This window comes from Apodemus sylvaticus, chromosome 5 (genome assembly GCF_947179515.1).
Source record: "Apodemus sylvaticus chromosome 5, mApoSyl1.1, whole genome shotgun sequence".
Classification (NCBI taxonomy): Eukaryota; Metazoa; Chordata; class Mammalia; order Rodentia; family Muridae; genus Apodemus; species Apodemus sylvaticus.
The window spans coordinates 159,949,571-160,020,851 of record NC_067476.1 but is presented as its reverse complement, the minus strand read 5'-3'; the positions used below and the strand labels follow the sequence as shown (position 1 = coordinate 160,020,851).

The window sequence follows — 71,281 nt, the reverse complement described above, 5'->3', positions numbered from 1 at the left end:
TCCCCATCTAACACATAAAGATGCTCCCCACCTTACAAAAGTGCTCCCCACCTAAGGGGACAACCGTGCATAATCAAACCACAACTGCACTGAACAAACAGACAACACAACAAGGACCCTTTTGGGGATCCCCGAAAAGCACTGTAGCCCTTCCCTGGGGAAGGGAAGGGAAGGGAAGGGACGAGCTCTCCACCTGAGCTCCCAGGAGGCAGTGTCCCAGTCCCTCTAGACACCCACTTGCAAGGTGGATACTTCCACTGGGCCATTGTCTTGCCCCACCAGGAAGAACTCCACCACGACCGTCCTCTTTTCTGCGCGCCGGGATGCCCCTGAACGGTGTGTGAAGAGTGGGAAGGCCCGTGCCAGGGCACAGGCCGAGGCGAAGACCTCAGGCTGTTCGCAGACCATCTGTAGTGAGAGAGAAGCAAGGTGGGGCTGGAGCGACCAAGGGATGCCACCAGGCCTCTCCCCGTGGCAGCGCTACAAACCGCACAGTAACGCGCGGCTGCGTGGGAAAGATGCCGCCACCACGCGCTGCTGTCCACTCTTCCCCAGACAGACGAGCAGGCCGCAGACATAAGCCCAGGCCTCCGTAAATCTAGGCTGGCATCTCTGATTTGTCACGCAAACGGATCTGGCGTAGATCACTACTCGGTGGTGGCAGGGCTAGCATGGGCCATGGCATGGAGCGGCCTGCTCGGCCTGAGGCGCACTCGAGGGCCCGGCACTCACCAGGATGCACCGGTGGGTTCCGGGCGGCAGGCAGGTTCGCACGAGCCTGGTGATGAAGTGGGCCGCCGAAGGGCTGTTGTGCCGGCTCACCCTGGAGGGCAGAGCTGCCACTGTGGCGCAGTTCAGGTAGAGGGGACAGCTGTCAGTGGGATTGGGGTTGAGCGTGGCCAGCGCTGCCTGCCAGAGCTAGAGTAGGAGGGAGACATGAGACAGACAGGCCGGGCTTCAAAACCGTGTGCTGTGTGGCTGGATGTGCCCTGCCGGCCACGCCCCGGCCGCCACGGCCAGCAGGGTGGCTCCCTGGCACCCTACCACCCTGGCGGGGCTGCGCCTCGCGCGGGCAAGGCCTGTCTGGGGACCCTCTGCTTCAAACACTTGGAGGAGCGGCTCCTGGGCCTGCCTTGGCCCAGTACCCACGGCGGGCGGCGGGTCTCGAGGCCAGAGGCCACGCGGAAAGCCGCCGCTGGGCCTTCTGCATGGCCGGGCCGGAGGCGCGGAAGCAGGTGGCTCGGCCCAGGCGGGCCAGCGACACAGGCCGGGCCTCGCTGCAGCCAGGGCCTCGGGGACAGACGGCCAGGCCTGTCGCGGGCCTGCGCCCTGGGCCCGGCGGGGCGCGCGGGCGAGGCGGGGCCTGTGTCCCAGGGCCTGGGCTTGGCAGGCGCATGGCGGCCGCGGCCCGCTCACCTCCTCGGTGACCCGGGGCTGCAGCTTCCCGCGGACGTGGCTCCAGGGCACGCGGTGCAGGTGTTGCAGCTGGCCCAACAGCAGCAGGGGCCGGCTCTGGGGGTCCGCGTCCCCGGCGCTCGCCTGGAACTGCAGCCCCACGCTCGCCATCTTCCCCCCCGCGACCCCAGCCGGGCCGCCCGGCACCCTGCGCCCTGCTCCGGCCCGGCTCGGCGCCGCCCCGGCCCGCCCGGCCTCGGCGCCCCGCCTTCCCCGCCGCCTCCGGGCCGCGCCGCCCTGCAGGGCCCACCCGGGGCGCGAGGGGGCGCCGGCGGAGGCGGGGCGCGGGCCGCACTGCGCCTTCCGGGCCTCCGTTGGGGCCCAGTGGCTCGCGAGCCCCTGGAACCGCTCCAGTCCGGCTGCTACCCTGGCCCGCCTTCCAGTAGGTTCCTGGACTCGAGGAAGCCGCACTTGCCAGGGACTGGCCCTGGCTACTGGGCCTGAGGATTAGGCACTCAGATTCCCCCTCTATTCAGTGTAGGCCGCCTCCTCAGCCTAACACTCGCCCGGAAAGGTCACCATTCAGAACTGGGAGCAAGCAGCTGCCTCTGCTCGTTGTCACCTGTGTTGGAGAGGAAAAGATGACAGTGTGGGGAGGTTATAGGAAGTCATTTGAAAGGAGTCAACTGCTACCCTACATTGCCCAGGTTTTGACAACTCCAGGCCTGGAGCTCAGTCTTATATGTCACTTTTAATCTGCATTCCTTCTCTAATATCAGCCTTTAAAACTAGCAAAGCAAGGCTGGCTGGGTGAGAAAAAGGCGCTTGTTGTAGCGCCTGAGGACCAGAGTTCTAGTCCCGTATCTACAAGGTGCAAAGCAACATCCATAACATAACATGTCCATTGACTAAGAGGTTGACTAAGAGGCAACCACTCATAGTGACCTCAGCACACACAGACACACACACACACACACACACACACACACACACAGAGAGAGAGAGAGAGAGAGAGAGAGAGAGAGAGAGAAACGACTAATTCAGAGAATATTAAATAAACCATTTTAAAAAAAACCTACCAAAGCCAGTTTCATAGCACAGCATTCCATACCACTGACCTTGCAGGCACAGCCCACCTCATGCCCCTACCCACAAGCCATCTATGGTATGGATTTCCTCAACTTTGAAGCTTCCATCGGATAGCCCAGAGCAGGCCAGCCCTGAAGACCGCAGTAGCTGAATGAACAGAGGGGATTCCTTTGAAATTCTGGCTTTCCTGACACAGAAGTCAACACTAATTGGATCTTATTTTCTCGAAAAAGAGTTTTTTTTACAGCAACTGCATGTTTTCACACATTTGTAAAGGGTACTAAGTGTTCTATCCTGATTCTCTGGTGTTTGCAAATACAGCGTGAAGCACAAGGCACTCAGGAGGGGCCAAGAGAACTTGCCATCTTCCTAGAGAGTGGCAGGCCCAAGCTCATCCCTGTGGGCGAAGCATTGTGTCCATGGGCCAGTCCGCGGCAAGGTGTCCCCTGCAGGAGTGACACTAGGAGGTAGGGGAGGAGTGGACAGGACTCAGCATGCAGCCTAGGAGAGCGAGAACTGACACTGAAGGTGGGCAGGCCTCTACAGAAGCTACAGACCGTAGAGACAGCCAAAACGTATTTCGGAGCGCTTGGGGAGATGAGTTGGTAGGTAAAATGTCTGCCGTACAGGCATGACGATCCCAACACCTCTAGAAAGATGGGCTGTAGTCCATCTTTCTAGAGGTGTCCATCTTTGCCACTGCGGGCAGAGACAAGGGTCCCTGGAGCTGGCGATCAGCCTTTCTGACCCAGTTGGTTAGCTTCAGGTTCGGTGAGAGACACTGCCTCTAAAACCAAGGCGTGGCCTTTCAGATGGCTTGGCCTTTCAGATGGCTTGGTGGATAAAGGCACTTGTCTGTGTTCAACTCCCGGTTCCCTCCTGGGGAGACGCACACCAACTCTAGTAGGTTGTCATCACCCTGCAGGTGAGTCCTGTGTCATGCTCAAGCAAATACACAAACACAAAAGGAATATGAAGGTAACTGTGAAAGTCTGCCGAAAAACCAAAATGGAGATTCATTAAGGGAAGACCCCCTAAGCCAACTGAAGGGAGTTGGGACTTTTCAGAATCCATAGTTGAGGCAGCAAGCAGACTAGAGCTGGGGCACGCTGGACAAGCTTGAAGCAAGGTTGTGGTTGAGCCATTCCACAAACAGACCGGCCATAAAAGACAAGGGGAATGCCTGGGGAAACTCCTATGGGTCAGACACTATCTGGACTGGAGTCTCCTGTCTCCTGTCCTTGGATGCAGTTTAAAATAACCTTCCTGCTAACAAAAATAAACCACCCTCCTACATTGCTGATGGCCCGATCTGCACGTATGCCAAAAAAACCCCACCCTGCGCGCCAGAATCCCCCGCCAATGTTTGAATCAGCAAATCATGTGTAACCACGCCAAACCCCCCTGACAACCCTCCTGACTTTTCCTATATAAACCCCTAACTTTTGAGCCTCAGGGTCAACTCCTCTGTCTCCTGTGAGATACGTGTTGGTCCAGAGCTCTGATAATAAACTACCTCATGCGTTTGCATCAAGTCAGTCTCTCGTGTTTCCTTGGGTGTACGCTATCCTGAGAATGGAGTGGGGGTCTCCCCAAAAGGAGGTCCTACACAACCTGTAGCCTTTGTTCACACACATATGAACACAGGCATCTCTCTCTCTCTCTCTCTCTCTCTCTCTCTCTCTCTCTCTCTGTCACACTCACACACACACACACACACACACATTCATAGACAATAAAGCCTGCCTATTCACAGAATCCTCCCCTATAAATAAAGGAAATAACTTTTGTGACTCAAACGAAGATGGCTCAGTTGGCTCAACTCAGCCAACATTTATTAAACACTACATACAGAGCAAGAGGAGCTATTGGATGCTTTGTAATTAAGCAAATATTCCTGATCCCCGGTTTTATGCCACCCCAAGACAGAAGAAATTGAAACCTCCCAGAACATTCCACTTTGGATGCCTACCAATTTCCTCAAGATGGAAGGTATGACGGATCCGAGAAAGTTTGAGGAAACTACTTTCCCTCTCACAGCAATCTTCACAGACACTAATATAAAGGAGATAGGGCCACTTTGTTTAGTTAGATAGATTTTGGGGTTTTGTTTTTGTTTTTGTTTTTGGCTTTTCCCCCCGAGACAGGGTTTCTCTGTGTAGCCCTGGCTTTCCTGGAACTCACTCTGTAGACCAGGCTGGCCTCCAACTTATAAATCCGCCTGCCTCTGCCTCCCAAGTGCTGGGATTACAGCCGTGCACCACCACTGCCCTGCAGTTAGATAGATTTTTATGAAGTTATTAATCCACAGCTCCGGATACACCTCACTGTCAAGGAAGAATTGAACTTCTTAAAGTTGTTGTTGTTGTTTGAAAGATGAAAGTTTAATACAAATGGCCAGATCTCACAACCCAAGCAGCAACTTAAAACTGTGATGAGTTGGAGGCCACTCCACACCCAACAAGGGTGTTTCTGAGGCTCAGAAACAGCACAAAGTTCAAAGGCTTCTGGAAGAAACCAGAGTAAAGTTCTCAGGAGTCATGAGGTCACATTCTGGGACACATATCCCCTAAGGCTGTCTGCAGTCAAGTTTCCTTAGTGCTAGTGTGTCTGTCCCAAGAAGGCAAGCAGCATGGTGCACGGGATCCTCATCCAGTGGTCATACATGCATTCATGTATTCATTTTGGTGCTGGGGACTGAACCCCAGGGCCTTGTCCTGCTGGCTCGTGTCTCTCTTCGTTTTCTACCAGGCTAGTCTCAAGCTCATCTCTAGCTTGGTAGGCTGGTCTTGGACTTGCAATCCTCCTGCCTCATCTTCCTCAGTCCAACCTAGTTACCTAGTTAGCAAACATCAGTTCTGAACAGCTCTAGACCCCTGAGCTCTCAAAAGAGAGCAGCAGTGTATGAAAGGTGCTTAAATGTGCGGATGGATGGAATCACAGCCACAAAATCCAGACATCCGGTTGCTGGGGGAGGACTGAGGATAGGAAGCCCTGCAGACTGGGCTAGGCCTGTGTCGTGGGTCTTGAGGGGTGAGTTGGAGTTTGCTAGCAGTTAGATCCTGAACTAGGGAGCTAACTGCTCATTGGGTGCCCTGGGGTCTAAAGGACAGACACAGTCCACTCGGGACATCCGGACTCAGGTGACTAGACCCAGCACACATTCAGCCACAGAGTTTGTACCTGCCCTTGTACATGACTGAACACCAATCAGAAGTCCTTAAGGCTTAGGGGAAATGAACTTTATGAGCACCAAGTAGAAGGCAGCACTGGTTTGGTGATCCCCATTCTACGACCCTTGGCTGAAGCTACCAACCTAGAAGTGAGCCCAGACCATCAAAAAACAGAACATGACCTCCGTGGGTGCTGCCCCAGGCTGCGATATCTGTGTCTTGCCTCTCTGCACCATGTCTTGAAACCCCTAAGATGGCAAAATGCCTTGGCTACATTCTGTAAGCAGTAGTACCAGGTGGTTCACCTACGGTCACACCAGAGCCACCCAAACTAAGAGGAGCTCACTGCTGTCGAAAACAAACAAAGAGCACCTTCACCAACTATGGGGAGTTGAAAACCTAGTATAATGAAGACACTTCTGTGCCGTTCAGCAAGACTGTGCATGTTTATAATTGATACATATTCATGTCTACACGTGTGTGAGCACATATTTCTTTCCTGCAATGTCTAAAGCAAACTGCATGCATTTATCCCTAGGCAGCACAGAGTGTACCCTGGGAATGAGGATGCCACTTGGACCACATCCTCCCACTCAGACCCACGGGCAACGTGAGATTCAAACAATACTGTCCTCTATTGCTGTTTACAGCGCTTTGACGTCCTTGCTGTCCTCAGACATCCTCTGTGGCTTTTTCCTTCACCAGAAGCCATGCAAGGATCAGACGTTCCATTCGGCTGTCAGGTTCTCTAGTCTCCCTGAATCCAGAATAATCCCCACCTCTTTCTCACAATGGGGATCTGTCACACAAAAGGCCTTGAAGTTTGAATCTGCTTGCTACTTTGAGATTAGATTTGGGTTGAAGGTGTTTGGCAAAAATCTATATTGTTTTCCACTGTTCCTCAAGAGGAGGTTCAAGGGCTAAGTGTCCCTTACATTCGGTTTAAGTGGGATCTGAGAGATCTCTTCTGGTCAAAGTGCAGGTCTTTACAATCAATAGAATTAGAAGCAGTGTCTGCTTTACAGTCCAAATTCTCCCATTCATAACCACCATTCCTACCATTTATATATTTGATATTGATTGATTGATTGATAACGGCAGGGACTCACATTGCCCACCTGAGGTGGGCCTTGAACTTGCGATCTTCTTGCACCTGCCTCACAAGGGCTAGGATTTCATGTGTGTGCCATTATTGGCTGTTTCATGCAGGCTAGGCAAGCACGCTACCTACTAACTGGGCCACATTCCCAGTCCCCACCTCCCTTATGTAATAGGTGCATGGCAGGCAGCAAAGGGCTCTGACTTGCAGCATTGGCCTTATTTTCTCAGGAGGGGCTAAAGAAACTGTCGCTGTTTTGTTAATTTCCTGTCCAGACACCAGAACAGACATCTGTTTATGTCTACTGTTAGAGGAAGTTATCTTCCCTACTAGATAGAACCTTTCTCTTTTCCTCACGGGGAGGGACACCTTGGGGCTGCTAGGATGCCCTGGTGTTCAGTGTTTCTGTCACTGGTGACCCAGCTCTAGCACTAGAAGTGCAAATGAGGGCTCCATGGCTACAAACTCAGGCTGTAATTTCCAGCTATTTCTCTGAGTGGCTTCCTTCTTGCTTCCAGGGACTGGCTACATCATATGAGAAGTACAATACAGAATGAAAAGGCAGAACTTGTGTCTCCAAAAGGTGCAAGCCAGGAAATTGACCCACACACGAGGCCCTCCCTAGGGGCCCAGCGCCCTGCCCCATGCCCTTATGAACACTCTCAGGTACCGGTCTGTGACAGTACAGTTGCTCAGGCCAGCAGCAGCCCCCTTAGTCTGGCTGGTATATCCCAACACATCCTCAGTTTTGTGTTTTGTTTGTTTAGTTTGGTCTAGAGTTATGATAGTTCACTCTGTTCCTTCTTGTCCAAAATCCAGCCAGCCACTTCTCCAGAAAGTTGTGGCTCTTGGGTGGTATTTGGGACCAATTGGTTAAGTAGAAGCACACTAGGTCCCCAGTGACACTCGTCGTGGGGTCTTGTCATTCACAGGTTATCATGGGCTTGTAGATGCCCCCCCATTGTGATCCCTCTGCAGCTCCTTCTGGACACCCAGCCACCCTCCCATGGATGTGCTCTCCCCACCGTAGAGAGCACCAGGCTCCCCTCCCACCACACAGCTACCATCTCTTTATTCTTTTTGTGCTTGCACACGCCCACCGCCACGTGGGGAGCTGGTTTTGTGGCTACATGCCTTATCCGTGGTAGCCACTTAGGTTCGTGCTTGTGTTCAGATGATGGCTTGCTTCCCTTCAATTCCTATTCTATTTTCTTTTCTGAATATGTGAAACATTTATCCATCTCAAAAAACCCCTAGCTGTGAAAAGGAATGCTCAAAAGGGGGTTCTTCCTGTCCCTGCTATTCATTCCTCACACATCCCTCTTCACCCCCACGGGCAGGCCATTTCTACTAGTTTCTGGTTTATCTTGCCTGCCTCTTTGAGAAAAATACAGCTACTACCTCCACGCATCTTACACAAAAGATGTCGCACAATCGTTTGCACCTTGCTTGAAAGGCAGGCAGTACAATCTCATCTCTGCGACTGTCTTCAATCTCTGCCATTGGCAGGACAAGAGAGAACTCGTTAACAAAAATGCACCAGCAGAATCATTTATTAACAAGCTGAACCTGGTCCTTTGGACACCGGGTCTTGGGAACTCCTGGAGGAGATGGAGGTCTGAACTAGTCCCTGAATCGGCCTCCCTGCTCCAGGCAGCGATAACCCTCATGTCTCGGGGACTAAATCCCTATTTACCTCCGAACACCAGCACAATTATTTTTGTAGTTGTGAAAGTGTTTGAGGGCATAGTGAAGACCTGGAGCTCTGGGACTGGGGAGGAAGCAGGAAGGAAGAGAGCAGTGATCAACAGCTACTGCAGCCCCACGTTCCCTTAAGCAAACCCAACCTGTGAACATGTAGACTTACAGAACAGCAAAATGGAGGTGAATGTTTATTCTGATCAAATCTTTTCCTGAGGAAAAACCTTTGCTGGCAGGATCCTGTTAGAAGCGGATCTCTCCAGTGTATTGAGATGACTCACTCCAGCCCACGTCATATTCACCTCACAAACACCCTTGTGTTTATTACCCGTCTATCTGTGCTATCCAACGCAGACCTTTCAAAAAGAATCATAAATCTGTTGTTGAGGATTTGGGCAACTGAGTGGTGTGAGGGGAGGGTGGGGGAGGCAAAAAGCTCATCTAAAAGTCTTAGGCTTTTGTTGTCTGGAGCACTGAGCAAGGAGAAGCAAATTCAATATTTTCTTCTCACTGAATCTGTAAGGTCCTTTTTGTCAGGCTGACTCAAAGTTATGGATGGAAAATTCTGGGTCTTTATTTCAGGCTGGTTCATAGTTACAGATGAACATTCTAGAAGGGTCTTTATTCAAGGCTGGTTCATAGTTATGGATGCAACATTCTGGAAGGGCCCTTATTTCAGAGTGGTTCATAGTTGTAAATGGAAAGTTCTGGAAGGGCCCTTATTTTAAGGCTGGTTCATGGTTATGGATGGAGCATACTGAAGTGCCTTACATTACAGTTCAAGGTGAAATGCCAGGTCTCAGCCATTTATAAAACGAGAATGACACCCAACCCAAGCAGAGAATAAAACGCTTTCTTCAGACTCATGCTTTCCCAACATCTTCATAATAGAGTAACCCGGAGGACATTCCCCGTGAGAAGCCCAGGAAGGCATTTTGAAGGCTTCCTCTCCCCGTGCCAGCCACACTCAGCAACGTGTTGCACAGTTTTTTAGACCAGGATTTATTTATTGCTTTAAAGTACCAGATGGTACTGAATTTTCGAATGAGAGGCTACATTCCATCCCTAGGATTCTCAGGGCTATAGAAAAGAGGGCAGCTGGATACTGGGTCCCATACTCTCGGGGTAGACTGGGAATCCAAGGGGAAGGCATAAAGGGGTCAGTACTTCTGGGGTCTCAGAAAGTCTGGGTCCCTGCTTGTTGGTCTGCACCAGGGGTTGGGGGCTTGGACAGCTCTGAGTTGTGCAAACAGAAAACATAGGCCTCCATAAGGCAGACATGAGGACTGGAGTTCTGTGTAAATCTGATTATTAGCATGAACTGAAGGCCCCGCCCTGTTTAACTCGCAAGACCTTTTAAATGGATGACCAACCTTGAGGCTTAATTGGATTTAAAAAAAAAATCAATTTCTAGCCATCGCATAGTGTTGAAATGAAGTGCTGCATTCTCAGGCAATTGTAAAATCAGGTCTGCCCAAGACTATTTTTTATTATTTACAACTTTAAAATGACATTATCCATCTCAGCGAGCATTTTATGCACGCATATACCTTTGGTAAACAACTGCGAGCTCACGTGTGCGAGCACACACCACCCGGTCGAGTCACCGCACACTCATTATTTTTCTGTTCAGAGGCAGGCTGATTCATCAGCAGCAATCTCTTCACACCAATTACACAAAAAACCGAGCTGGGGCAATGGCTCACCGCTGTCTGCAGCTCTCTGAGCTGTAGCCTGCTCTCAGCTTTGTAATGAGAAAAAACACCCTTGAGGAAGCTTTTTACCAAATCACATCTTGACCATTAAATCTTTCTTGAAGAAGGTCATTTAATTTTATGGAAAGAAATGAACAATTAAAATGGAATAAGCAGAAAGAAGTGCTGGTCTAGAGATTAGGAAAGTGACAATTCAGTTCAATCCTGTGCTACGTAGCCTGGGCATGGGTCTCGGTTTCCCCATCTGGAGAACTGGGAGGTGTTTTTCCTCCCCCACAGTGAATAAAACAAAGCCCTACTATGGTACCCTGGGTCTGAATGCCAAGCCAGACAACAGGCATTTTGTTCCCTCAGCACTTCCTGGGAAAATGAGACCAAATGACATAAACCAGGGCCCTCAGCCTCTGTCACATCTGTAAATGAGAGATAGTGATTACTAATGGTGGAATTTGGATGATTAGCTTAAAGCAATTATAGAATTATAGTTGACAAACAGAAAATGCAAACCCCAGTGGTCTGTTTTAACGAAGCCTGACTGGAATTCGCGTTATCAAATGGAGCCTTGTTTAAATAGCCCATTTTTGCCAGATTATGGAATGAAAGTGGAGGACCACACAATTATCTCAGCATTCAGGACAGTCCAGGGAGCTCATTTGCACAATTGGACAAATGATTATTTTCTTTTGCCTCAATTGACCAGATAATTGTGCACAAGTCTCTGCCATTTGGCTCTGTGGAATGTCCCTAGACGTTGTAAGAAAACCCAGCATAGATGGGTTGGTCAGCCTGAGGATGGTGATTCTGAGTCTGAGGAGAAGCACTTCTACGTGAGCTGTCTACATGTCCACTGGGGGCCCCATTAGCTTGTTCTGACAGTCGTCAACTTGCAGGGTCTGCTTTCCTTCAGTTTCAAAACAACTAAACAGAAACATCAGACACAAGGTTAAAGGTGCCGTGTGGGTGGTCAAGAGAACTCAAAGAAAACTCAGAGGTTTCAAAGGGCCAATAAACACAGGAAAATACAACTGAGACCCACAGTTACAGGCACTGAGCAGAACTAAGCCCCCAAACGCTCATCAGATGGATCAGGGCTGCCTCCTTAGAAGAAATAAAATCCTGCCATGTAACTAGTCCCGGACGCTGCTGTCCCCCCTTTATCCGTCTGGCCCCAGCACACCATGAAAAGGGTCTTTACATGGTCCCCATATGGCTGAGATAGAAGGGACCCAGATGATCAAAGGCCCGTGGCTCACAGCTCTGCTGTGCTGCCATTCACATGCAAGTCTGGGTAGGTGCCTATGACCTCATACCACAGACAGGAAGGTTGCCCATGTTCACAATGAGCAGAGTTTCACACTCAGCCTGTAGTCTGATACTCAGGATGAGAGTCAAAGGGACCACATACCTCAGCTGTTCACCAACTCTGACCCAGTGCCCGAGTCTCAAAGCACTCTGCTTAACATCAATGCCCAATTGTGTGTACACACTTGTGTGTCCATTCTAAGCCCAGATCACCAAAGACTCCATTGCAAAGATGACTCCAGTTCCACTGTTTAGCCACCCCCACTGCCCTGCATGGTAGCACTTGTCTTTCTATAATCTCAGCAGCTGGAAGGTAAAGACAGGGTCACAAGTCCAAGGGCAACCTGGGCTACACAGACCCTGTCTAAAACAAAAAACAAAAACCCCTCACCCCCTATTCATAGTCCTTCCCACCTTAAGCCACATCAGGATGTTGGCTTGAATGTAACTACCATTGGACTCAACGTTCTAGTCTTAGGAAAAAGGACTTGAGAGGAACATCCTCTGAAAGTGACGACTTCTGCATTATCCAGCGGCTGATAAGGAAGAAGGGATCACGTGCTGTACAAGAACAGGGCATAGGACGCAAGAGTCTGCAGTCTGTGGTTCAACAAGCTCTTTGGAGAGTCTGCCAGGACCTGCCTGCTATGACAGCCACCCCACACTCTGCCTAGCAAATACTGTCCTTCGAGTCTGTCATGCCACACTGGAGGAAGACATTTCCCAGTGGTAGGCCCTGGAGCCTGCACACTGCAGACCACTTTGGGCACGATCTGAAGATTGCAAAACAGGCTCTAGTGCTCACATAAAGCGTGTTTCCATAACGAAAAATAATTATCTGTCTTTTATGTGGTTTCTCTTTTTGTATATTGGATAGCAAATTGATTGGTCCCTTTGCGGGCCTCCATTAGATAGACAAATCGTCTTTCAGGCTCTGAGGCAGAGGCCTCAGGCACAAAATAAATGGCCATGGCCCCAAAGATCCCAGACACGGTCAGGCCCTCTGCTAACACAAACACATTTGAAGAAAATATGACCCCCATAGTTAAAATTAATACCAGGAGTGCGGGATGCTCTTTAATCTGCGAGATTGCTTTATTGTACAAAAAGTTTCCAGTAACAGTAAATTAGTTTTTTTTTTTTTAAAGGACAAAAAAAAGTCATTTTGGATAGAAGCATTTCACTAATTGCTTTATTTAAGCATACAAGGAAAAAGTCTTATCTGACCAATTAGGTTGAAGGGTTTTATTACCTTTAAGAAGCCATTAGCTGGGATGAAACACTGCAAGCACTGTGTCAAAACAAATAAATAATGCTCTCTCAATTAGCAGAGAGAGTGGTACATCCGTTAAATTAGACACACATTGCTTCACATAGCGGGCCCGGCCAGCACCCCAATGTCCCCCCACCCCCAACAAACAGAAAGACAGGCAGCAGTTTTAAGCTAGTCTTAGGAAAGATCAGGAGCCCAGAAGGACCAGCAGCTCTTTCCCTCTCCTCTTCCACACCAACTCTGCAAGAGCCTGCAGGGCAGCGGGGAGAGGTGATGTCCAGAGGCGCCTCCCAGGCACAGGGAGAGACGTGTCTGTGTGATTGTCACCTCCATGGCAGACTGAAGGGTGGGATGGATGCACAGACAGTGGCTGTCAGCAGGTACAAGAGTCCTCTTCCAAAAGCAATTACTGTGGGGGACCTATCGGGGCACGGATACGAACTTCTCAAAGGCTTCTCTCTCAGCTCTCCCCCAGAGGCAGGGGCATCCCAAAGAGTGCATAAAGCTCTGCAGCCGGGTACAACCCATGCTCTCTGTCAGGACACCTACCAGGGTGGCTTGGGGCCAGACCAGCACCACACTGCCTTCAGGCAGAAGGAGACAGTCCCTCTCCTCACAGGTCCTTGGGACAATTTCTAACCAGATGGGTTGGGAGAAAACCAACAGCCCCGCTAAAATGAAATCTATTCAGGGAAATAAATTATAAATAGTGATTCTTTCTTAAAAGGTCACTTTTCTTCAAGGCTTTCACAATTACTCCATAATCATCTCCACAGATTGCTTGAAGCAGGTCCCCTAATTTGACCAGTCTACCCAGGAAGAACTTGTCTAACTTCAGAGGTTGAGGAGACTGTAGAGCCCCTTCCCCAATTCTGAAGTGCTGGGGTAGGTGCTGCCTCCTCTTTTCCAACCCTCTCTATTAACACTGCCAAAAGGATCCAGTAATCCTTTAGATCCCAGTACCCCACAGCCCTGGCAGGGAAGTGAGTTCATGATGGGTCTACATGACACCATTTCTAGGTCTGAGCTGGAGTTTTGAGATACCCTTCTGTGAATCTCAGAGAGGCATTTCATAGGCCTGGTCCAAATAAAAATGTACACATTAACAGGGCCACACTGTTTAAATAAGTTAAAGAAGGCAGAGACAGTTTTTTCAAGCCATCAACAATTACACAAAGACCACTAAAATTCTATCAGTGCTGATGCAAACAGCAAGTGAGATGCGCACTCTTCAAAGCTCCGTCAGTCTGGTCCGTATGGCTCCAGCTCTGCAGAGCACACGAGCACCATAGAGCTCACAGGTAGGTGAGCAGAACCCTACTTTGGCGACCTGATATGCACAATGTGCTCGCTCACGTGCACGAACATACACACACACACACACACACACACACACACACACACCACACACACAAGCATGCAGGGCTTCCCTAGTGGAGGTTCTCACTGTCCTCAGGATTACACCCGCTTTCTGGGCATTGCTAAGTGGCAACAGAGGAGTCGATAAATCAAATCATGTGTAGAATATTTTACTTTGAAATGGAGTGATGTTTGGTTAATAATTTGAGATCCACTAATCCTAAATGGGGTGACCCATTTAAAAGGGCCTCTGTGTAAATTCACAGTTCATTAAATGGAGTCAGGTTTGGACAGGTCATTACGTAGCTAGAATGTAAGTAATGGACTGAGGAAGGATGTCTGGGACACACTGGCTCAATCTAGTTCGTGACATTGTCAAGCTTTCTTGTAATGTGAGGTTGGTTCAAATGACCGAGTTTCTGATTCAGGCAGTTTGGCTTAGTAACCCCTCTTGGTTTACAGTAGAAAATACAGGGCAAAATTCTCAATGAGGAATATGCTATTTACAATTGATTTAAACGCATGAAGCTGGTTTAACTGGCCCGTCTAAATGTGTTAATTAACATCAATGATGGTTTCTTATTTTTCACACTTTGTTACTCTGGTCGTTAACAGTGATGGAAGGCTAAATTAAGTTAATGGGAACAGATTATAAATCCTTGAAGGACTTCTTGCTTTGTTTTCAGCTGGGAAGATAAAGAGGCATTGCCTCTACACTCATAAATTTTTGGTACCAAACTTCTTAAAAACCAGATGGTTAAAAAAAATTTCCCAAAAATTATTTAACTTGCCGCTGAGACAGGAGTGCAAAAACTGAGCATGCGCACACCCGGGCCACGGGGCTCAGCAATGCCAGGGACCCTCCCACCCCTCTCACTAAAGCACACGCTCACATTTCAGCCGATCATAGGCCAGTCTCTTCGGCAACAGCATCTCATCCTTAGACTCTGACAGAGATGGGAAACATGGCCGTGCCTGCACGCCAGTCCACTGGTTAGAAGGCGTCCCCGGAAGGCCTGCTGCCCACCGCCGCACCAGTGGGCTGCACTCTTAGTGCAGCGGCAGGGCGCCAGCCAGACCCTAACACCCAACTAGTCCATGCAGAACTTGGTGCCACTAGCGAGACTTTACGCCGATGAGGACCACAATGAGGACTACGATGATGGCAACCAGAATCAAGATCACAAGCATCTTCCGGTTCTTCTTCTGGTACTGCTCTGCCTACAAAAGAGGAGGGAGGGAAGGTGTTATTTCCCAAGCCTTGGATGTGCAGGAGGCTTTCAAGTCTGCACTACAAGCCAAACCTCACTGGACAGACTCCTGCAGTGTGATATTGACTACCAAGACCCTGGTCCATACTGGGATCTAGTGTGAAGACAGAGGTCAAAAGACACCAAGTTACACTGGGCCTACTACTTCCTATTCTGGATTCTCAAGGAGGCCCCATGCCCGGGACAAATGAACAATGTCTTTCTTCCCTGTGTAGGAAAGGCTGACCAGAAAGCATGGAACCAGTGACCCAAGAGGTTTTGCAGTCACTTCCTCTGAACCTGGAAACAGAGCATCTCAGTGTTTGAGGAAGAAGTGGACAATGGCGAGTATGTATGTATGTATGTATGTATGTATGTATGTATGTATGTGTGTGTATATATATATATACATATACATACCATCCCTACCCCAGGCCTAATGACTCACAGAGGGGCTTCCAAAGACCCATCTGCTCACCTCCCCGCATGCAGCACTCACACACACTGCTCACCTGCACCCCTTCTCTCCTGTAGAAGTACCAGGGAACCCCCCCCACACATCATTGTGTGGTGGTATGGAAACACAGACCCTTCCCAGAAGGAGACCATGCTCAGAGACTACTGGTAGCTGACTACCCTTAGGGAACCCACCAGCCACCCAGACACAGGACGGGGGGCCACCCTGAGAGATGGCCCCTGAGAGCCACTCCCAAGTCTCAGCTGCCTTCCCACAGTGTGGCCTGGGAACAGCACCATTCCTCACAGCAACCCCAACACTCTGGGAAAACTCTCAAATAACTCCAGACCCAAACCAAAGTCTTCGCATGTGTGCGATCCAGTCTCTCCCACAGAGAAGTCTCCTCCTGGTCTATATCACAACACAAAGCATGTTTCCCAGTTGTGACTTAAACTTCAGAGCCTTTTGGTAATTTAGCAGCAGGTCACACCTTTTTCCTACAGAGAAGCTGGGGCAGCTTTAGCTTGTGAGACACAGGCTGGCTTCTCCAATACTCTAAACACTACAAGCAAGACTCGTCCCTGCTCTGAGGTTAACAGCACAGGGACAGGAAGGGTTGCAGCAGGGCTGGGACCCTGGTAAAGTAAGATGGAGCGACTGTTCATAATTTAGGAAAATGCTTTATCCCAGGGCCAGAAATAGCAGTGGGCTTTAGTGACAAGAAGGTGGACAGGACTGATTGAATCTATTAAGTACAGCTAGCTCCGTTCCTGTCACAGGAGCCACGTGCCCACCCACACATACCACCTCGGTGTCCACAAGTCCATTTCTCATAAACAATTATAGGATCTCTAAAATGACTTCTACCAACTCCTTAAAAACTAAAACTAAAACAAGCATGCAACCCCATGAAAGAGGACCTCATCCACGGAAGTGCAACCCGCCTCACTTCCACCAACATTTCGACAGGTGACAGTCAGAAACAACTACAGTTTTTAGCCTTGTTGAGTTTTCCCCCGTAACTCGTCAGAAGTGAGCCCCACACCTGAGGTCAGCAGCAATAGCAGCAAACCTCCAAGCACACAAGAAGGTCTCTGTAACAGGAAAGAAAGCGCAGGCCCCACAGAAGAGGTGCCAGCTTGGTCTGACCTCAGGGTGTGGTCTGCCTGACTCTAGGTCTGCTGCAGCAGGAAAGTGAGCTCACACTACTCCCCTATGTGTCTGGGTTCAGGCTGTGTGACAGAGAGGAGACCCAGCAGTACCTTGTGAAGCTGTTCCAAGCCATCTTCAGTCTTGACACAGGACTGTTCGACATTATAGTCAATTCTGTCAAGGACTGTACCCTGAGTAATAAGAGACGGTAGAGGGGGTCATTAATTACAGCTGGGGAGCCTGAACTGCCATATCTGACATGCATATTACAGCCCTCAGGACCCACACCAGGGCAGTGTCAGACCCATGAACAGTTTAGGGCATTCTGCACAGAGTACTGTGTCAGCTGCAGCAAGAACCAAAACCAGGCCTCTATTTTTGATTTAGCCTCTATAGATATAGACACGCCACCTTTGGATGTACTAAGGCTTAGAAACCTGTCCTGGGGAGCAAAGAACCCTGGCTTTCGATTTCTTGTTGATTAAATACTTAGAGCTGGCAGAGGATACTAGCTATTTTCCACCACCATGGTTGCTCTAATCACTGCCTAAAATGACAGCTTGGGACTCAAGGCCAGGTGATTAAACTGTCCAGTCTCTTGGGTTCTACAGGAAGCATGGAGGATGGCTGGGAGGCACGGCAGGAACCAGCCAGCTCTGCTGGTGCCTTAGCACTCTTTAGTTGGTTTCATGGGACCAAGACCCAAACAAATCCCTGCTGGCAGGGTAATCAAAAGCCCTAATCAGATTGTAGCAATGAATAAACGATTTAATTCTACTTAAAAGCTCGTGGCTCCAGCAGCCATGATACAACAATCTCCTGCTGTACATGGCAGAATCAGGCCAGGCTCAGTCAGAGCTTACCAGGCCTCCAAAGGATCTATGCACACCAGTGCTTTGGGGCAGGGCAGAAAACATTAGGATTCCTCTCTCCCTACCCAGATTCACAGTAACCCACATTACCTGCAAACACTTGCACACATTCAAATGAACACATTAGGCATGAGAAGCACACGTTTAAACATTTCCCAACTAGAGGACAGGATATGAGGACCATGAGGAAGGGTGGGCATGACACCCTGCAGGGCACACACCTGCTCCACGATCATGGCCCCCAAGTCCCTGAAGATCTCATTGAGGTCTGAAATGGACTGTACAATCTGACGGATCTCTCGCTCCCTTTCCTCCACCATCAGTGTGCTCTGCTCTACCAGCACCAGTTGGTCATCCGTGAAACCCTGTCCAAACAAAAGTCTCCCGGTTAGGAAAGTCGTGACAGGCTAGTTTAGACAACATTCAGAGAAAACAAATTCTGAAAATATTTTTATACAGCATTTGGCAACAGATAACTTATTTCCAAGACAGGAAGCAAGGCCCTTCAAGCCCCAAATAGCATGGTACATAACACAGCAGCTGAAGTGGGGGCCAGAAGGAAGCTGCATCTGCAGTCACACTGGGCTCCAGGATGGCATTGTGCATGCTGCAGGCCTCTCTGTGACGACTAGGAGGGAGGCCCAGCATGCCTGCTCTGCCTATAGCAAGGAGACAGCAGCCACCCACCATGCATTGCATAGGAGCAAGGAGCTTAGGAAAAGAGGCAGCAGACGCCGGAGCCATCGCATACCTGACCATAGAGAGCAGCATCTTCTCCATCATCCATTAGTGGTACTGGGGTGTCGAAGAAATGCTGTGATCTTTCCTCTCGGTTTTTCATGCCTAGCAGACAGGAGCTCACTTTACATGAATGTGTATGGCTACTGTTCTACCATTAAAAAGGCTATCTAAGAGTAAAACCCAACGGCAATGGGGCGGCCCCTAAACAGGTCTAAGGAAGCCCCCTCCACAGGGGACCTTGCTTGTGTTAAAGCACTGGACAGCATGCGAGTGTCCAGGGTACTTGGGGCAGCCACTCTCTAAATGCCCAAGTCACAGGATGCCAAGACAGACAGGACACAACCATCTGAGACTTCGCTAAGTGAAACAGAAACAGTTATTCTAGCTGCTGTTATAAGACATTACTACAACATCAGTATCTCTCTTCTGGAGACTAAGAAACATTCTGATCAGAATCTGGAGGAATGAAATGAAATGAAAGCAGATCTGTGGGAAAGGGAGCAAGGTTTCAGAGGAAGTGGGTTCTATCCTTTACAATGACACACAGAAAAACCCAGAACCAGGGTAAGCTGATGCAAGACTGCACCCTGCTTTCAGGTCCCAAGGGCCATGCAGATGTCGCTATGTGGAGGAACTGGCTCTGACACATCATCAAAACCTACAGAGCCAATGTCACATCAACAAGGTTTCTATAATAACACTGTGACTTTCCCAGTCTGTGCCCAGCCAGGGCTGAGTGCTATTGACCTGGACAGGAACTGTCTGTCCCACTGCACCAGGAGCCAGGCCTTCTCTCCACAGCAAGGGTCCCCTAGGGAGGCAGCTTCCTCTTGCTCAAAAAGGTGTGAATGTGCCTAACTAGCTGTTAACAATGAAAGGCAGGTGCTGAACGGAAACCGCCCCAGAGGAGGACAGAAAACACAATGCTTCCCTCCACCAGGCCTGCACTCACGTTTCAGGTAGTCGGACTGTGCATGCCGGAAGCTGGTGGACAGCTCCTGCAGGGCCTGTGCCAGGGAGGCCACCACGTTGCGCAGTAGCCGTTCTTCCTGCTCTGAGCAGGCCCTTCGTGCCCGGCTGGGCAGGGCCTGCACAGCACGCTGGCACCTATGGAAGAGCTGAGAGAATAGCTCTGGCTTACATCAAAAGCCTCTCCTAGCCAAGGCCTCTGCCAGGAGGCGTCCTGTTCTGCAGACTGGTATAGAAAGGTCAGGTTAGACGTGTGTATGTGTGTGTATTGCAGGGGTAGAAGAGGGTGATTAGAGGTTTCATACACATACACTGAAGACCTACCTTGCCTGTACAGTGTCCATCGTGTACCCAGTACTCTTCACTCCCTGTTACCATATGTCTGACTACTTGAGTTCCTACATGAGGCAGGTACTAGTGTGATTTTTATGCCCATTTTACAGACGAGAAGGTAGAGTCAGAGACTGAAGTAGAAACATTTCAGGGCTACTCAGCTACAGAGCTGGCTTCAAACATTTGGATGTCTATTCTCAGAGTAAGTACAAAAGAGACTTGAACACACAAACACTAAAGCTTAAAGTAGTGTTTACCAGTCATATCACCTAAAGATTGGTTCAAGCATGTTTCCACTAAAATGCCTACCCTATCTTCTTATAGACCTGCGTTTTAGCATGAAGTTGCAAGTCCTAGTGTATGATAGCAATTACACATTGTAACATCAACAGTGATATCTACCAACAACTGAAAAATAGTGCCTATACCTCCAAGAAACACACACACACACACACACACACACACACACACACACACACACACACAGACTCTGAAAGTCACTCATTGGCCTTGGGCTTTTCCAAGTGCCTGTGAGAGTTTCAGGACAATATCAGCTGCGTTTAGAGTAGAGCAAAGGTTGTGGTGTGGGCTGGGGGATCTGCACCTCCCCGGGACTAGCGTGTGTTCTCACCTGGGTGACCTCCTGGGTGGTGATCTCGATGGCATGTTCTTCCTCGCTGCTGTCATCCAGGGTAGGTCTGTTCAAATGCTTATCGTGAAGGCCGGCTAACTCCTTCATCTTCTGTTTGATGCGGCCAACATCATACTGGATCTAAACAAATGAACTCGCTAGCTTCCCACTCGTGCCTAGCAGCTATCTATCCTCTGCATTCAAGACAATTATCTACACCAGAATCTGCACTCACTTGAATTTAGTGGCTTACTACTGATGCAAAAAAGTAACTTCTAAAATTCAAGTTATAAATGACTGTCATTCATCTGTATGGATGACATCCCATTATAAGGAAAACAAAGAACACAGGCTGGAGAGATGGCTCAGCAGTTAAGAGCAACTTAGAGAAGCTCTTAGAAAAGACTGGGTTCAGTTCCCAACACTCATATGTCCTAAAGGTCCTTTATGATCGCCACAGGCACACGCCTCATACAAAGATATACCTGTAGGCAAAACACTAATACACAGAAAGTAAAATAATAAGCCAACAGCTGATGTCATACGCCTTCAATCCCAGCACTGGGGAGGTGGAGCAGGTGGGTCTCTTGGGCTACACAGAGAAACCCTGCCTGGAAAAACCTGACATAATATAAATAAATCTAAAACAAAGAGGCGCAGTGCACACTCTTCCTATTCCATCATTTCTCATTCCTTTCTATAATTCAAGTAGCAGCTGCTGCTAACGCCAAGTCCACACCACCCAGGCAGCCAGCCAGACCCAGCCTCAATTTACTGTGTGGTACAGTCAGGCACACTCACGCCTTAACTGTAGCCAAACTGACTCAAACGACAGAGATTCTCATCTGAACTTAAAGACATACACACAGAAGGAAACGTGCAGAAACTTACTTCGTCCACTCCATCCACCCACTTGGGAGGTGACCGCTTTGTCACACCAATTGCTGCTTCTGGATCTAGGCTGATGCCTGACACCAGTGCCATGCGATCATCAGCAAGCTACAGGGAATAACGGGCATTGAGAGGTGGTCAGCAGTCAGTGAGGACGTGGCTCTCCCTACCGCCCTGAGGATGTGGAAGGGCAGGGGAAATACACGTGCCTGTGTTACGTGCTTGTCTTTGACACACTAGGGTCTGAGCTCCATTCCTATCTTTTCAAGTGCCACTTCTTAACTTCCTTGGACATTCTTGTGAACACGACTTTGACGTGACTTGGCTACAGAAATGTAATGAAAACGTCAGAGACCGGTTCCTTAAGGAGCAGCCTCTCAGCAGTAGAACTGAGGCAGGACAGAAGGAGGCAGAAGGTGAGTGTGTGTGCTGGGTGTTGCTGTGCTAGAGGTGTGACTGCAGCAGGCCTGCTGTGGAAATCAAGTTAGTCCAGTTACCTCAGCAAACTGCTAACTATGTGTTAAAATATGTCCAAGAACTGCTTAGAAGGGTTAGCAAGACTGTGCATGGGCCACAGCTCTCCTGGGTCAGTGTCAGCCAGCCCTGCCTCCTGCACGCAGGCTGAGCCTTTCCTTCAGCTACAGGGCCACTGGTTGGCTGTGCTTCCCTTACTTTGAAATGACAGACAGTTTTTGTTTTTAAATTTGCAATATATACTGCCTTTGAAATTTCTGAGAGTGGGAGGGAAATCACAGGATAAGCCTGGTTATTTATTTATTTTGCCTGGAGGCAAAGAATGGATCTGAAAGGATCTACAAGTCCTCCAAAGCACAGGATTTTTAGATGTTAATTTCAAAAAACTCAAATGATACCCTAATCCAATGGGTGGTGGTCCACAGACATCTACATAGACAATGCTTTGAGAATGAGCAAGGCCCATCCCTTCCTTCCTTGTAATCATCTACATGTATCTTTAATTCATTTGACAAATTCATATTTGCTTACCTAACAATAAAGAGGCAAACCTAAAATTCTCACAAATGAAAACTATCACACCTATTCCTTAATATCTCTTAACATCAATGGACTCAATGTCCCAATAAAAAGACATAGACTAACTGACTGGATACGTAAACAGGACCCTACATTTTGCTGCTTACAGGAAACACACCTAAGGGTCAAAGACAAACACTACCTTAGAGTAAAAGGCTGGAAGACAATTTTACAAGCAAATGGTCTCAGGAAACAAGCTGGAGTAGCCATTTTAATATCAGATAAAACTGACTTTCAACCCAAAGTCATCAAAAGAGACTCTGAGGGACACTTCTTGCTGGTCAAAGGAAAAATACAACAAGAAGAACTCTCAATCCTGAACATCTATGCTCCAAATGCAAGGGCACCCTCTTTTGTAAAAGAAACTTTATTAAAGCTCAAAGCACACATTGCACCTAACACAATAATTGTGGGTGACTTCAACACTCCACTTTCCTCAATGGACCGATCAGGAAAACAGAAACTAAACAGGGACACAATGAAACTAATTGAAGCTTTGGACCAATTAGATTTAACAGATATATATAGAACATTCTATCCTAAAGCAAAAGCATATACCTTTTTCTCAGCACCTCATGGTACCTTCTCCAAAATCGACCATATAATTGGTCACAAGACAGACCTCAACAAATATAAGAAGATCGAACTAATCCCATGCCTCCTATCAGATCACTATGGAGTAAAAGTGGTCTTCAATAGCACCAAAAACAACAGAAAACCCACATACACGTGGAAAATGAACAATATTCTACTCAATGATACCTTGGTCAAGGAAGAAATAAAGAAAGAAATTAAAGACTCTTTAGAACACAATGAAAATGAAGACACAACATACCCAAATCTATGGGACACAATGAAAGCAGTGCTAAGAGGAAAACTCATAGCCGTGAGTGCCTCCAAAAAGAAAATGGAGAGAGCATACATTACCAGCTTAATGACACACCTGAAAGCCCTGGAACAAAAAGAAGCTATTTCACCCAGGAGGAGTAGAAGGCAGGAAATCATCAAACTCAGGGCCGAAATCAATCAAGTAGAAACAAAGAGAACCATACAAAGAATCAACAAAACCAGGAGCTGGTTCTTTGAGAAAATCAACAAGATAGATAAACCCTTAGCCAGACTGACCAAAGGGCACAGAGAAAGTATCCAAATTAACAAACTTAGAAATGAAAAGGGAGATATAATAACGGAAACTGAGGAAATCCAAAAAATCATCAGATCCCACTACAAGAGCCTGTACTCAACACAACTGGAGAATCTGGAGGAAATGGACAATTCCTTGACAGAGACCAAATACCAAAATTAAATCAGGACCAAATAGATCATCTAAACAGTCCCATAATGCCTAAAGAAATAGAAGGAGTCATAGAAAGTCTTCCAACCAAAAAAAGCACAGGACCAGATGGTTTCAGTGCAGAATTCTACCAGACCTTCAAAGAAGAGTTAACACCAATACTCTTCAAACTATTCCACAAAATAGAAACAGAAGGAACACTACCCAATTCCTTCTACGAAGCCACAATTACGCGGATACCAAAACCACACAAAGATCCAACAAAGAAAGAGAACTTCAGACCAATTTCCCTTATCAACATCGATGCAAAAATACTCAATAAAATTCTTGCCAACCGAATCCAAGAACACATCAAAACGATCATCCACCATGATCAAGTAGGCTTTATCCCGGGAATGCAGGGTTGGTTCAATATATGGAAATCCATTAATGCAATCCACTACATAAACAAACTCAAAGAAAAAACCACATGGTCATTTCATTGGATGCTGAAAAAGCATTTGACAAAATTCAGCATCCTTTCATGCTTAAAGTCTTGGAAAGAACAGGATTTCAAGGCCCATACCTAAACATAGTAAAAGCAATATACAGCAAACCGGTAGCCAGCATCAAACTAAATGGAGAGAAACTTGAAGCAATCCCACTAAAATCAGGGACTAGACAGGGCTGCCCCCTTTCTCCTTATCTTTTCAATATTCTACTTGAGGTACTAGCTCGGGCAGTTCGACAACATAAGGAGGTCAAAGGGATACAAATTGGAAAGGAAGAAGCCAAACTATCATTATTTGCAGATGACATGATAGTCTACCTAAGTGACCCAAAAAACTCCACTAGAGAACTCCTACAGCTGATAAACAACTTCAGCAAAGTGGCTGGTGATAAAATCAACTCAAGCAAATCAGTGGCCTTCCTATACTCAAAGGATAAGCAGGCTGAGAAAGAAATTAGGGAAATGACCCCCTTCACAATAGCCACAAACAGTATAAAGTATCTTGGGGTGACTCTTACCAAACATGTGAAAGATCTGTATGACAAGAACTTCAAGACTCTGAAGAAGGAAATGGAAGAAGACCTCAAAAAATGGGAAAACCTCCCATGCTCATGGATTGGTAGAATCAATATAGTTAAAATTGCTATTTTGCCAAAAGCAATATACAGATTCAATGCAATACCCATCAAAATCCCAACTCAATTCTTCACAGAGTTAGAAAGAGCAATCCTCAAATTCATCTGGAATAACAATAAACCCAGGATAGCTAAAAGTATTCTCAACAACAAAAGAAATTCTGGGGGAATCAGTATCCCTGACCTCAAGCAATACTACAGAGCAATAGTGTTAAAAACTGCATGGTATTGGTACAGTGACAGGCAGGAGGATCAATGGAAAAGGATTGAAGATCCAGAAATGAACCCACACACCTATGGCCACTTGATCCTCGACAAAGAGGCTGAAAACATCTAATGGAAAAAAGATAGCCTTTTCAACAAATGGTGCTGGTTCAACTGGAGGTCAGCATGCAGAAGAATGTGAATTGAACCATCCTTGTCTCCTTGTACTAAGCTCAAATCCAAATGGATCAAGGACCTCCACATAAAGCCAGACACTCTGAAGCTAATAGAAAAGAAACTGGGGAAGACCCTTGAGGACATCGGTACAGGGAGAAAGTTTCTGAACAGAACACCAATAGCGTATGCTCTAAGATCAAGAATTGACAAATGGGACCTCATAAAATTACAAAGTTTCTATAAGGCAAAGGACACCATCAAAAGGACAAATCGGCAACCAACAAATTGGGAAAAGATCTTTACCAACCCTACATCAGATAGAGGGCTAATATCCAATATATATAAAGAACTCAAGAAGTTAGACTCCAGAAAACCAAACAACCCTATTAAAAAATGGGGTACAGAGTTAAAGAATTCTCACCTGAAGAACTTCGGATGGCGGAGAAGCATCTTAAAAAATGCTCAACTTCATTAGTCATTAGGGAAATGCAAATCAAAACAACCCTGAGATTTCGCCTTACACCAGTCAGAATGGCTAAGATTAAAAATTCAGGAGACAGCAGGTGTTGGAGAGGGTGTGGAGAAAGAGGAACACTCCTCCACTGCTGGTGGGGTTGCAAATTGGTACAACCACTCTGGAAATCAGTCTGGCAGTTCCTCCAAAAGCTGGGCACCTCACTTCCAGAAGATCCTGCTATACTACTCCTGGGCATATACCCAGAGGATTCCCCACCATGTAATAAGGATACATGCTCTACTATGTTCATAGCAGCCCTATTTATAGTTGCCAGATGCTGGAAAGAACCCAGGTATCCCTCAACAGAAGAGTGGATGCAAAAAATGTGGTATATCTACACAATGGAGTACTATTCAGCCATTAGAAACAATGAATTCATGAAATTCTTAGGCAAATGGATGGAGCTAGAGAACATCATACTAAGTGAGGTAACCCTGACTCAAAAGGTGAATCATGGTATGCACTCACTAATAAGTGGATATTAACCTAGAAACTTGGATTACCCAAAACATAATCCACACATCAAATGAGGTACAAGAATAAAGGAAGAGTGGCCCCTTGTTCTGGAAAGACTCAGTGAAGCAGTATTCGGCAAAACCGGAACGGAGAAGTGGGAAGGGGTGGGTGGGAAGACAAGGGGAGAGAAGGGGGCTCATGGGACTTTCGGGGAGTGGGGGGCTAGAAAAGGGGAAATCATTTGAAATGTAAATAAAAAATACATCGAATAAAAAAAAAGAAAGAAAACTATCACACAAGAAAATTAAAAAAAAAAAAACCTTAAAAACTCTTCAAGTAACAACCCCTACAGTACTGAGAGCTCACATTCCAACTCCGATTGTTATCTTCAGCAACACCCCCCAACACACACACACACACACACACACACACACACACACACACACAAATTACCTGTAGCCTGACCTCCACCTTCCCAGCATCCAGCAAGGGCAACAATGATGGGAATGGATCCCAGGCCTGAGGTAGTGACCACATCTACCACTGTAGGTCCACGTTCCCTCTATGCCTAAGATTAATGGTGTGGCCTTTAAGCACAGACCACTAGGAATTGCAAGACCTGGCAATTCTACAGCCTTCACTAACAGTCTTATTTTAATCCTCACAAAACACCAGGTGAACTGAGGAGTATTATTTCAATTTATAAGTACAGAATTGAAATGCAGAACAGTTAAGCAGCCTGCCTTCAGCCACCACACTATTGGCATGTGACAGGTTAGAACCTAGGTTGGCTGATTCCAGAATGCCCACCCCACCCTGCATGCTCACTCTTGGCAACCCATGCAATACAACTATAGTTCACTAAGCAAATAGGCAGGACAAGGGACTACTAAATAGAGAACAAAGAAGACCCAGGGCTTTGGATCTTCCTGGAGCATCTACACAGGCTGGAGAAGGTGCCAGCACTCCAGTACCAGCCTGAGCAGGCTTGTCTTGAGCACTGTGGAAACACTGCTACTCCACAGCCACCAAGAATGCCCTGTGGGAAGTGTACTGACCAGAGGCAAGCCTGGTGCTTAGCCCCCTGCTCTGATGCGCTGTGTTTAGTAGAGCCAGACAGACTCACTGAGACAAGAGGGTGCAACCTGAACTCAAGTCCAGAAAAGCCACACAAAGCGAGCTCTAAACTGCCACAGTAATGAGCCGTAGAAAGTAATCTCTAATGGGCATCATTCACGTGTGCTCCAACAGAGAGCATGCCAACTTGTTAACAAAACAGACAGTGCCACTTCCACTGGAAAATGTGCAGAGATGGCATCTTACATTACCAGTACTCTAGTCACAAACCATATGCGAACATCTGGCTGAAGTGGCCTGCACTGTTTTAAGCAGCACTTTTTTTTTAAAATATGAGATGTGTCCCCACTCAATGGACATCAACACTGAGATCAGGGCCCTCTCTCAATGGGTCCCGGGGAAGCTGGCAAACTAGAAGACCTCCGAGAGGAACAGGTGCCAGCCTGACAGCCACTACTGCTTTCCCACACTGCACCAAGACCAAGGACTTGCATGTGGCCAATTATTTATCCCTGATAGTGTCTATTGCCATAGTTCATCATGACATCCTACTGAGGAGAAACATTGCATGTCTCTCTCAGTGCAAGTCCGTAATGTGCATCACAGTGTGTATTACAGAAAAAGAACATGTGTTTTGAGAAGGGAAAACAACTGGAGATAACGTCAGCCATTGGAAACGGGAACAAACAGAAACATGAAAATGTATCTTACGGGCAACATAAACAATCACCCTTCTAACTTCCCGAAGCTCCCTCTGTTCACTAATGTGCTGTACTGAGTACACAGTCTCTCACTAGCCATGCCTCTCCACAGTATCCTTGCCTAATTTCAACTCTCCCCACTTCCAAAACCCAACATGAGTTAATAAACTTATACTTTTGAAATTAAAAAAGAAAATCTTTGTTTTTTTTTTTTTTTAAAAAGAAAAATGCTATGTAAACTGCACACTAGAGAATGAAGAACTTAAAAATTCTTGTGTCCTTAACTTAGGGCTGTCTTCCAAGAATCATGGGTGACTGACCTGCCTCAGAGCTGTTCCTGGACAGAACTCAGAAGGCCCTGGCTTTGTTGAAGTTCAAGTGACCATAGGTGTGTGGATTTATTTCTGGGTCTTCAATTCTATTCCATTGGTCCACTTGCCTGTCACTGTGCCAATACCATGCAGTTTTTAACACTATTGCTCTGTAGTATTGCTTGAGGTCTGGGATATTGATTCCCCCAGAAGTTCTTTTACTGTTGAGAATAGTTTTAGCTATCCTGGGTTTTTTGTTATTCCAGATGAATTTGAGAATTGCTTTTTCTAACTCTGTGAAGAACTGAGTTCGAATTTTGACGGGGATTGCATTGAATCTGTAGATTGCTTTTGGCAAAATGGTCATTTTAATTATATTAATCCTGCCAATCCACAAGCATGGCAGATTTTTCTATTTTCTGAGGTCTTCTTCGATTTCCTTCCTCAGAGACCTGAAGTTCTTGTCCTATAGATCTTTCACTTGTTTAGTTAGAGTCACACCAAGATACTTTATATTGTTTGTGGCTATTGTGAAGGGTGTGATTTCCCTAACTTCTTTCTCAGTCTGCTTATCCTTTGACTTTAGGAAGGCAACTGATTTGCTTGAGTTGATTTTATAATCAGCCACTTTGCTGAAGTTGTTTATCAGCTGTAGGAGTTCTCTGGTGGAGTTTTTTGGATCACTTAAGTATACTATCATATCATCTGCAAATAGTGATAATTTGACTTCTTCCTTTCCAATTTGTATCCCATTGACCTCATGTTGTCCTCTAGCTAGAACTTCAAGTACTATATTGAAAAGATATGCAGAGAGAGGACAGCCTTGTCTAGTCCCTGATTTTAGTGGGATTGCTTCAAATTTCTCTCCATTTAGTTTGATGTTGGCTACCGGTCTGCTATATATTGTTTTAACTATGTTTAGGTATGGGCCTTGAATTCCTGTTCTTTCCAAGACTTTAAGCATGAAAGGATGCTGAATTTTGTCAAATGCTTTTTCAGCATCTAATGAAATGATCATATTTTTTTTTCTTATATTGAACCATCCCTGCATCCCTGGGATGAAGCCTACTTGATCGTGGTAGATGATCGTATTGATGTGTTCTTGGATTTGGTTGGCAAGAATTTTATTTAATATTTTTGCATCGATATTCATAAGGGAAATTGGCCTGAAGTTCTCTTTCTTTGTTGGATCTTTGTGTGGTTTTGGTATCTGCGTAATTGTGGCTTCATAGAACGAGTTGGGCAGTGTTCCTTCTGTTTCTATTTTGTGGAATAGTTTGAAGAGTATAAAAACAATGAATTCATGAAATTTTTAGGCAAATGGTTGGAACTAGAAAATATCATCCTAAGTGAGGTAACCCAATCACAAAAGAATAGACATGGAATGCAATCTCTTATAAGTGGATATTAATTAGCCCAGAAGCTCTGAATATCCAAGGCACAATTAGCATAACAAATGACTCCCATGAAGAAGTAAGGAGAGGGTCCTGATCCTGGAAAGGCTTGATCTAGCATTGTAGGGGAGTACCAGGACAGAGAAAAAGGAGGGAGGTAATTGGAGAATGGGTGGAGAGAAGAAGGTTTATGGGACATATGGGAAGGGGGGAACTGGGAAAGGGGAAATCATTTGGAATGTAAACAAAGAATATAGGAAAAAAAAAAAAAAAAAGAAGGCCCTGGCTGTGTTCACAGCACAACTCACGCTTCTCTGCAGGTGGCTATTGCCCTGACTCCACTCCAAACATAAGCATTTGTCTGAGACAAATTCCTCACTGATGGAAGAAACACATATGCACCCTGTTGCAAACACACAGCCTTCCACTTGTACAACATCCACCTCATGAACAGACAATTCAGTGACATTTAAGGATGAGCACAGAGATCGAAGCCAAGTTTGACAGCAGAACAGGAGCAGCTCGGACAAGCAGCTGGACTGCTTGACAACTCAACACGTCAGTGTCCAAAAGGGATGCCACAAACCACGGTCTGGCAACTCCTGCAGTGGGCCTGTGTGTCTTGAAGCCAAAAGCCCAAGGATAGCCAGCATGGCCTAAGAAGCCTCTAGGCTCAGAGAGCAGTGAACAAGCAGTGCATACAGGAATCCAGATGTTACAGCCAAATTATCTTAATCTGAGACTAAAATTATGCTATCTTCTCAGGATGAAATTACTGAAAACACTTCCTAAACAGCACACAAAATACAGAGCACAAAACTTGAGAGTCTCACATACTATCTTCAAACTCTTGCTAACTTGTTGGCTTTCTTTCCTCAATGTACACAGACTAAAAAGCAAAGGGGGAGCAGCAGTTCCTGTCTGCTGCATGCCCTGGGCAGGCTCGCATTCCTGGATGCTGGGCTGAAGACATGGCCTTCCCCTTCAGTGGGTGCTGAGACCCTTGGCACAAGGGCTGGATCACAGGTCTAGGTGGCCTGGGATCCTCACATTTATACCTTATTTTTTAATATTTCCCATCTTCTGGAATATTATCTCTCCAAGGCAGAAAATGTAAAGGCCAGGCAGCGAAGACAGGAGAGAAGAGATGTTGCCCTGACAACAATGTGGATGGAGAATGGCCTCTTCCTCAGCCCAAACTCTACAGCACACACTTCCTGAGCAAGAAAGAAAGCAGTGTCTGCAGGGCTCAGTGTGAGTAGGAGAGCAGCTAACACATCTGCCTGCAGGGCTACTTGACGGGAGTAGGGGGCTCTCAGATCCAGGGCTCCATGCCAGGACCCCCAAGTGGCAGCTGTTTACTACTCCCGGAAGACAGTACCTTGGAGCCCTGACTCTCCTCTGGACACCTCTCCCAACAGCGTCCCTCGTTCCTCGCTCAGCACCTGGCACTTCACAGTAATGAACACACAATTATAATTAGCTGAATGAGTCAACAGTAAATGGGTGGAATGAATGGATGAGGTAAATAAAGTATGTCGCATATAATTCTGGAAGCTACACTTCATGAACAACATAATGTGCTGGACAAGGGCAGGAAGCGAAGCGTGCACAGCCGAGTCAGACTGCTCAGCCACTGCTCCGCACTTCCGCCAGGGCTCTACCACAGATGCAAACAGGGACCACATGCGGTGGTACAGATCTGTGGCCCTAGTGCCTAGGCTGCTGAGGAAGCAGGACTGCCTTGAGCTGGAGACCAGCTGGGGCTACATGGGGTGAGACCCCCAACTCAAAAACCACAAAGAAACACAAAACAGTCTTCAAGCTCCTCTTGCGTAAGGCGAGGCTCTAGGACCTGCCCCAACAGGAGGAGGAAAGATAGGACGCAAGCTCCTAGTGAGGCTGACCCTGAGGTGTTCAAACTATTTTAACTGTCATCCCACAACCACACCTCTTTCCTCAACCCTCAAGGATGTTCGAAGCCTCAGTCTGCTCAGTGAAGAGGAAAACCTCATACTCTGATGTCACCACTGTTCCACATCTACCAGAATCTCTGTGTCAGGCTTAACCTAGCAGGAGTTCCTCTAGCAAGCTTGTCTTCATCTACTGTGTCCCAAGAGGCCCCTAGCTTCCTTCTTCCTCGGCCCAGGGCTATGGGCCCAGGCTGCTGGCACTGAGGACCCTGATGGGAACTGGAGGACCTAGCCCTGGCACCTACCTAAGCATTAAGCTCTAGGCTACAGTGTGTTTTAATACAGAAGTGATACCTGCCAGTGATTACATGAATGTGTACAGTAAGAACAGGCTCAAAATTGAAGCTTTATTTTCAGCCCATTTCCCTTCCCAGTCTCAGGAGGGACCCACTATTAATGGCGTTCCATACATCTTTCCATACTACACGTAAATGGGTTATTTTCTTAAAACAGGGCAGCGGGGGTCTGTCCCCTTCATATGTATGCAGTGCCCTTCCCTCCCCGTTGGCCAGGAGTCAGGAGCTCATTCTCCACAGCTCCCACAGCTCCCATCTGGCCTGCAGCAGGCGTGAGGACTAGCGCTCTTCTGCCTTTTGCTCAACTGGTTCCTGAGGATGGGAAGTGAGGGGTGCAGTCTGTGGTCACCACAGCTGGACATTCAGGCACCTCTAATGTTCGCTAGAGCAAACCCAGGAGCTGGAACCTGCAGGTTTACAAAAGGGAGGTCCTGGTCTCCTGATCTGCCTTTCTACATAAACTTCTTCCCTCAGCAGGTCCTTCCTCAGAAAAACCCTCGCTACACCTTCATCACTGAGACACAAAGAGCCACTAATGTGGTCAGCAGCCGGTCACTTCCCTGTTCCCCGCCCTTTCAACAGGGCTATAAACAACAACAACAACAACAACAATAGCAGCAAAGCAAAACAAAAACCACAAGAGATCCAGATGCAGACTCTCTCCCTTCCTGGTGAACTGCTGCTGCTGCTCAGAGGGGCTGAGGGGACTTCTGCAGGAACAGCCAACACAGAGCACACCCTGAGCACGAGGTCCTAGTGAGCAGGCAGCACAGCTCCATTCCTACCCACCTTAGACGTCCATCCTGCCCCCCTCCCTTTTCACCTCAACCACTAGATCCTCTTCAACTCAGAACTCAGGGGTCCGAGGTCCTCATCCTATCTATGTGCAGTGCCTTGCTTCCCACTCAAGCAACTCTCACATATGGCCGCTCCAGACTGAGAACTCTTGCAAATAGGCAACATGACCTAAACAGTCTTCTAAGTCACGTCCCTTGGTGTGAACACAGGCAAAGTATAAAGTCAATACAGTCCACACAGTAATTCAAACCAACTTTAAATGTATGCATGGCTAGTGCCACATATATATGAACGACTGTAGGAAAACAGTTCTTTTATAAACTAAAATCACCCAACACATAAAAATACCCAAGGCACAGTACCTCGTCCAGCTCCTGTGGTTGCGGTGTTGCCGTCGGGCCATCCGGGCAGGAAGAGCAGAAGAAAGGCATGGGCAGACAGACACACAAAGCCATCAGGTGAGGAGACATGGATACAGTTACTCAAAGTGACTACAAAACCCAACACTTAAAAAGTGGTCCTGGATTCTTTTTTCTTATAAAATGCTACACCAACATGTGTTTTTATTTACCATACTTCTTTTGGCAAAGGAGATAGCAGCCAATAAACAGTTGTAAAAATTAAAGCACACTGCAGACAAGCAAAATGTACTTGCTTTGTTTCACTAAATTACAGTGGTAATCTTTTTAGTATCAATTATCACTTGCAATTTCACTTCTTAATTTTCTTAGGAAGATAAAATGCTAAAATATAATGTTACTGTGTCATATAAATGCATATTTTAACATGCCAATTAACCTAGAGAGTTCAACAAAATTAAAATATAAACAACCCCCAAAATGTCTACCAATGGCTACATTGAAATAATACTGCAGTAACTCTCCCTAAGAACGTGCAATCATATGGCATGGCCACCATGTATCCGTCCCTGGTCCCCAAGGCACCAGTGGGGAGAGAAAGAAACACTCCTGGTTAGCTAGCCTTGTGTTGGGATTAGCCACATAGAGTGCTACACAGTACTACAAACTAAAGAAACAGAGCAGCAGGTAAAAATGACCCAGTTTTAAGCAGTATAGGGATGAAGCACTGGGCATTCAAGGGTTAAATTTGGTTGAAAATTAAAGATTCCTTTTTAGATCAGCGTGGAACTCTATCTTCTGAGGAGACAGTTACTAATGACAGATAATCTAAACAACAAGGTCCATTTTTTCTACAGTATTGATCATGGAAATAATTAGTGGTAAATTTCAATAAACAACTGCACTGATTTTTTTTTGTTTAGCAGTAAATTTAAAAAATAAATAACATAATTTTCTTATTTAAAGATTAGTTGTGCAAATGAAGCTTGATTATTGAAACCAAAGTAGTATCACACATACTAGCAAAAAAACAAGACGAAACAACAACAACAACAAAATCCAAACACGGACAGATCACACAATAAAGCCTCTGTCTAAAAAAATCTAAGGAGAGAGCCTCTTGGGGTGGAGAGGCCCCGCATCCTACACTTCCCCCGCTGGTACGAAGATGCATCACACAGGCATGCTGCTAGGGTTGAGGCTGAGGAGACTATATCATGGAAATAGCTCATCTTATCTCATCTCATTTTGCTATAAAAGAAACCAAAGTATGTATTTTTTAAAGCTTAGCAGATCCAGAAAGAAAGCACGGACATCTTTTTTTTAATCAATAAACCAGACGCAAGATGAAGCCACAGTGGAGCTTGAACCTAGGTCCCTCAGAGGGCCCTCCCAGGGCTGGCTTCATCTGGGGAACCGGCGCGAGCCCCTGTCTAAGCAGCCGGTGCACCTGAGCCCCTGCCGTGGGGCTATTAGATAGCCGCACACATTCTCCTCTTCTCATCCCTACAGTTACTAGGCACTAAGAGGTGAAATTACAATCACGAGACTCTAGGAATAAAAGGAACACTTACAAATGCTCAAAACTACACTTCAAAATGTCACTGTCACAGTATTTGCTGCCAGCGAGGATGGGGTGGCCCAGGTGCACCAAGCATCCCACCCTCCAGCCTCTATTTTTTATTAATAATTCCTGGAATTACTTGCACATCAGGAATAAATTCAGCACATCACCTTTCAAAGATCACCCTCATTTTATTTCTTAAAAAACAGGAGGTTTTCAAAACCCCCACCACAAAATTAGCAGGAAATTTAGTCAATAAGAATTACCATCAGGGAAAAGCATAGTATAGTCCAATGAAAACACCTTACTGCCCATCACCACCTTCTAAACCTTTATGTTGTCTACACCAAGGCTTGTGACCTGCCATGGCATGCAATCAAGCAAACACTGAACAATTCCAAATAGCATTTGGAATGTATAGTCTAGAGGACCTTCTAGACAACGCTGAGAAGTGGAGCGCATCGGTGTCTGCTGGGGGGGGGGGGGCGTCTGGAAGGTCACGCACCGCGAGCTGGGAGCACAGGTCTGTGCTACACTGCTGTTTGCTTTATTCCTACTGCTGCCAAAATAAAAAGTTTGCTTCATTCTCATCCAGCAAAGTACGCTCATTCGCAAGTCAGTCTCCTGCTCAGACAGAATCTTTACACACAGAAAAGCAAATATATCTAAAGACAAATATACAATGATTTCATACTTGGAGCCTACAGACAGAAACATGATTTTCCAGCAGACTGAGACCCTTCAATGAGCAAGTTAAACTGACTGTGGATAACTGTAAAAAGAAATTAAAAAAACAAGGCTAGCCGGCTGCAAGAGGAAAAAAAAATATCATTAAACAGCTATGTCCTTCCATACCCACTGGGCATCAGCCAGGGCCAGTGTGGCCAGGGCTTTACCCACACTGCCAGCCTCATGAGGTGGGTGACTGGGGTCATGCCCTAACTCTACCACCCCACCCTTCTGCTCAGGGGACCACCTCAGTACCAGCTTCATCCAGTGTGACCCAAGGTTACACATGGAATAGGCTCAGCCTTCCCAGGCATACAGTAAGCACTCGATAAATCTTCACTAATAGTACAGTCAAGGCTGAGCAAGGACCTCAGGTTCCCTGTAACCGTAGTTACTCCTTAGGTTTCCCCCACCACCAAACACAGATTTTATTAAAAATAATGTGCTAGTTTCAAACTAATCTAGGAGCAATTAACTCTAGCTCCCATTTATAGATTGTGCATCCTTTTACAGCGGAGTATAGATCAGCAGTCATCACTAACCAAGCACTCCCACCCCGGCACAGACTCAGCTCAAGAGCCAAGAAAGAAAGCAAGAGCACCGCGGCGGCTCAGTCAGCCAGCACAGCCTTGCCCTTTCCGTCATCCCAAGATTAAAATTTAAAAAAATTATACATATACATATATTAATTTAACCTCATAAATCCATTTAGGTTCCTGAAGCTAACTGCCTGCAATTGTCTACACGAGGCACTGCTTGTTGTTGGCAGAAATGATGTCAAAAAGTTATTTCTGCACTGTGCGGGAGCTACCTCTAGGTATCTGTCATTAGTAACCTTGAGCTGACAGCCACACACTGTTGTTGACTATGGATTTCTCCTTTTCAATTTAAAGGTAAGGTTGTGTGCTTTGGTCAGGAGAAACAAGTATTAAAACAGAACTGCAGAAAACACTGCTGAATTGATGGGGCCACCAGAGATCACCTCACTCAAAATCCTCAATTTAGCAACGAGACAAAAGATGTCCAAAAAGATTACATCCACAGCAGAGCAGGGCTTAGACTAAATTCCCAGACTCACATCCATCACTCTCCCTTTATCATATGCTGCCCGTGGGATAATGTGATGGATGCCCCAAACCCGAGGCAGAACACAGCTCCTGAAAATTACCAACAAGTGCCTTTGGCTTAGACACAAAAATCAACCCCCAGTCTGTTTCTAACAGTTAACTTTACTAATATAAACACAAAACATAAATGAGTAGAAATCTGGATAGATGTTGTGCTGAATTTTAAAAAGAATAGAGAAAAATCAGGCCTCATTCACAGGGAAGAAACAAACTATGCGTCTGACCCGGGATGAATGAACCTAGAAAAGCCCTCCAGGGAACAAGGCAGCTGTGGGGTCCACATGCAGGAAGAATTAGTGTCCTCTGCCGCAGACATCAGGAACAGACTACTGAGTGGGAGACAGGAAAATTGCTGGCATTGATAAAGAAAAACACATGTCAGAGGTAAAAAGTGACAGCTGCCGACTGTCCTGCCCATCACAGAAGTGTCCAGCAAGGAAACTCAGGGACTCCACACAAAGGGACACTGGGTCAGTCCTAGTCTGGCCCTTGGGACTTTCTGTTGCTTGTTTTGCTGCTGCAAATCCTCCTCAAACCCATCCTTGTTGCGACACATCTACCTGCACCTAGCTGTAAGTCTATACTGCATGCACGGCTTCCTACAGCAACCATCACTGACAAACTCACAGCTTGTACTTCAAACTACTATTTTAAAAATATGGGCTTAATATTTTTAAAAAAGTTCAGGTTTCCATTGTGGACTGTTTTGAGTTGTGTGAGATATGTTCATCCACATACCATGCTGCAATCCATTTCTGTAGTGCTGTTTTTTTTATATAAGGACATAAAAGCTCAATATTAAATTTTTAAATAAAATCTATTATTTTAGATATTTGCTTTTGTTTACACACGAGACAACACACGCACTAAAAATCAATGTCTACAGTTTGCCCTTCTAATTAGAAATTTAAATTTCCAGGTAATGTATTTTAAAAATCAAATTCTCTGGCTTGGTCATTTCCTTTTTAATTATCTAAGTTTAAATATGCACCTACAAATTGTCTCTTTTGTCTTATGTGACTAAAGCAAATATATACTTTTGAGTTTTTATTTGTAATTTTTCCAAGCTGAAAAATCTGCTGGAAAAGAAAAAAAAATAGAAAAGTGATGTGGTTAAAGGTCCCTGAGGAAAAACGGCGTCTCTGGATCTCCGTCAGAAACGCTCTGCTCTCCTGCTCTCTTTATCTTTGAAAATAGAATGTATAAAATAAATGCTCCTTTAGTATTAAGCATTTCAAGATATCTAGTACAATTATTAAATTTAATTACCATTTCTAATGTCTTGTCAATATTCAAAGCTGACCGATAAACTTTTGATTTACTACATGATTTTGAAATCTGCAAGTCAAAAATGTGGTTCTCAAATTTGTTCTGAGCTAGAAGCACCATATGAATGACGCTGTAGTTTTTAAAAATTGTCTTAAGCATATCATTGTTTTTTACAAAATATTTATAATGCTTTTTTGACTTCCAGAAGAATTATACAAAATTGTAATCTCTATCCTGTTAATATCTTTATAGTGATTATTTTGTGTGCAGAAATAATTTGTGAAAAAAACCTTAAGAACAAACTGAAAATAACACCGTCAGAAACACAGATTTACAGCATGCTGTTTGTATTTTAATAACACAATTAAAATGCAGAAATATGAAAATGTATTTTTGCTTTTTAAATTGTAATTTAGGCAGATTGTTTTGGTTGGACTGAAAAAAAGCTGGGGTTTTTTGTCTTTTTTTTTTTTTTGGTGGGGGTAGTCTGAACTGAACACGAAGGTATTTCCACGGACTTGAGTCCTTTTTAGTCATCTAAGAAAAATTCTGGAAGCACAGGCTAATAAAAGCATCCAGTATTTTCAGTAGTGTGACATATGAAAATATTTTTAATGTTCTTGACTTCAACGTGAATTTTAGCTGGACTTATAAATCACTTTCAAAAAACTGTCTGAATTTGTTAAATATAGCTGTGTATTTCTTAACATTACCTGCTTTTCCAAACCATATATTATAATTAAGCATTTTAAATCATTTTATTTCACATACATAGAGAGATAGATAAATATACAAACAGATATATATTCAAATAGTCTAATTTAGAAAAATATTTAAAAAGTGGTTGGACACAGCAACATATTTTTGAAAAGCTGCCGGTCCAAGATATTGTGTTTTTAAACCCTCTGAATTAAGGGTCAAAATTATTCTCTCAGGAAATCTAAAGGTTCAGAGTACTTAGACCTTCACAGAATTAAATTTTAAAAAGCAAACAGTATCTTTTTCATCAATCAAAATGGAGACCCTAGAAGCTTTAGCGTGGGTTTGGCTTTGTTTTGTTTTCCCCATGAGGTAGCATAAAATTAAGTCATAAAGAACAGGGGACCCTTATTTAAATAACTGAAGGCCCACCGATTATATTCATTCACTATTTGTCACTATTTCTCGGTTTTATTTCTCGAGATCCTTTCCAAAAACCGCATTAGAATGAATACATTTCCATGCTAAGATTTTTTTCCTACTTATTTCTATGTAATATTATTTCTTTCAGTTTACAAATGTAAAAATCTTTCAAATGCAAATGTAAACAAAAGCCCCACCACATTCCGGACTCGTTTTCTATGCCTTGGGACAGATGTTAACATCCTGCATCCTTTTATCCTTAAGACTGCTTCCACGGCTTAAAAATCCCTTTTCTGTGAACAATACGGCAAAACATATTTTCCACGGCGACCTACAAAAGGACGACTGTCTTGGCAAGACAGTGACAATCACGACACACAGCTTAATTTTTCATTAGCACTTCGATAAATGATAAAAGGGAAAAAATGAAAAGGTAATCGTGTTTAAAAGGGTAGAAAGCTGCAGGGTTTCACGAACTGTATTTCAAATGCAGCCCCCTGAGGTCGTGGGGTGACTGTGCATTCCCCCAGCTTCAAGGCTGCTTACATTCAACCCTTCCCTTTTCAATTAAAGGTATTACAAAGCTAACAATATTCATCTGGCTTCCCTATTCAGACCCGCCCCTATCTGAGAGAGCAGGAACCTGAGGCTCTGAAAGCCAGAGCCTCCATCAAAAACAAACCAAATACAGCAATCTTTCTGGTACATTGCTTTGAAAAAGAACAACAACAACAAAACCCTACACTGCTAGACGAGGTGCAGTTCTAGTCAATAAAATCAAAGGCTATGTGCTATTCTTGGGGGTTAATTTTCACATCCGCATCATTCTTATTTTTTTATTATTTTTTTTAAGGTTCGAATGGAGAAGCTTAATTTCCTGTGTGGGAAATGGAAAACGAAGAGCCTAGCACCTTGCAGTATCACCAACATGAGCCCTCAGGGAGAAAAAAACAGCAAACCAATTACTCCTAGAGTACATGGCCACAGCGAGGGCTGAGGCCATTGGAAGAAAAATAGAGGGAAAGAAAATGAGCAGACCACACCCCCCACACACACACACACACACCACAACTCCTTCCTGGGGGGCGGGGTGGGAGGGTTAATCTGCAAGGATTTGAGTCAGCTAACCACCCACCTGGCCCACAGAACCAAAGTGAGGCCATTGTAGGGGGTGGAGGGAGGGAGGAGAATGCTGAACAGAACAAAACAAAAGGAAGGTTGGAGAAAGGCCTAACTCCCAAGTCCTCGTGTTAAAACATTTATAAATCGAGGCTGCCTTCGAGCAGTCGAGGACGGATGGTGAGGGAGGAGAACTAGGAGGCCCAGAAAGTGAGAAGGCGGGGCAAGGGTTGATACTGTGGTCCCCATTGGGGGTCGTAGGTGCCCCATGATCCCTAGCCAAGCACCCCTTCCACTTGTATCACACTCCTAGTCGTCATCGCCTTGTTGTTGTTGTTCTTTTTTTTTTCCTTTTTAGACAGAGAGACAGACAGAGACAGACAGACAGGCAGAGCCGCAGTGCACACGGTGTGTGTGTCTGGGGAGGCCGCCAGGAGACTCACCGCAGCAATGCTACGTGAATGCAGAGGGCTGGAGGTGGTGTGACTACTCACTTGCTCGGCTAACAGCTGCCGGTTTTGGATGGAATTATTCCGCAACAACAAGAAAGCGTCGGTTAAACGCCTGGTGGCCATGTCTCACCCTTTGTGAGCCCCTCTCAGGGTCCCCCACCCCCCTTATAGTCCTGATTTTTCACTTTCTTTGTCTTGGTCTGGCCTAGCTGATTCCACTCTTGCACAGAAACCTCTCTTGACAAAGCCTCAGGCTTTCACGGCGCAATTTTGCACACCGCCCAGGCACAAAGACCCCTCCCCAAATAACCACCTCGGCTTTCCAATTGTCTGACTCCCCCCACTCAAAGGCTGGCTCAGATCTCAAAGCACTTGAATCCCCCCAATCCTGGAGTAGAAATCTAACGTCTGGAGACCCCTCCCCAATCCAGCCCTGGATCTACAAGCGTCTGACGCGCCAATCCGGTTTGGACAGGGAAAAGACCCCTACCCACTCATTTCCTAAGACCTCCCCAAAGGTGCTGGGGCCCTAACCCTAACTGAGAGCGCCTGCGTGTCGGGCATGTGGCCCTAACTCTGACTTTTGGTTAACTCTCCTCACAAAAGGCCTGCTCCAAACAGGAGCAAGACTTCAACTACAAGCGTCTACAGCTCCCACCAAGCCTGTTCTGCATTTTAAGGCTCAGCCCGACCTGACCCCTTTCTTAACCCCCTGGCCTTGTTCCCCACGGCCATCAGACTATAGTCCTCCAAGAGGACCTCTCTGCGGGCCTCCCCAGCCTCTCACTCCTCTTCGCCGGCACCCGCCTTTCCAGAAAGAGGCTGCAACCCTGCCCAAGGCGGCTTCCGTGCAGTGGTCCCGGGCTCTAGCATTCCCCCGGCCCTCTTCCTGTCCGTTCCTCGAGGGTGCCCCCCTGCGACATTCATGAGATTGCTTGCAACGTTCCGGGAGCGGGAGCTCCCTTATTGCCCTGCCCCGGGGATGGGACTGCTCCGCCCTCTCTGGGGTATTTCCAGGGCTGTCCTGTTGCCCTTGTCCTAAGTGTGTTCAGGCTCTGGGGCAGGCGTCCTGGCCCAAGAAAGGCTTCAAAAACTTGGCCCTGGCGCTGAAAACCACACTGGGATCCAGGCAACCCTTGAACTTCTAGTAGGGTTGTCAAGCAGGAAGAGATGTGTCTTTGTGGCTCTTACAGTGCCTAGTCCTGCGCGGGGGCGGAGAGAAAGTGGAAGACGGCTGCCTCTGCAGGCCAGGCACGCTCCACTGCAGGCGACTGGCGCTGCTGAGATGGCCTTCCTTTTTATTTTTTTATTTTTTTTTTAACTGTGAAAAGAAAATTATCTGAAAAACAACCAGGCCAGGGAAAAAAAAGAAAATTTTTTTTAAAAAAATAGCTTGGGCGCTGGGCCTTGCCAGCCTTGCTGCGGGCAGTCGAGAGTGGTCAGGCACCCACACTTGTGCCCAAGTGGGAAAGGTTCCTAAACTTAGAGACACCCCCACCCCACCCCACCCCAGTCCCACTCCTCCAAAAAGGACTTGTGGCTATGCCCGAGTTTCCTCGATCTGGGGTTTCCGGTCGCCTCCCAGTCTCTGGAAACTTGCTGCTACCCTGGCTTGGGAGTAGGGGGGCGTCTCCCAGGCGACCCCAGGGCTGCAGCTGCGGCATTCCTAGAACAAAGCAGCTCCAGAGGCCGGGGTCACCGGCAAGCCTGGATGGCAGACCCCTGTCTGCAGCACGACTTTATGGTTATTGTCCTCAATCTTGCTCTCAGCTTTGGGGTCTGATTGGGAACAGTTTGGCCTCCCTTGAGGGTCCCCAGTGTCCCCCCCCCCCCCGGTGCCACGAGGCAGGCGTGGGAGTCGCGCATAGGGTCAGGCTCACGAGCCACGGGTGATTATTTTTTTTCTCTTAAGAGCGCGTGTTCCTGCTTTTGTGTGCAACTTCGTATTCCTGTGAAAAAGTATCTCTGAGGCACATAACACAATGAATGCACAGAGGAATCGAGGCGCCGGCGAGCAGCGGTGCGGGCTGACAGAGAGGACTATGGGGACCGGCTTCCGATGCCGAGCTCCTTGGAAACAGCGACGACCACTCCCCCGCAGCGGTTGACGACGGGGGGAGGGGAGGCTGATCGGGAATGACAGGCAGCCCAGACCCCGCGGAGGCCATAGAACAATGCACTCGGCTGCTCCAAAACCACAGGCCCCGGGTTTATCTGGTGGAGGGAAATGAGGGGAACCCTGTGTGTAGACCCCAGGGGATATTTGTGTAGCGAGGGAAGAGTTCCGGCAGCCCACCCCGCTGGTGAGAGCTGACCCCAGTCACGTGGCAAAGCCCCCTCCTCCTTCTCCTCCATTCTGTGCAGGCTTTAGTAAACAACTGCCGAGCCTGTCTCCCGCAGGAACATTGGATTAGAGCTGTGGGCCTGTTCTCCTCCATTTTCGAGAGCACACATCGGCCCCCCCGAACCCCCCTGCAAAGCAGGGGCTTGTTTACTTCTGGCTAGAACCTGATCTCCCTCCTACGCTGGTCGTCTGTGTTTTAGTCATCTTTGTACCCACTGCCATTTCATCTGGCTTGTAACAAGCTCCGAATAAATGGTTTTTAAATATGTGCATGAATATTGGAGACCTGAGATTTAAGTTCCCAAATGCTCTGCCCTCCATCCAGTGTCCCTAAAGCCTTAGAGCCTTCTAATGTATATATTTCAAACACATCTATATGTCCAGTTTGCATAATCTTTGCAATCAGTGGCCTGTCTACCTCTCTAGGGTTATTGTGCAGATCAAATACATGCATTTTGTATTTGATGTCAGATTCTGGACAAATATTATATAGAATGGTAATTTATTCATTTTCTGTATTCAGCAAGCTTAGCAGAGTTATTCCTGGTGTTGTGTTCTAGCCCATGGTGACGACCCTTCCTAGGGAATCTTAAATATTTATTGTTGGACATTTAGGAAAACCAACCAAGCTCGCATCTCTTTGAGAGAAATGAACAGTGTTCTCACATATGAATAATAGAACAAGAATCCTCTTATTCTCAAAACAGGCACCTCAAGCAACTCCAGAGCTCAGAAACAGGGAGATGAAGAAACCAGGAGCTGAGCACAAAAGCGGGCAGGCAGCCAGGAGCAGCTGAGCCCTAGCCCCATGGAAGCACAGGGTTCTGGGCATGAATTAGTGTTAAGAGCTGGGGAGAAGGCATGTCTGCCTGCCTATCTGTAGTCATGTCCATGTAGGCTCTGTCCCACATTACAGTAGAGCAGGGGAGGGGCTCAATCATTATATTCCAAGGTTCTTAGCTGTTTTAATTTTTTTGTCAAGTAGCTTCAAAATTTTTGTTTTAAGCATTCCCTCATAGCCAAGTATGTGTTATCCTGAAACTGAAAACTAGGTTGATGGTTTTATATTAAAAGCTTTCACTGTGACTCACTCTTGGCCCTGGGTAGGATTCTGCAATAGTCCCTGGGCTTACAGAGCCTTGGTGTCTTGTTTCTTGGCCTTCAGACCCACTCTCTAATGTTTTGCCAGTGGGTCCAAGAAGTCCCTTTTGGGAACAAGTGTTCCAGTGTCTACTCATCCTTCTAATCAGTGCCCGAAGGGGCTGTAAACATAGACCATCACTGTGAAGCCAGGCTGCCAGCAGATGCAGGCTCTTAAGAGCAGGCTATGGCTTGACAAGATGGGCTCCCAGCACTGTGAGATTCGCACAGCCTTTAGGAAAGGAATGTAAAGGAGATACAGCTGGGAAAGCCCTTAATCCCAGCTCAGCCCAGTGAGCATGATGGGAATGTGTTCCTGCAGCAGTCCGGCCATCTGAAAGCACTGGTTGGGTTCCACGCTCCCAAAGAGGAAGGCATGGTTATGGGAACAGAACGCCATCCAAGCACATGGTTTGGGAATCCAGATGTGCCTGTTCCTTCCTAGGAAGGGAGTTTAGCTAGTCCCGACGGACAGCACTGAGTTCTGACCTTTTAAAAAGGCAGGTGGCTGTTCTCTCAGCCAGAGGAGGAGCAAACCTTCCTAGACTCCCCACGCCTGTGAAATGGCTCCCTTGCAGACATCTGACAGGCAGGCCAGGCAGACTCAGGAAACAGCAGCTTTGTATTCTGTTGTTGCTCACAACCTCGAGGGTTTCTGACCCCGGAAAGCACCCCAGCTCTGCCTTCAGCTCCGATGCTCATCCCAACACAGAGAATGAGAAGAGGCACAGGTTTTGTTTCCTGCAGACCTGTTAGCCTTCTGTCCTAGACAACTCAATTCTATAAGCATTTCTCAAATCCTGCTGATGGCAGGGGCTAGCTGTTGGTCAAAGGGGAGGAACAGACCCACACTCTTGCCCTCAAGGGATATTTTTTTTTGTTTGTTTTTTGTTTTTTGCCTTTCCAGTGCCCAAATTCTAATTTCCATCATGTGTACATTTCCAGCAGCCCCATGACAACCACACACGTCTCCTCTTCCCCTTCACCCATCCTCCACGGTGCAGCAACTGTGACCTTTCCCTTCCAGAGCACAAATCTGATCATGTCACTGCCTGATCGAGGCCCCGAGACAGCTCCCTCTGGCCACAGCAGCCTTTTCAACCAGACTGCACAAAGCAGCTACCTTCTCAGCTGGGTTATTGCTAATATTAAGTACAGACAGTCTTGGCTGGCAGAAAAATTAAGCTAATGGATGGACTAGTCTCCTTCTTGAGTATTTTCTCTCCTCATTTTCTCTTCAAGTGTCGCTCCCTGCTATCACATGGCTGTATTAGAATATAGTGTGGGAGCTGATCTGATTTATTCCAGGAGCGTTCATTTAATCACAGGCCCATCCCCCAGCTCTCACAGACCTATCATTTCTGGTATTGGGCTTGCAGGGTCTCCATTGTGTCCCTCAGCAGAGAGCCCCTGGGAGGGAGGGCCAGCATCCAAAGCCCTTTCTAACTGACCCCACAATGGAAGCTGCTTCCACCCCACAGCTTCATTTAAGGGCCTTTCTTTGCAAGAGTGGGCTCTTCCTGGTCTGCTTGGAAAACATGTCCTTCCAGATTGAGCACCCCCTACAGTCTGGTGCAATAAAGGTCCAGGAAATGGATAGAAAGGTAGGTAGGGGAAGATGGATGGATTCCTATATGGAGAGATGAGACTGAATACATTAGTACCAGAAAACTCCATGAAGACAAGATAACAAGTAGGTGGCATGAACAGAGACAATAGAAGCTGAGTCTGCATCCAGTGTGGTTTTCAGCCATGCCAGGATCTTCCTCGCCCCAGCTTGGCCTTTCTAGAAATGGCTTCTTTGCACAACACAGATCCACTCGGTCTAAAGCCACCTTCTTCATGTATCCTTGTGGGGAGTGGACTCTCCTCCAGAACCCACATTTGGTCAACCTCGGGGCTCACATAATACGGAGACCTGGTTTTTGGTCTCCGTGGCCAACCAAGCAACACATAGCAGCAAAGCATATCCGCATTTCTTTGGCTGGGATGATGTTAACACGTGTGGCCTCAAATAAATTAGTTCCCATCATAACCATCGCCCTTGGCAGGAGCATGAGGCTGCCGTGCCTCATAAGCGCGACTCCCTCCTTTTATATCACTGTGATATAAAGGAAATCATTGTCCTTTTGCACTGATGGGTATTGAAATGCAGCCAGCTTGTCAAGTTCTAGTTTTGGAGTTTGTTTGTTTGTTTGTCGTTGTTGTTGTTGTTGTTTATAACCACCGACCTGCTCTGGCAATTGGTGCAGTATGCAAGTGTAGAGCCAGATTTCGGCCTTCTCCCTGATGCTACTTGGTTAGCAGAACCTTCTCATTAGCTGTGAGGCCCTGTGTGGGTCAGCACTCTTTGGGCTGGAAATGACAGAACTCAAATCAAACTGGCTTAAGTTTAAAAGCACATCCCGTTGGTTCAAGTAAACAAAAACCCTAGGTGTGGCAGGATCTAGAGAGCGAACATTGTGTTCACTCTCCTCCTCTGTCCTGGTTTTCATTCTCAGGCCAGCCCTCCCGAGAGGTGACAAATTGGTATCTTGTAAGCTCTGTACTGGTGGCCTATAATATCACAACCTCAGCGGGAAGCAGGACACTTGTCTTCTCAATGGTTTTAACAAAAGTCTTATAGTTGACTCTCATGGACCAGTCTTAGATCATATCCTTAGCCCTATACCCTTAACTGGTAAGAAACAGTGATCACCCACTGTTTCAGCCTTATGACCTCTTGAAGTAATTTAGAAAGGTAAAGGGCCTGGGCTTAGAGCCCACCACCTAGCATGTTAGAACTGAGAGTATGGGTGCCCAGTGTTTAAGTACAAAACTGCCTCCAGTCAGTTTTCTATCCACTGTGTGGTCTACATGTTGTCAGCTGACTTTTCCCAGAACTCATTGCTGATTCTCCTTCCTGTTGGAATCGTTCTCTGGTCCAACCCTATGTTTTAATCCATTACCTTTCATCTTCCTTCATTTCAGGCATCATCTGTCCATGGATTGTCTCCACAAACTCTAGAAACGACACCCTTCACGTCCCCACTGTCTCCAGCTTCCAGGTACCAGAGATTCTGGAGAGTCCTCCAGGTGCCTTATGTGCTCCTGGTTTCTTTCTATCTTGAATGTGTCCTGTCTTGTGCATTCCTGGTATAAAGTGGTGGCCCCATGATACGCTTACCAGCCTCAATTCTCTTTGGGTTCTGACAACAGCTGCCATGCCATCCATTACCAGAGTTCAAAGATACTCATTTAAGTGGCCAATCACTTGTCTGCCCTCCAGTCCTTCCCCACAACCTCTACACTGATCTTGTTCTCTCTAGTCTGTGAAATCACATCAATAACTAATCTAGCTAGACTCCATGACCCCAATTGTGGGGCATTTCCTAAACTATCTCCTTTCTAGAAAGATCAGTCTGTCCACATGTCGAGACTGATGATGTTTTTGCTTTGTCTTCCTCCTGCCTGTAGAAAAAAAAAAAATGGATTCAGACTGCCTTAATAAGCCAGAAGTGTCTCTGTCCTCCCTACCACACCCACTTCCAATTTCTCCACACTTCTCTTTCTGTACATTTTATGTTTGATATCTTCTCCCATGAATGCCTAACGCCATACCATCCTTTTCTGCAAAATTTCTGTTTATTTTCCAATTTTAGTATATGTGCTGCTGAAGCGAGCATTCTATTCATTTTCAAGGTAGAACTCTGGTGGCACCAAGAACACACTCCCTTCATCCCCACCCCAGCTATGACTTCAGCCTCTTCTCTGAGGGCAAATACCACTGTCACTCATGGCTTACAGAACATGCTGCCCATCTTGTATTGGTGTGCTTTTGTGTTGTCTACTGCACTGGATGTGGACGGGGCGGAGGACAGGTCCTGTCTGGCTTGCCCCTGAGCTGTGCTTCCTCTGGGGAATGAGAAATGGATGTGCTAAGAGCCTTCTACTTGTCAACAAGCAACATCTCTAAGCCACCAGGGAACTGTGTGTTAATGAGAAGGTTGTATGAACCTGGGTAGTGATTTTGTGTCTTCAACCAGTACATCTCCTTCTGAATGGCTGACTCATCCTTGGCTGGCAGTCTAAATCAATGTTCACCTCTAGGTTGGGCTGTCTGAAATAAACACATACCCCTGTCTCCATCTTTTTCTTTTCCCTCCTCAAGTTCAGTTTTTAAAACAAGGTTAGTGTTTCCTTTGGCCATATCAGTTGTGTCATCACTGCCACATCAGGATGGGATGGCGGATTCACTTCAAGCCCTTTGATGGAAATAAAGGTCAATGGAGCAGGACCCTTATCAAATTATGTCTGAAAACATATCTAGACTCCAGACAGGTTCCGAGTAAACTCTATTCACTCTGAGTTCTCTTCTTCTTCTTCTTCTTCTTCTTCTTCTTCTTCTTCTTCTTCTTCTTCTTCTTCTTCTTCTTCTTCTTCTTCTTCTTCTTCTTCTTCTTCTTCTTCTTCTCCTGAGGTGTGGGGGATTCTGGGAGTTGGGAATGGAAGGTGCATACTGCAGTGTCTTCTGAAGGATGGAGGGACTTCAGCCAGGACCTTGGTGAGAAGACAGTGAGTCCCAAGCTCACGCTTTGGAGTGTTTTGGAAGAGCTAGGACATAGTGGTAATTGGCTACACTATTTTGGCTCCCAGCAGGTCACATGTATGCACCCACCCAGAAGCTGGATTTGAGGATGAAACACACACAAACACACACACACACACACACACACACACACACACACACACCAGTTAATTTTAATATGCCTTAATTTGCTCGAAGGCTGGGCAGTTCTAACCCTCTGCACAGCTAGCATACATTTCCCTCTAGTACTCCTGCCTCAACGCTTTCTAAATCTATGTTTTATCTTTGCTGCCCTATCACCTTCTGGGAAGCCCACTAGTCTTGGCTGCCTAAGATGCTTCCAGGCAGCTTTTCCATGGGCCGCACTCCTTTTCACCTACATTTCAGATGATTTTCCTTCTGCAGCTCTAAATCCAATCTGTATGCCTCCAAATCATAGTGATCCTCTGTCTTATTTTCTTCCAGTTTCTAGCCCATGCAAATCCAAAGGTTTTATCTCCGTCTACCTGCCCAGCCATTGGCCATTGACTCATTATTGATTGATCAAAAAACAACTGGGGACAAGGACCTTCAGCATTTGGATCCATAAATTCCCAATATTGGGGGCCAGATTAATTCAAAGCATTGGAACCAATCCCCAACAGGCTAGCATGGGAGTTCTCTATGTGACTTGTATCCCCTGCTGTGACAGGAGAACTGTCCCTTTCTCTACTACCCTGGTTCCCCAGGGAGAGAGAGCATCCAGCAATCAGTATTGGAATCTGACCCAATCAATGGAGGAACCAATTGCTCTATTGAACCACTGAGCAGCTTCCATAAACCCTGCATTGTGAGAGATGCTCTAGCATCACAGAGCCAGTTACACTCTCAAAGAACACACAGTCTAGCCTGGGGACACAAAGCCAACAGACGGGAAACAATTAGTGGGCAATGGAGCTTGGAAAAATATGCTGAAGTGACTGCTCCGGCGGCAGCAGGGCGGAAAAGATGAGATGCAATTCTGCGAAAGCTTTCTTGACAGAGCAGGTGAGGGAAGACCCAAGTGTGAAAGATGGGAAAGGGCTTCCGGAGTGGAGAGCACTACCAGCAGGGACACTGGGTAAGCTACAGAAGCAAGCAGGTCTCAGAACTAACAGGAGTGCTCTGTTTTGACTTGGAGCTGAGGGTGGGTGTGCGATGTGACTCACTCACTCACTCACATATGCTGTCTATTGAACTCACAAAGGAGTTACTACTATGTGCTGACTAATGTAAACATTGCTAAGATACAGGAAGGACAGACACGTCAATCTCTTGAGATGGTAAGTTGTTAAGGTTCGAGATGTTTGGAAGAAAGGAAAATCATTCCAATCTGTAGGGAAGTTCCTTAGGACACTGGAAATAAACAACTGAATCACTTCAGGAAGTTCCTGAAACCAACTAGATGCCAGCCTCTTCCTTCCCTAAGCTTATATAACATCAAGAGCCGCAGGGAGACACTCTTGACAAACTGAGATGCTATCTTCATTAGGGACTTATTGCTGTGAACAGACATCATGACCAAGGCAACTCTTATAAGAACAACATTTAATTGGGGCTGGCTTACAGGTTCAGAGGTTCAGTCCATTATTATCAAGGCAGGAGCATGGCAGCATCCAGGCAGGCATGGGGCAGGAGGAGCTGAGAGTTCTACATCGTCAGCTGAAGGCTTCTATACTGACTTCCAGTCAGCTAGGATGAGAATCTTAAAGCCCACATGCACAGTGACACACCTACCCCAACAAGGTCATCCGTACTCCACCAGGGCCACACCTTCTAATAGTGCCCACACCTGGGGCAAGCATATACAAACCATCACATTACACTCCCTGGCCCCTGTAGGCTTGTTCAAACATATGAGTCTATGGGGATCATACCTAAACACAGCAAATGCAAAATACGTTTAGTCCAACTTTAAAAGTCTCCATAGTCTATAGCACTCTCAACAATGTTAAAAGTTCAAAGGTCTTCTGAGATTCATCCGATCATATGACTGTACTCCCCAAAGCAAGACAGGAAACAAGCTGGACAAACTCCAAACGCTGCATCTCCATGTCTGATTTCAAAGTGGTCTTCAGATCTCCAGTCCTTCTTTCATCTTAGTTGACTGCAACGGACTTCTTTCTCCTCAGCTGGTTCTACTGGCTGTAAGCAACTTTCCTCAGCAGATAGATCATGGCTCTGGCATGTTGAACATCTTGGGGTCTCCAAGATAACTTCAGTGCTACAGCTTCTTGTTTCAGTGTCTGAGATTCACACATGATCTTCTGGGCTCCTCCAAAGGGCTGGTGTCATTTCTCCAGCTCTGCCCTCTGTAGCACTCTTAAGTTCAGGTGGGTCCACTCCACTGCTGCTAATGTCCTTGGTGATCATTCCATGGTACTGGCATCTTCAATACATCAGGGGTCTTCTGCTGTAACTAGACTTCACCAATAGTCTCTCAGAGGATCTCTTTATAGTTCCAAGCCTCAAATCCTCTGCATGACCCCTTCAGTCCTGGGCCATCAACTACAACTGAGGCTGCACCTTCACCAATGGCCTTCCCTAGACTCTCACAGTGCCGAGCTTCAGCTGCTCTCCATGACTCCTTCATGCCTTCAAAACCAGTACCACCTGGGCACTCTTACACATTAACATGTCCAGCTGTAGCATGAGGTACAACCTTGGCTATCTCTGGAACACAGCTTCTTTGTGCTCTCAGAAAACACTTCCTAGAAGATTTCAGCTCAGTGATGCTGGTCTCTTATTAATCACTACTGATTTCTTAGCTCCAGCTAACCAACATCAATTGTCCCAGTAGTCCCTTCAATTCTGGACTTGAAAGCCAGAGCCACTGGCCAAAGCTCTGTCCATGTCAGTCACACTTTCAGGGGGTCGGTGCACAGCCATTTGGTGCTGTTATTTCAGGGCCTGTCTTGAAGACGTTCTGCTGCTTGCAGGAGCTGAAACATGGTCCCTTGTTCTATTACATTATAGTTGACTTTCTGATTTCCAACTCTTTCACTGCCTAAACTTGGCTGTCCTGGATCTTGCTCTGTAAATTTGACCTTGAACTCAGAGATCTGCATGCCTCTGCTTCCTGGGATTAAAGGTATGTATTACCATGCCTGGATTTAAGTTTTTCTTCACCTAGAACTTCCTCTATCCCAGGCTGGCCTTGAACTCAGAGATCTGCTTGGCCTGTCTCCAAGAATTAAAGGTGTGTACCACCATGTCTGGACCTACGTTTAGCTGGGTTGGATCTTGCCCCCAAACCCCACTCCCTTAAAGTGTTTATTTCCTGAACATAGATCCAACTCCAGTCTACTCACTGGTGTCTTTTAATGCGTGTACCATATATTTTGTACTTTTCCTTTCTCAGCTTGCTCCTTTTCATTAAAACACTCTTCATAAGAGTGAACTTTGGTAACCACACAGCAGAATTTATACCAGGTTGTTTTGAAACTTCCTTTTTCAAAGCAATTAATGTGAGTCTCTTCACTTTAGCCTCATGCACACTCTTCAGACAAGGGCAAAAAACAACCCCATTTAATCTTCACCAAAATACTACAAAAACAGTCTCTAGGCCACGTACTGAAACCCTTCTCCAATGAAACCTCTTGGGCCAGGTCCGCACAGTTCAAGTCACTCACAGCAACAAAGTCTTCCAAATTCCTTCTAGGATAGTCTGTTTCCCTGGCTTTCAAAATCCAAAGTCCCCAAATTCACATTCTTCCAAACAAAAACATGGTCGGGCCTATCACAGCAATACTGCAGTCTCTGGTACCAACTTCTGTCTTAGTTAGAGTTTTACTACTGTAAACAGACATCATGACCAATGTAAGTCTTATGAAATCATTTAATTGGGGCTGACTTACAGGTTCAGAGGATCAGTCCATTGTCATCAAGGGGGTAACATGGTAGCATCCAGGCGGGTGTGGTGTGGTAGGAGATGAGAATTCTACATCTTCATCTGTGGCCTGCTAGCAGAATACTAGCTTCCAGTAGCTAGGGTGAGGGTCTTAAAGCCCACACCCACAGTGACACACCTACCTTCTTAAAGTGTCATTCCCTGTCTGGGGTAAGTCAGTGTTTAACATCTCCCCAGGAAGTGTCATGAAGCACTGTGTACCTGGCAGCTGAAGGAGAGAGGCTGACCTGTGGGAGCCACCTTTCTGTTGCTATGCCAAAACAGTTGGAAGTGGTCAACTTAGAGGGAAGAAATGCTACTTGTCACTCACAGTTTCAGGAGGTCACTGTGCACTGTGCACAGTTTCAGGAGGTCACTGTGCACAGTCATCTGATGTGGTTGTTTCAGGGCCTGTATTGAAGGAGAGGGAGGGAGTGTGTGCTGGAGGAGGGGACTGATGACCACTTGGTGGCCAGAAAGTAGAAAGAGTAACAGGAGGAACTGGACCTCAATGTCCTATACAAGAGTTTCCCTTGAGTGACCATACTTCTGCTAGGCCCAACCTCCTAGACTTTCACCATTTTTCTTTCTTTCTTTTTTTTTAATTTTTTTATTCGATATAATTTATTTACATTTCAAATGATTTCCCCTTTTCTAGCCCCCCCACTCCCCGAAAGTCCCGAAAGCCCCCTTCTCTTCCCCGGTCCTCCCTCCCACCCCTTCCCACTTCCCCGTTCTGGATTTGCCCTATACTGCTTCACTGAGTCTTTCCAGAACCAGGGGCCACTCCTCCTTTCTTCTTGTATCTCATTTGATGTGTGGATTATGTTTTGGGTATTCCAGTTTTCTAGGTTAATAACCACTTATTAGTGAGTGCATACCATGATTCACCTTTTGAGTCTGGGTTACCTCACTTAGTATGATGTTCTCTAGCTCCATCCATTTGCCTAAGAATTTCATGAATTCATTGTTTCTAATGGCTGAATAGTACTCCATTGTGTAGATATACCACATTTTTTGCATCCACGCTTCTGTTGAGGGATACCTGGGTTCTTTCCAGCATTTGGCAATTATAAATAGGGCTGCTATGAACATAGTAGAGCATGTATCCTTATTACATGGTGGGGAATCCTCTGGATATATGCCCAGGAATGGTATAGCAGGATCTTCTGGAAGTGAGGTGCCCAGTTTTCGGAGGAACCACCAGACTGATTTCCAGAGTGGTTGTACCAATTTGCAACCCCACCAGCAGTGGAGGAGTGTTCCTCTTTCTCCACACCCTCTCCAACACCTGCTGTCTCCTGAATTTTTAATCTTAGCCATTCTGACTGGTGTAAGATGAAATCTTAGGGTTGTTTTGATTTGCATTTCCCTAATGACTAATGAAGTTGAGCATTTTTTAAGATGCTTCTCCGCCATCCGAAGTTCTTCAGGTGAGAATTCTTTGTTTAACTCTGCACCCCATTTTTTAATAGGGTTGTTCGGTTTTCTGGAGTCTAACTTCTTGAGTTCTTTATATATATTGGATATTAGCCCTCTATCTGATGTAGGATTGGTGAAGATCTTTTCCCAATTTGTTGGTTGCCGATCTGTCCTCTTGATGGTGTCCTTTGCCTTACAGAAACTCTGTAACCTTATGAGGTCCCATTTGTCAATTCTTGCTCTTAGAGCATACACTATTGGTGTTCTGTTCAGAAACTTTCTCCCTGTACCGATGTCCTCAAGGGTCTTCCCCAGTTTCTTTTCTATTAGCTTCAGAGTGTCTGGCTTTATGTGGAGGTCCTTGATCCATTTGGATTTGAGCTTAGTACAAGGAGACAAGGATGGATCAATTCGCATTTTTCTGCATGTTGACCTCCAGTTGAACCAGCACCATTTGTTGAAAAGGCTATCTTTTTTCCATTGGATGTTTTCAGCCTCTTTGTCGAGGATCAAGTGGCCATAGGTGTGTGGGTTCGTTTCTGGATCTTCAATCCTGTTCCATTGATCCTCCTGCCTGTCACTGTACCAATACCATGCAGTTTTTAACACTATTGCTCTGTAGTATTGTTTGAGGACAGGGATACTGATTCCCCCAGATTTTCTTTTGTTGCTGAGAATAGTTTTAGCTATCCTGGGTTTTTTGTTGTTCCAGATGAATTTGATAATTGCTCTTTCTAACTCTGTGAAGAATTGAGTTGGGATTTTGATGGGTATTGCATTGAATCTGTATATTGCTTTTGGCAAAATGGCCATTTTAACTATATTGATTCTACCGATCCATGAGCATGGGAGGTTTTCCCATTTTTTGAGGTCTTCTTCCATTTCCTTCTTCAGAGTCTTGAAGTTCTTATCATACAGATCTTTCACATGTTTGGTAAGAGTCACCCCAAGATACTTTATACTGTTTGTGACTATTGTGAAGGGGGTCATTTCCCTAATTTCTTTCTCAGCCTGCTTATCCTTTGAGTATAGGAAGGCCACTGATTTGCTTGAGTTGATTTTATAATCTGCCACTTTGCTGAAGTTGTTTATCAGCTGTAGGAGCTCTCTAGTGGAGTTTTTTGGGTCACTTAGGTAGACTATCATGTCGTCTGCAAATAATGATAGTTTGACTTCTTCCTTTCCAATTTGTATCCCTTTGACCTCCTTATGTTGTCGAATTGCCCCAACTAGTACCTCAAGTACAATATTGAAAAGATAAGGAGAAAGGGGGCAGCCTTGTCTGGTCCCTGATTTCAGTGGGATTGCTTCAAGTTTCTCTCCATTTAGTTTGATGCTGGCTACCGGTTTGCTGTATATTGCTTTTACTATGTTTAGGTATGGGCCTTGAATTCCTGTTCTCTCCAAGACTTTAAGCATGAAAGGATGCCGAATTTTGTCAAATGCTTTTTCAGCATCCAATGAAATGACCGTGTGGTTTTGTTCTTTGAGTTTGTTTATGTAGTGGATTGTATTGATGGATTTCCGTATATTGAACCAACCCTGCATTCCTGGGATAAAGCCTACTTGATCATGGTGGATGATCGTTTTGATGTGTTCTTGGATTCGGTTGGCAAGAATTTTATTGAGTATTTTTGCATCGATGTTCATAAGGGAAATTGGTCTGAAGTTCTCTTTCTTTGTTGGATCTTTGTGTGGCTTTGGTATCAGCGTAATTGTGGCTTCATAGAAGGAATTGGGTAGTGTTCCTTCTGTTTCTATTTTGTGGAATAGTTTGAAGAGTATTGGTATTAACTCTTCTTTGAAGGTCTGGTAGAATTCTGCACTGAAACCATCTGGTCCTGTGCTTTTTTTGGTTGGAAGACTTTCTATGACTTCTTCTATTTCTTTAGGATTTATGGGACTGTTTAGATGGTCTAGTTGGTCCTGATTTAATTTTGGTATTTGGTATCTGTCAAGGAAATTGTCCATTTCCTCCAGATTCTCCAGTTGTGTTGAGTAAAGGCTCTTGTAGTAGGATCTGATGATTTTTTGGATTTCCTCAGTTTCCGTTGTTACATCTCCCTTTTCATTTCTAAGTTTGTTAATTTGGATACTTTCTCTGTGCCCTTTGGTCAGTCTGGCTAAGGGTTTATCTATCTTGTTGATTTTCTCAAAGAAGCAGCTCCTGGTTTTGTTGATTTTTTGTATGGTTCTCTTTGTTTCTACTTGATTGATTTCGGCCCTGAGTTTGATGATTTCCTGCCTTCTACTCCTCCTGGGTGAAATAGCTTCTTTTTGTTCTAGGGCTATCAGGTGTGTCATTAAGCTGGTAATGTATGCTCTCTCCGTTTTCTTTTTGGAGGCACTCAGGGCTATGAGTTTTCCTCTTAGCACTGCTTTCATTGTGTCCCATAGATTTGGGTATGTTGTGTTTTCATTTTCATTGTGTTCTAAAAAGTCTTTAATTTCTTTCTTTATTTCTTCCTTGACCAAGGTATCATTGAATAGAGTATTGTTCAATTTCCACGTGTATGTGGGTTTTCTGTTGTTTCTGTTGCTATTGAAGACCACTTTTACTCCATAGTGATCAGATAGGAGGCATGGGATTAGTTCGATCTTCTTATATTTGTTGAGGTCTGTCTTGTGACCAATTATATGGTCGATTTTGGAGAAGGTACCATGAGGTGCTGAGAAAAAGGTATATGCTTTTGTTTTAGGATAGAATGTTCTATATATATTTGTTAAATCTAATTGGTCCAAAGCTTCAATTAGTTTTATTGTGTCCTTGTTTAGTTTCTGTTTTCCTGATCGGTCCATTGAGGAAAGTGCAGTGTTGAAGTCACCCACAATTATTGTGTTAGGTGCAATGTGTGCTTTGAGTTTTAATAAAGTTTCTTTTATGAAAGAGGGTGCCCTTGCATTTGGAGCATAGATGTTCAGGATTGAGAGTTCTTCTTGTTGTATTTTTCCTTTGACCAGCAAGAAGTGTCCCTCAGAGTCTCTTTCGATGTCTTTGGGTTGAAAGTCAATTTTATCTGATATTAAAATGGCTACTCCAGCTTGTTTCCTGAGACCATTTGCTTGTAAAATTGTCTTCCAGCCTTTTACTCTAAGGTAGTGTTTGTCTTTGACCCTGAAGTGTGTTTCCTGTAAGCAGCAAAATGTAGGGTCCTGTTTACGTATCCAATCAGTTAGTCTGTGTCTTTTTATTGGGGCATTAAGTCCATTGATGTTAAGAGATATTAAGGAATAGTGATTGTTACTTCCTATCATTTTTGACGTTATTTTTTAAATTTGATTGCTTAACTTCTTTTGGGTTTGATGAAAGGTTACTATCTTGCTTTTTCCAGGGTGAAGTTTCCCTCCTTGTATTGGTGTTGTCCTCCTATTATCCTTTTTAGGGCTGGGTTTGTGGATAGATATTGGGTAAACTTGGTTTTGTCGTGAAATATCTTAGTTTCTCCATCTATGGTGATTGAGAGTTTTGCTGGATATAGTAGCTTTGGTTGGCATTTGTGTTCTCTTAGAGTCTGCATGAGATCTGCCCAGGACCTTCTAGCCTTCATAGTCTCAGGTGAAAAGTCTGCTGTGATTCTGATAGGTTTTCCTTTATATGTTACTTGGCCTTTTTCTCTTACTGCCTTTAATATTCTTTCTTTGTTTAGAACATTTGGTGGTTTGATTATTATGTGACGGGAAGTATTTCTGTTCTGGTCCAGTCTGTTTGGAGTTCTGTAGGCTTCTTGTATATTCATGGGCATCTCTCTCTTTATGTTAGGGAAGTTTTCTTCCATAATTTTATTGAAGATATTTGCTGGCCCTTTAAGTTGTAAATCTTCACTCTCATCTATGCCTATAATCCTTAGGTTTGGTCTTCTCATTGTGTCCTGGATTTCCTGGATATTTTGGGTTACAAGCTTTTTGCATTTTGCATTTTCTTTAACTGTTGAGTCCATGGTTTCTATGGAATCTTCAGCATCTGAGATTCTTTCTTCTATTTCTTGTATTCTGTTGTTGATATTTGCATCTCTGTCCCCTGATTTCTTCCCAAGGCTTTCTATCTCCAAAGTTGTCTCCCTTTGAGTTTTCTTAGTTGTTTCTACTTCTGATTTTAGATCCTGGATGGTTTTGCTTAGCTCCTTCACTTGCTTGTTTGTGCTTTCCTGTAATTCTTTAAGAGATTTTTGTGTTTCCTCTTTCATGACCTCGGCCTGTTGACCAAAGTTCTCCTGTATTTCTTTAAGTGATTTTTGCGTTTCCTCCTTGTTGGCTTTTATATTCTCTTGGATTTCTTTCAATGATTTTTGTGTTTCCCTTGCAAGGGCTTCTAACTTTTGATCCATTTTCTCCTGAATTTCTTTAAGTATGTCCTTCATGTGTTCCTGTACCAGCATCATGACCAGTGATTTTAAATCCAAATCTTGTTTTACTGGTGTGATGGGGTATCCAGGACATGCTGGTAGAGGAGAATTGGGTTCAGATGTTGCTATATTGCCTTGATTTCTGTTAGTGATGTTCCTGCGTTTGCCTTTTGCCATCTAGTTCTCACTGGTGTTACTTGGTCTTGTCAGTGCTGGACTCACCAGTGCAAGCTGCCCCTTCCCCGTTGGCCTCTGGTGCTCAGCTTACACCCTGCACTGCTTGTAGACAGGGTGCTGCTGTCCAGGCTGTTCAGATCCCGAAGCAGGCACCTGAAGGCTCCCGCTGGGGCCAGCAGGATTTACCGGAGCACACCGACTTCTCCCAGCTGCCCGCCCGGAAGCCCCCGCTAGCCTCTCGAGGGACCTGGAGATGTGGTGCGGCCGCCCAGGCTGATCTGAAGTGGAGAGAGTTGAGCTGAGGGCTTCTGCCTGAGGTCTTGCCGCAGATTGTGTCTGTGGACCAGATGGAGCCCGTGTGCACCCCCAGGGAGCGCCGACGGTGTATGCTGCTGTGACCTCCCCTGTGTTCCGCTCACTCCGCTGGGCAGCCGATTCCCCAACCGGGCTGGCGCACACAAGGTTAGCCTGGTCGCCCAGGCCCTGAGTCCAGGCAAAAGCCTGGGAGGCCAAGGTCCGAGCAAAGTTCCCCTAGGGCTATGACTGTTAATTGGGTCCACCAGGTGACCCGGATGGCCGGCGTGCGTGTCTGTGCTCCCCGAAAGCACTGGGAGAGTCTGCTGTGCTAACAACCTCCTGGGCGGGTTGACACACAGATGGCCCACCAAGCCGCCCAGTTCTTGTCACCATTTTTCGATAGCGCCACAAAATGCAGATGAAGTTTTTGTCTTATGGATTATTAAGAGACAAAGGGTCAAACCAAATTAAAACCTAATTTTTAATGGTTTAGGTGGGCTTCCTGAAAGAGGAGACATTTCTATTGAGTCCCAAGGAGCACCAGAAGTTAGCCATGTATGACAGGTGCGGAAACGCCATCCAGGATGCATAAGAGGGATCTGTTCTTTATTCTTGTGAAAATGGAAGCTTCCCGAGTGTCCAACAGAAAGAGATAAGGTAAACTAACCAACATCTATCTCTATGCACCCCCATGGGGCCGTCAGAAGAACATGGATCTGTGTGTTCCCATTTGGAAGGAGCTCTGAGATACAGTATTAGAATACCCTACGCAGGTAAAACAGCTTGGCGGATGCAGGCGTGGTAGCATCAGCTGAGGAGCTGGGTTCAAACTCCCAAACTTACAGGAGACCACTAACTCCTGGAGGTTGCCCTCTGGCCTCCATATGGGCCCCCCTCCTAAGTAATGTAAAAAATATTTTAAAAAGAAAAGTAGGTGCTGAAATCCCCAAAATGTGGAATTATATGTGAGAAAATAAGAGCTACATATTTTGACTGTGGGAGTGCCCAAGTGGGATGATAAATCCTTCCAGAGAGAGGAACCAAGAAATGTGTGCAGGCTCCTGGCTCAACTCAGCCTCAGTGTGGACTGTCTCCTTGGAAGTGTAAAGCTGGGATCCCTGGGGCTCAGCCTCTGTCTGGGTAGAGGGGACAGTCCCACAGGCCTGCAGATGTTGAAAGTGGGGCTGGGAGGTGGTGGCAGGAATTGGACCGCCTGAAGGCTCTGCTATACCTGTCTCTGGAGTCACAGAGAAGTACAGTCTCCTCTCATTCTGTCCATCAATCAGGGCTGCTATAGACCTATGTGGGCTTGCGGAATGTGCTTCTTTGGCTGCTGCAACTGCATTTCCCGGAATTCTCTTTCTGGTATGTTTATAGTTCAATGGGTCACCAGGGACGCTCTCGCAAGATGTGGAAGGAAGGGGAGGTGGCGGCCATGTTCATAACTGGCAAGTATTGTGTAGCCAACTCCACTGGCCGAAAAGCAATGTGCAACCCAACAACATTCATGTCTGGGAACTGACTCTTGTCCAAGTTTGCACATCTCAGCTGCTCAGCCCACAGTTAGGGACAATGATGACAGTTCTATTGTGCTGGGCTCTTCCCAGGTTGCTCCTGCTCTCCCAGCTTCAAATCTGCCTTCCTCCCGGTGGCCTATCCTATGGACCTCAGGCAGTAACAGAAGTCTGGAAATATTCTTAAACAGGTTCCCTAACCAGCTTCTGGAACGGGCCAGCCACCTCTATAAACTCTAGCACATTCATTACACACAGTTCCTCTTTCTGCTTTCCTGGCAGACACACCACACCCACCACTGGCCCAGGCCTGGCTCCCAGTTCACAGACTATGAACTGGCCAGAGCAGCCCTGCTTTGCAATTTTTCTAAGGGAAGGAACTAGAAAGTAGGCCACAAATAATGAGACCTCTGAGAGGAGCAACAGCCAGGAGAAATCTAGGGTGTGCTGTGTAGACCTCTGTAGTCCAGGAGACCTTTCAGAGCACAGACTCCTGAGGGAAGCAGAGTGTGAATGCTCAAAGGCCACAGGGACAGAAAGTGCTTGGAGGGTGAGGCTGTGTGGTGGCATGGGTGTGGCGTCTTCGAGGAACAGGAAGGAGTCCAGCAGGCTGGAGCAGGATGGAGGAGGGAAAGCGGCAGCGGGAGTTGGGAACCTGAGGCTGGCTCCGGTTTTGTTGGGTTTGGAAGACACAGGAGGGAGTTTGGACCTCACTCTGAAAGCAGGCCTGGGGGAAGGCATCTTTCAAATTGGACCAGAAAAGCCACATAGACTTCCCTTTGAAGAGCGAGGGTAAAATAGAGTCTGTCTCTGTCTTTCTCTTATCCGCAGGTGTTAGAAAGAGATGGTGGGAGTTGAGTGTGCTAGTGTTTGTCTGGGCTTGACTTAGAGAAGTTCGTGCCCACCCCTGTGAGGAGCCTGGCCCCTTGTTGGCCTCTTCATCTTTCTGTGAAGCACAGACTTCCTCCCACATAGAAGCTCTTTTCAAATAATTTTTTTTCCTCCAATAAAAGTACCATGTGAATCTGGGTCATTTGTGAGGCTTTCCATGACATTTTCCTAGTACTTTCTAAACCGTGGTAACAGGAGGAAAGACACATTCCACAGGCTGGGAGCCCAGACTGAACATCACAGCAACACCTAAGCACTTGGGTTTTTATTTGAGACAGTGTCCTGCCCTACTCTGGCCAGGAACAAAGGAAAAACTAGGGGTGTGTATATGGGGGGGCGGAAGCAAGCATTGCTGAGCAGTTGTGTTGAGGACCATCGCAGGGTTTGAAGCCCCACCACAGATGGCCATCTTCCCAGGTCACCAACCAGCTGACTCCTGCTCCCGTTCAGGTCTCCTGGCTTCCATGTTTCTCTTTGGTTGATTTAAAACGTGAGGATGGCTATTGATTGTTAACTAGGAGATAAAACACCAGACGTATCTCTGAGGAAGCTCCTAAACTGGGGTAACTGAGGAGTGAGGGCCCATGCCAAACATGGGCGACGCCATCCCGTAGGCTTCCCCACTCAAGACTTTCTCCTCCCTGCTGACAGTTGCTTCTGTCTGCTGTTCCGTCACAGCATCAAGAAATGTAGCTAATACACAGATCTAATAGATCTATCAGATAATACCTGAAGACTGTAGACTCCAGGGGAAAGAAGCCATTTGCCCAGGATCACACTGTAGCTTAGGAACAATTTGAACTTGAAGTCAAGTTTCTGGAAGGCAACCAGAGTAACCCTGAGGACATCTCAGAGAATCATTTCCTTATCTTTCCTTGTCCTTGTGAAGGCCAGCATCTCACCGCTTAGCTGTCTGGACAGCTGATCTCCTCGTCTCTTCTTTTTGTTATTGTTATTATAATTATTACTGGTGGTGGTGGTGATTCTGTTGTTAATTTGTCAAGATCTTCCAATGTAGCCCAGGATAGCTTAAAATTACAATCCTCCTGCCTCAGTCCCTATGAAGGTCCCCATCTAACTAACCAATTGGTGTTACTTTTCACTTTGGGGTAAGTCACATAGACCTAGAGTAGCTCAACAGTGAAGGCAGGCTGGAAGACATACCCTACTCAGTGGGGTAACTTGAGTCCACTGCTTACACAACATGTCTTTATTTAACACTGGACAGTTGATCAACAGATAACCTGTGGCTACACATGGACACTGGCTGTGCTCTCTTCTCTCTGGTTCTGTCCAGATAGGAAGCTCTACCCTTAGGGCCCTTTCCCAGGCCAACGGCTAATGGGAGAATTCTTTGGCACGTTACATTGGTAACTTCTGAGATCACTAGATTCATGGGTCATCCCCGAAATGGTACCAAAACAAAATAAAAACTCAGATCACCACCCCCGCCCCCATCCTTGACAGGTCACTAGCAGGCCACAGAGCCTTCCATGGCCTTGTTTAGTTTATCTGTTAACAAGCCATCTAACACTGCCCAGCCCACCCCCAACACACACACACTGTGTGAGAACAGGGACTGGTAGCACTTTCCCAGGGAAAATCAGGGTATTGTTAGCTGCAGACCCCAGCTGCTGAAAAGAACAGCAGGCCCCACAATGAGTTGCTAACACAGATTTTCTTATCTCCCCTCTGGCACCATGGAGAGCTGTGAGATTGTGTGTGCCTAATTCATTTCTGTTCTGTCCTTACTCAGGGCAAGGGCTGGGTAAATATTTGTTGAGTGAATGAAGGAACAAATGAATAGTGAACGGATGGCTGAGCCTCCTGAGAGATAAAAGCAGTCCTCACTGTGGGGATAAAGCCACCTCCCAACTGAGTGTTCCAGGAGGCCATTGTGGGTGCCACATCTGACATTATTGGCTTACCTGGCAGCCCTGGGGGACCCAGATTGTTAGGACAATAACAGGGGAGGGGGGCAGCCGGCAGTTGTCACGTCTCAAGCTGTGACCTCCTAAGATGGAGGACAGACAGGCAGGCTCAGGACACAGTGAACTGTGATGTAAGGTGTCATGTCAGACATGACAATCCAGGTTGGTGGACCTTAGGCTTAGGGGACTTCTGAGGCATTGGGTGGATCTTGGCTAACAATAGAGTCAAGAACACAAAATCCTTTGCTATAAGGAAGCCACTACCCACCCACCCACCCAGAGTGAAGGGTGAAGAGACATTTTTCTGAGTTCAAGGCCAGCAAGACACAGGGGAGAGATGCGAAGCGACTCTCTCTCTCTCTCTCTCTCTCTCTCTCTCTCTCTCTCTCTCTCTCTCTCTTTCTCTCTCTCTCTCTCTGTTACCTATATTAGGCCTAGCCAGCAGAGTGTTATACATCTGTTGTTAATGGTGTCAGAACTAAGGATATCTTGACTTTTGGAACAGGAGACCCTTGCAGACCATCTTCTCAGGGACAGGGTAGCAGAGGGGCCAAGGACACAACCTGAAGGAAGATGGTTCTCAGTTCTTTGCCATAGCTCCTTGGTATTTTCAGATGCCAGGCCAATGTGATGTGGGATGAGTCAATGAGAAAGAAATAGCCTAGGCTGTTGGTTAGTGGTAAAAAAAAAGCAAAAACAAACAAACAAACAAACCCCAAGCAAACAAACAACACAGAAGTTTCCGGGAAGCTGTCCAACTGTGCCTCTCCCTGTTGGGTGCTCTTTAGGACTGTGATCTACAACCATGATGAACTGGCTCTGTGGGCCCTCATCTGTGTTCCCATTTCTCAGGTGATGTGGCAACTTCAGAGAGTTCCTGTGGCTCTCCCTCCCTTCTCGGTGATGTCATTAGGGGAACTGCTCATGATGTGCACAGTGCTCTTACATACTAGCCCATAAAGGTAGGAGTACAATCAAAGCATCGAGATGTTGGTGGAATGGCTGCTGGGGAAACATGGTCAGCAAGGCACAAGGCAGGCCCCGTCTCAAGCACACAATAGTCATAAAAGAAGGATGCTCAAAAAAGGCTTCTATAGGAAGTGGTATTGAGGGAGAAGGACCAAGAAACTGTCCAAGGAATGAGTGTTGCATAGAGAGGGAACAGGAAAGAAGGGAATGCTAAAAGAAGAAAAAGACAGTGACTGACAGAGATCAAATGGTGAGGGGCCAACAAGACCATTGGGGTGACTTTCCTGTGGTAAGTATAATCCAGCTTGTGCCAGTTCCTACAGGTGTAGGGATCAGAGGACGGTGACTCCTGTGGCTAGTTCTCTCCTTGCACTATGCGTGTCCCAAGAATCAAACTCAAACGCAGCAGCAAGCACCTTTCCCCACTGAGCCTCCTTGCAGGCCTCAGACTCTAGTTTTGAAATGCTCATAGACCTGAGGTAGACAGAAGCAGGAAGTCAGGCTTTCCCAGCTACAGTGTTCTGGGCCGGACTTTCTTTGTAGAGCTTGGCTGGTAGGCTCCCATCTGCTGGGTGGTCTCCTTCCCACATCCCTGTGATCGATTGCCCACACTGCTTCTCCAGATGGAAAGAGTGCAAAGCTGTTCTCAGAAGCTTCTACAGAACATCTAGACAGATGCATGTGAGCCAAACCTGAAGGCCAGCAAAGGAGACTCAGCAGGGACTCCTCTTCGCCCGCCTTTCCCCCTCCTCTCTCCCCAGCTCATTCCCACTTATCCTGATATGCGTATTGTCTTTGATTGGGGCATTGTCAATTGACTTCACTCTGTCCTCCACTGGAATGATGGCAGGAAATACTGTGCACTTTCTCACAACTCGATTTTGTTTTTAAGGCACAGCAGGTTCCACTGGAAGGATAAAATAGGACTTTAGGTGAGGAAGGATCCAAGGAAGGTAATTGGGCTCTTTTGGCCAGTTTGTGCTGCGGGTAGATATGAACATTTCTGAAGCCCAAGGGAATTCAGTGAGGGATGCATGGGGAGAAGGCAGACTAGGAGAGCATCTCTGTAGTTCGGGGTGTCCCACGACAGGGGCTAGTGGCTCTGGAGACCACCACGATATCCCAGCCCTTGACTATTGGACCTCTACAGCATGATCTACACACCTTGTGTCACAAAAGCTCCAGATGTTGCAGATGGAGCCTGGAGACAAAACCACCCCATTGACAACTTGAGTGTCTTGCTGTTGGCAGCTTCCAATAAGAAGCTCCTGTCACCTCAAGGCTGGAGGTACCTCCGCGCTGTGGGGAACCTGTCACTGGACCCACTGACCACTGAAACACACTGCAAGACCACGGCACTTGTTCACCCCAGGCCGCCTTTGATCACCTAGAAAGGTGGTGACAGCAGGAAAGACTCTGGAGACACATGGCTCTGTGTCCCCTGTGGCATGGGGGTGTAGGAGAAAGAGATAGAGACTTTGGAGAGACAGGGCTTCTGGCATTTCCATATCAGGTTCTACCAGGGACAAATTTGGAGATGCTCCTCTGGGAGACCCCCCTGTGACTGTTCACTTGGAGAGGAGGAAAGAATTCACAGTAACCAGAGGAATGCTGGCCAACAAGCAGGCAAGGAAATCAAGCCCACGTGTGTGCATTGGCAGGCAGGGAAGTTTCCATTCTGAGAAAAAAAGCTGAAACTCTGCACATTCTGACACACGAAGGAGGGCTTTTGTACCACTGGCCGTGGGCACACATCCAGGGCACTGGGATTCACCTTTTCCTGCTCTGCTGTATGATGCTTAATTTGTCAACTTGACACAATCAAGAATCACTGGGGAGGAGAGTCTCAGTAGTGTGTAGATTAGCTTGGCCTGTGACCATGCCTAGAGGGGGATTGTCTTGATTATGTTTATTGATGTGAGAAGACCTGCCCCCTGTGGGCGGCACAATTCCCTGAGCCTCAGTCTTATATAAAAATGGTGGAAAGTTAGTTGAACACAGACAAGCATCTATTGGTTTCTTTTTGCTCTTGTGTGTGGATGTGATGTAAGCAGCTGTTTTCAGACCCTCCTGCCCTGACTTCCCTTCAGTGGTGGACTGTGACCTAGAACCATGGCTAAAATGAACCTGTTCTCTCTTAAATTACTTTTGTCAGAGGATTTTTAGTGGTGACAGAAATGAAACTAGGATAAAGATTGTTACAGAGAAGAGGCATAGTGCTGTCATAAACACAGCCATGTAGTTGTTAAGCCCTTGGAATTTGGGAGTGGGGAGGAGTGGAACAGTTTGGAACTTTGGGCATGCCGTGAACTGAGCTTCATGGGGTGTTATGTGGGAGATTGGAAGAGAACACTGAGAGAGACATGGACAATGGAAGCTCAACTCATAAGTCTCAGAGGAGAATGAGAACTCGAGAAGGAGATTAAGCTCCAGGCATTTGTGTGACATTTTGCTGAAGATTCTGGCTGCATTCTGTTGTGTCCTGAGAGCTTTAGGAGGCTTAAGTATGAAAATGATCAACTGAATTGTTTGCCAGGAGAAATTTCAAGGCAAGATGTTACTTGGGGTGCTGCTGAAGAGGTGGCCTCAATCGACAGACAGATCTGCATCGCTGCGGAGGAGCTCCCCGTTCTTTACTGGGACAATGTGAAGACATTTTCTCAAGGTCAGCACACAGCATGTGGCATAGCCGTGCTTCAAGAGGGAAGGCATACATCTCAACTTGTCAGTGGCATAAGCATTGTCCGCATAACACCGGGTTTTAAGTCAAAGATAGAAGACTGAGGGGATTTGCATAGCCCAGCCAAGGCCAGTACTGTCTGATAGGGTTAGAGTCCTTGCAAAAAGGCCCCAAAAGTCATTGTGTGAAGCTGTGAGGGTGGAGCTTCGGTTGTGATAGAGACCCCAGGATACTGGAGTTGCCAAGATTGTGGGCTGCCTGCTGGGAAGAACTGTAGGTGTGGAATAGAGACTGCTGATATCTGAAACACAGGTTGTGAGTGCAGTGGCAGAACTGGGAGAGGTCTATCCGAGTCCTCTGGAGCGCAGAAGATTCTGTTACAAGCCCATGATGCTGGATATGGTCCTTTAACAGTCTGTGTTTCCTTGTTCACTACTAATGCCCTGATACTTCGCGTCTTAGTGTTCTGTTGCTGTGGAGAGACACCATGGCCACAGCCACTCTTATGAAAGAAAGCATTTAACTGTGGCCTACTTACAGTTTCAGAGGTTTAGTCCATTACTATCAAGGCTGGAAGAATGGTGGCACACAGACAGGCATGGTGCTGGGGAGGGGACTGGGAGTTTGGATCTGCAGGCATCGGGAAGAGAGATCAACTGGGTCTGGTTTAGGGGTTTGAAAACCTGAAAGTGTGCTCTCAGTTGCACACTTCCTCCGGCAAGGCCACACCCCTTAATACTTTCAAATAGTGCCACTCCTTGGAAAGCAAGCACTTAAATCTACAAGTCCTTAGGAACAGGCTGTTATCTCTGCGCCATTGCATGGTAGGAGTGCAAAACCTGCTTGTTTAAGTTTGTAAGAGCTCTCAGAAAAGAAACTTTGGACTTTCCAAAAATTGAAATTGTTACTTATTGAGACTTTAAATATTAAATTGTATTATGGTTATATATTTCAAAGGTATATATATATGCATTGAGGACAAGAGTTGGAAAGTTATGGCTTAAAATGATATGGTACATGTGTATGGAGCTGACAAGAGGTGGAGAAACAGTGCTTAGTTTTAATTGTTGACTTGCTCTGGAATCACCTAGGGTAAAGACTTCAATGAGGGATCATCTGAATCAGGTTGGTTTATGGGCAAGTCTGTGGGGAATTGTATTGGTTACATTAATTGACGTGGGAGGATCTGCCCATTGTGGGTGGCACCATTCCCCTGGCTTTGAGGATAAAACAAGGAAGAAGCGATCCAAGCAGAGACATGAGTAAATTAACTTCTTTCTGGGCTTACATGTGGATATGATGCGACAGGAAGCTTCAATATCTTCCTGCCTTGACTTACATGCAGTGGTGCAACCAAAGTTGGTAAGCTGACATAAGCTTTGTTCGCTATGCAACAGACACTAAACACACTGGGAGATGGAAGCTTTGATGCCTCCTTTGAGGGAGGCCAGCAAGGACTGCAAGAAAAGGCTCACGAGGCTAAAAGAGACAATCCAGACTGAGGGCAGAGCGAGTGCTTGCCTGTTAAGGGAGACCTAGGGTTAATCTCCTCCCTGGGGCAAAGGGAGGAGTTTAACCTCAGGCCCCCTGGTTTATGCCCATAATCCCAACACTCAAAAACTGAGACAGGAAATTTGCCCCAAGTTTGGGGGCTGGATAGTTAGTTCCAGGCTACCCTGGGATTCAGTGCCAGACTGTCTCACAAAACAACAAAGAGCTGGGTGTGGTGATGTGTATCTGTCATGCCAGCGACCAAAAGATAAAGGCAAGAGAAGGAACTTGTGGGTTGAGTGAGAAAGGCCCCCTACAGACTCATGTTTGAAAGTATGGTCCCCAGTTGGTAGAACTGTTTGGAATGAGAGGCGTGGTCTTCTGAGAGGATATGTGTCACCGGGAGGGACGGGGTGGGCTTTGCGGTGTCTAAAGCCTCCTCCCATCCCCCATGTACTCACAGCTTCCTGCTCGCTATTCCAGATGTGAGCTATTCCAGATGCAAGCTCTCAGGTGTCGCTCTAGTTACATGCTTCCTGCTACTTCTACTCCATCATCATGGATTCAAAAACCTCTGGAACCCATAAGTCCCAGACGAATTCTTTCTTCTATAAGTTGCCTTGGTCATGGTGACCTATCACAGCAACGGAAAAGCAACAGTTAAGCCCTGGCTACATAGGAACTTTGAGGTCAGCCTAGGCTACATCAAACTCTGCCTCAGGCCCCCCAAAAGCAAGGTTCTGTCCTGGGCAGAGCCATGACACCCCAGCTCTGGTAGCACGCATGTAAAGCTTTGCTTTGTGTGATGGTTGGTCTTCCTCTGAGGACCATTACATCTACCATGTAGCAGTCACCTGCTTCTATACCTCCCCCCCCCCCCATCCAACCTCTGAAATACCAGCAGAAAAAAGAACCAGTCCAATATCAGGCATCTTTAAGTGTCACATCACGTATGTCACTGACTTAGGGTTTGGAAAGGAGGACAAGGTCTTCTCTGGGAAGGATGGCCCAGATCCTCTGTTCATCAACTGTTCCTTGCTTACCCTGGAAGATCCCCTAGCGTTACAGGAAGCCCAACTCCTCAGAGCTACTGTTCACCTCTACTAAGGTAGTCATGAGAGACTTTCAGGAGGTGGTGAAGGCCCTTCCTCTCTAGGGCATTTGTCCTCAGCTAAATAGCAAGTTAGCAATCCTGTTCCTCACAGGGGCCCACCAGGCCTTCCTGTTTTCCAGGCATTGCGGCCTCTACATCTCAGAAATGCTAAACATGGGGAAGTGAGTTTCAATCCCAGCATTCGGAAGGCAGAGGCTGACTGATCTTTGTGAGTTTGAGTCCTGCTTGGTCCTACAGAGTGAGTTCTGGGAATACACAGAGAGACCCTGTCTCAAAACAACAACAAAACAAAAACAAAAACAAAACCAAATAAATAAAAAATAGAAACAAATGTCTCTGGAGATAGACACATTGTCTGTTCATGGCCTTTGTACACATTGCCCATTCTACCTGGGTCATTATTTCTCATTTTCCAGGTCCCAGCCTCCTCAGAGGTGGCTCCAGCCATGTTCTCAGCAGACCTCCTCAGAGACGCTGGCATCTTATCTCTTTGTGTTTATCTCTTGTAAGGCATAAACTGGCCTGGCCTACTCATCGTCCAGACACCACATTTAGCAGCTCTGTATAAACATGTGTCTGCGGACTGAAGGATGGATGAGGCTCTGGTGTTTTTCTAGAAGGTTCTGGCTGTAAGTAAGCCTCTCATTCCCACTGCCCTTGGAAAGCAGCATTCCATGGAGCACTGGATTCCATGGAGCACTGGATTCCAAGGCTCTGGATGCTCTCACCTCTTCCTCCATGGAAAACTGCATGGTGAGTTGTGTCTCTGGCACGGGCTTGTGTCATTGTTGAATCTGGCTTCTGCACTGCCCACACATCCGCCCTGGGGGCTCACCTTCTTCAGGTGAGCAGTGTAGTCAAGTATGGGGTGGCTACCTTAGAGCTGGAAATCTTGGAAGCAACTGAGAAGTCACGCTTCTTTGACATGGGACAGCCTAGTCAGGGATGCATTTGTGACCACAATCAGTTCTGGACCAGAGGTATGAAGTCTCGCTGTGTGGCTCTCCTCAAAGGCTCTCTTCTGCCTCAGCTAGTCTCTAGTGGCGTTTAACATTCCTTGGCTGGTGGAAGCATTCCTCTAGTGTCTGTCAGGTCATCACCAGACTCTGTGTTTTAAATTCTCCTCTCCTCTCACAAGGATCCTACCTTATTGGATATTGGGGCCCCCTAACTTCAGGATCATCTGAAGATCCTTAATTAACTACACCTGCAGGGAACCTGTTTCCAAATAAGGTTATCACCGGATTAGTTAACATTTCTCCTTGCTAGGACAAACACCCGACCAAGCAACTTAAGGAAGGAAAGGGTTGTCTCAGCTCACGGTCCAAGGGTGCAGCCTCTCCTGCTGCTGCAGAAGGCCCGGAAGCAGGACAGGAGGCAGCCGGACACACCCACCATTGAGAAGCAGAGAGAGGTCAGGCTGGCGCTCATCTTACTTTCTCCTTCCTTTGTGTCCAGGAGCGAAGCCCAGGGCGTGGCGCTGGCCGTATTCAGGGTGGATCTTCCCACCTCGGTTAAACCTTTCTGGAAACATCCGTCATAATTAGAGTGTGCTTCCCAGGAAGTTCTAAGTACCATCACGTTGACAATGAAGATGGGTCCTGGCAGATGCCCTGTGAGGTTCTGCTGGGCTGACCTCATCCTGACCGGGGTAAGCTCCCCTGAAGGTCTGCACACAGCTTGGAGTCTCCAGAACGGCCACCCATTGTTCTCTCTTCTAGCAGGGCCAGACTGAGGTGAGGTCACCTTGGAGTTCCTCCCCATCAGCCACGTTTCCACTTCGTTTTTCATGTGTATGTGTGTTTTTAAAATCTGTTTTATTTCCTAAACGTCTCACCAGGGCCAGGATAATGTCTTTAGGTTTTTGTAATACTCGCTGCCGGCTGACAGCGGATCCATTGTCCCTGGCTGGTGGCCCTTGGGGAGATGTAGGTTTCTTTCCTTCTGGGGCCTGGGGCTGGTCTCAGCTGCCCCC

The 71,281-nt window shown here is 46.4% G+C and overlaps 2 protein-coding genes across 11 annotated transcripts in view; both read right to left on the bottom strand.

Annotated features, from left to right (window-relative positions):
• Positions 1–1,645, bottom strand: part of Npepl1 (aminopeptidase like 1) — a 12,862-nt gene extending 11,217 nt beyond the window's left edge. Inside the window, exons 1-3 of one of the 2 annotated variants that reach the window (XM_052184462.1) lie at positions 1,417–1,645; positions 733–918; positions 238–408 (exon numbers count right to left, since the gene is read on the bottom strand). In XM_052184462.1, the coding sequence (XP_052040422.1) occupies positions 238–408; positions 733–918; positions 1,417–1,566 (507 nt within the window). In that variant the 5' untranslated portion in view covers positions 1,567–1,645. The remainder of the gene's footprint in view (positions 1–237; positions 409–732; positions 919–1,416) is intronic. The other variant, XM_052184463.1, reaches the window with a different exon arrangement.
• A 10,900-nt stretch (positions 1,646–12,545) lies between these two features.
• On the bottom strand, positions 12,546–64,750 carry Stx16 (syntaxin 16). Of its 9 annotated transcripts, XM_052184457.1 has the most exons (10): positions 41,307–41,378; positions 40,511–40,576; positions 21,612–21,727; positions 21,403–21,510; positions 20,512–20,652; positions 19,531–19,696; positions 18,589–18,680; positions 18,059–18,202; positions 17,076–17,156; positions 12,546–15,327 (listed from the first exon to the last, which is right to left on the bottom strand). In XM_052184457.1, the coding sequence occupies exons 4-10, from the start codon at positions 21,493–21,495 to the stop codon at positions 15,223–15,225; spliced, it is 822 nt and encodes a 273-aa protein (XP_052040417.1). In that variant the 5' UTR covers positions 21,496–21,510; positions 21,612–21,727; positions 40,511–40,576; positions 41,307–41,378; the 3' UTR covers positions 12,546–15,222. The 9 variants fall into 9 exon arrangements, with proteins under 9 accessions (XP_052040417.1, XP_052040420.1, XP_052040412.1 ...); XM_052184460.1 differs by lacking the exons at positions 21,612–21,727; positions 41,307–41,378 and adding an exon at positions 64,746–64,750 and having other exon boundaries at positions 40,562–40,576; XM_052184452.1 differs by lacking the exon at positions 21,612–21,727 and adding an exon at positions 33,141–33,152 and having other exon boundaries at positions 40,511–41,387.
• Between the last annotated feature and the right edge of the window lie 6,531 nt (positions 64,751–71,281).

What these genes read in the sequence shown, in the direction of transcription:
- Stx16 (XM_052184452.1), bottom strand. Translation starts at nt 40,642, where the DNA reads ATGGCCACCAGGCGTTTAACCGACGCTTTCTTGTTGTTGCGGAATAAT. An exon ending in GGGTGGATGGAGTGGACGAA is followed by an intron (nt 20,653 to 21,402) that starts GTAAGTTTCTGC and finishes TCATTTGTTTAG; the next exon opens with ATCCAGTATGATGTTGGCCG. An exon ending in CCACCCAGGAGGTCACCCAG is followed by an intron (nt 19,697 to 20,511) that starts GTGAGAACACAC and finishes CTATTCTCTCAG; the next exon opens with CTCTTCCATAGGTGCCAGCG.